Source organism: Chenopodium album, chromosome 1, assembly GCF_948465745.1.
Source record: "Chenopodium album chromosome 1, dcCheAlbu1.1, whole genome shotgun sequence".
NCBI lineage: Eukaryota > Viridiplantae > Streptophyta > Magnoliopsida > Caryophyllales > Amaranthaceae > Chenopodium > Chenopodium album.
The window spans coordinates 40559361-40630868 of record NC_137834.1 but is presented as its reverse complement, the minus strand read 5'-3'; the positions used below and the strand labels follow the sequence as shown (position 1 = coordinate 40630868).

General features: G+C 39.3%; 4 protein-coding genes and 1 non-coding gene across 10 annotated transcripts in view; 1 reads left to right on the top strand and 4 right to left on the bottom strand.

The window, feature by feature from the left end:
* Positions 1-19766: 19766 nt before the first annotated feature.
* LOC145631606 (uncharacterized) lies at positions 19767-20648 on the bottom strand. Its single transcript, XM_081683722.1, has 2 exons — positions 20258-20648; positions 19767-20113 (listed from the first exon to the last, which is right to left on the bottom strand). Exons 1-2 carry the CDS (start codon positions 20646-20648, stop codon positions 19767-19769), a joined length of 738 nt encoding a protein of 245 aa, XP_081539848.1.
* Positions 20649-21518: 870 nt separating this feature from the next.
* Positions 21519-22166, bottom strand: LOC145631597 (uncharacterized). Its single transcript, XM_081683713.1, has one exon. It carries the CDS (start codon positions 22164-22166, stop codon positions 21519-21521), a length of 648 nt encoding a protein of 215 aa, XP_081539839.1.
* Positions 22167-22522: 356 nt separating this feature from the next.
* On the bottom strand, positions 22523-38409 carry LOC145555556 (putative methyltransferase PMT9). Of its 3 annotated transcripts, XM_081617294.1 has the most exons (8): positions 37948-38400; positions 34922-35086; positions 33310-33492; positions 32637-33231; positions 31319-31431; positions 30992-31212; positions 23385-23716; positions 22523-22807 (listed from the first exon to the last, which is right to left on the bottom strand). In XM_081617294.1, exons 1-7 carry the CDS (start codon positions 38224-38226, stop codon positions 23401-23403), a joined length of 1872 nt encoding a protein of 623 aa, XP_081473420.1. In that variant the 5' UTR covers positions 38227-38400; the 3' UTR covers positions 22523-22807; positions 23385-23400. The 3 variants fall into 3 exon arrangements, with proteins under 3 accessions (XP_081473420.1, XP_081473427.1, XP_081473434.1); XM_081617301.1 differs by lacking the exon at positions 23385-23716 and having other exon boundaries at positions 37948-38409; XM_081617308.1 differs by lacking the exons at positions 33310-33492; positions 34922-35086 and having other exon boundaries at positions 37948-38397.
* An 8584-nt stretch (positions 38410-46993) lies between these two features.
* LOC145555535 (uncharacterized) lies at positions 46994-69810 on the top strand. 4 transcript variants are annotated; one of them, XM_081617280.1, is made up of 5 exons: positions 46994-47863; positions 49184-49339; positions 49440-49707; positions 58760-58780; positions 69341-69810. In XM_081617280.1, the coding sequence occupies exons 2-5, from the start codon at positions 49319-49321 to the stop codon at positions 69427-69429; spliced, it is 399 nt and encodes a 132-aa protein (XP_081473406.1). In that variant the 5' UTR covers positions 46994-47863; positions 49184-49318; the 3' UTR covers positions 69430-69810. The 4 variants fall into 4 exon arrangements, 3 of the variants coding, with proteins under 3 accessions (XP_081473406.1, XP_081473412.1, XP_081473401.1); XR_014091504.1 differs by lacking the exons at positions 58760-58780; positions 69341-69810 and adding an exon at positions 52352-55098 and having other exon boundaries at positions 49440-52269; XM_081617286.1 differs by lacking the exon at positions 58760-58780.
* A 1616-nt stretch (positions 69811-71426) lies between these two features.
* Positions 71427-71508, bottom strand: part of LOC145566264 (small nucleolar RNA R71) — a 106-nt gene continuing 24 nt past the window's right edge. The window contains exon 1 of the small nucleolar RNA XR_014095391.1: positions 71427-71508. This exon is cut by the window's right edge and continues 24 nt beyond it. This is a non-coding gene — a small nucleolar RNA (small nucleolar RNA R71).

The following is a 71508-nucleotide window of genomic DNA, read 5'->3' as shown; positions in this document are numbered from 1 at the left end:
ATGTTTTTATGCTTCTAATCCTACAAAATAATTATTGTGGGTATTTTATGATTAAAAAAGCTTTGAACTTTAAATTCTAACATTAAAAATAATTTTCAGATTTCATACTTTTTATTTTGAAGCCTCTAATTGCATTGAATTGATATATTTTTGGGTTTTTAACACACTAACTTGCTATATAATGATTATTTTAAGTAATTATGCTTATGGGGTTATTTTATATACTTAAAAAAAATTTCAGATTTATTTACTTACTTTAAAGTTGCTGTAATTTGATATTAAACACTATATTAATCATAATTTTATATGCTTATGTAGTTTAGTCTTGCTGTAAATTTTTTTGCTTGGGTATTGATTTATTTCTCATTGTTTGGTTTAGGAGAGGACTTTGTAGAAGGCGGCTTCTAGTTTTAAAGTGGCCAACCGGGTTGTTTACACAAGGTACGTACAAGTTACGAAACCTTGATTGTAGGTGCATGTTTAAGGACGGATCAAGAACTTAGTATCATGTATAGGATTGACTGGGTTAAATTGTTTGGTTATACATTGTGAATTTCAAATGATGTGCACTAGTTTATAATGCAAGTTTTATTTGTGCTCTAATTATGCAAGGTGCGCTTAAAGGAAAAGGTATGTGATTGGTGTAAAGATTAAATTATTACTCATTCATGATTATGCAAACAGGATGAGTAAAGGAGGAATTCAAGTCTTATAAGACGAGGTTAAGGTTTTGGGGTGCCTTATGCAGTCAAGGTGTTTATACACCGAGGTAGTAAAGGAATAATTAATAAATGTTGTTTGTCACTAATAAATAAAATATTTAAATTGGGAATTTGCCATGTTTGGTTGAATTGTGTTTGGAATGTTTGTATTGTAATGTATATGAGTCATCACCAAGTCTAAACCTGTAAATCACGTAAAGTGCAAGATGGATGAGCAATAAAACTCTGGATTTGTGCACATATGGAGTAATGACAATAAGGGGTTGGGGTACATGGGGTATTAGCCGTGTACTTTTATCGAGGCCGTCTGATCTACGAGTCTCCTATTTCAAATATTATTTTTTTAAAACTAGGAGTTAGGTGAGATCTCATACTAGCTACGGTCACGGAGTCGCGCCCGTAGTCGTTGGATGTTTATTGATGTTTCCGAAAGGAGGCATGGGGTTTTTCTTTTATTGATGTTCCAAATGGGACATGGGTTGGACAACCTTGTCTATTGCTAAATCCAATGAAATAAATAAATGAGTTAGTTAATATCAACTAGTGAAGTCTTAATAAATTTGATAATTGAGTCATGTGTTGAGTCTGTATTTAATTAATGATGCTTATGCTTGATTATTAGTAGCATGTTAGGTATTTTCTTAATTTATTTCGCAGCTTGTATGTACTCAGTTTTGTTGATTGCGTGGTTTTGTGTGTGTCTTTCTTTGGTCATGGCCTTCGCCTTTCAATGACCTTGTGACGATCCAATTTTTACACTTGTAATATTGGGGAGCAGATTAACCACATGTTCTTACATATGCAGCATCTATTTCTAGATGGTGAGATCTTGAGTGAAGAGTTGTTTGCTTTTCTTATTTTATTTACTATTTACAATTAAAGTTATTTAAACTCAATTTTGTTTTCATACTATTTCTATTGTTCTTAGTTTTGAATAAGGGTCTTAATTAAGGGTTCCAAGTTGTAAGATTTAATTTGGTTTTGGTTATTGGTTTTGAAACTTATATATATTTATTTTAGTTTTTCCGGTGCTATTTTCTGAAAAAGTCTTAACGTTTGAACACGTGACGGCAGCGCGCCAGTAATTCTCTTGGAATTGTTCAGGTTATTCACAGGTTTTTAAGAGAGAATTATTGGGGTGTTACACTTATTGTGAAAACGGGCTATGTTTGGATTAAATACATATTGATCCAAATATTAAAACTTGTTTTGTTTATAATCCAATAATTAAAATAGTTTGACCCAAAAGATATTTTATAAATAAATAAATAAAATATAAAATACATTAAAAATACGGGGTATTACACCACCGCCCATGACTGGCGACGCGAACATTTACCGCCGACCGACCCTACCTTTACCTTCGACCTACCCTCTTCTTTTTCCCAAAATTTTCAAAACCCAATAATTTTGAAAACACCCAAAACTGAAATCAAATCTAAATCAAGCCATTGTAACCTATTGAACAACGCATGCTTGGAAACTTGCAATGTCAATTCTTCTCAAATCAAAATGGCAGATTTGGCATATTATAAAGGCCTCCGTTTCAAACCCAAATGTTTCAACAATAATGGCTTTGCTTGTCTTTGAAAGAGGCGAGAGAATTTGAACACACAATTGTCCAGTCGCTCGAATCCCTATCGCGTTTTGCCGTCGGTGCTGCTAAGACTTTCATTGCGACCCTCGATCGAATTAACCTTGTTGTGTAGATTATTTCCTATATTATTTTTGGAAATTTGGCAAGAAATAGTACCCAACTTGAGAATTTTGGTTCAATTTTCTGGAATTTTGTTTTGTTTTGTCATATAGATTTTAATCATATTCAATTTCTCCACAAAAATGGCCTCGATTTTAGCCTCACCAACCCCTAGTGGGTCGGCCAATGGTGGACGCAGCTCGCCGGAGTGGGGAGATGTGGACGAAGGGTGGGATAGAGGAGAGGGGTGGAGTTAGTTGCGTTTTTTTTTTAATTCATAAATTAATTTAATTTTTATTTAATTAAGTGAGTTAGAGGATAATTAGTAAAAAAGGGGTGACAACAGAAAGAAAAAAAAAAAAAAAAAAAAAAAAAAAAAAAAAAAAAAAAACATGTGCAGGGCACATGGGGGAGTCAATGCCGGAAATAGTGTAGTCAACGTCGGAAAATAGCCCTTGGTTGTCTTCAACAAAAAAAAAATTACAATCAGGTTTCATTTTGCCAAAAAAAAAGGTTTTACACAACAAAAAAGTTGTTTTAAAAGGTTTTTGTTAACAGATTTTCCTTTATATTTTATAGTCAAATAATATTTGTTGATATTTAAAGCAAAACCCGGTGCATCGCTAGGGGTACACACTAGTTTAAGACATTAATCAAAGTTGGTTGAGATGGTAAATGTATGTCCTTTGTATTTTGGAGGTTACGGGTTCGATTCTCACTCACAACATAATTTATTTTGTTAAATGAAGTGGCAAGCTTCAGTGGCGCATATACCTTTGGATAGTGATGTGGTATTGTGCAATTATTTGAAGAGTGACATGTGGCGTCGTTCCTTTAAAAAGAACGCCTTTTAATATATAGTATAGATGCATTTAGAGCTGTCAATTCGGGTATTCAAGTTGGGCTCGGGTCGAGTAAAATCAGGTCTCTAGTTGAACAAATACCAGGTTATGTCGGGTCAATCTAGCACCAGATCAGGTTCAGGTTCGAATCGGGTTAATTTCAGTTCAGGTTATTCTAGGTCGTTCACCTTTTGGGTATAGGTTGGTTCGATTCAAGTCAAATTTAGATCAGGTTCAATTTCAGGTTCAGGTTGTGTTGAGTTGGGTTTGGGTAGGTTAATAGATGGTACTTTCAGGTTCAGGTTAGTGTTTGTTGAGTCGGGTTTGGGTTCAAGTTCAATTCTACTAAATATCGATGTGGTCAAGTTGAACCTATATTACTACACCTTCCATAATTTGATCAAGCATTATCAAGATTTTATTAAACCTAATACAAGTAATAGAGAATATAAGGTATATAAGCTGAACCGAATTGAGGGTTTACAGATTGTACCAATATATAAGCAGAAAAAAAGGTATATAAAATTTTATTAAACCTTCCATGACTCAGGTAGGGGTTTTAATTAGGTCGGGTACTAATTCGGGTTCATATTGTAGTCTGTCGCATTAAATCGGTTGATGGTCACTATCATGTCAGGTGCAGGTTCAGGTTCAAGTCATAAAATATTGGATCAAATCGATTATCGGTTAACATTAGGTCAGGTTCAGATCAGTTGGGTTACAGGTCACTAGTTTCACCTCATTGTTTGGGTACAGGTTGGGTTCAATCATTGTCGGTTCAGGTCGGGTTATCAGGTAATTTTTTACGGCTCTAGATGCATTGCATGATTTGCATCAAGGATTAAAAAAACATCCAAACAAAATTAGAATGAAAAATAAGGCTGCTAATAGGAGAATCATGGGAAGATTAGGAGTTGTATGTCCGGATGTAGGTAAAGACTATAATAGACCCGGTCTACAATAACTTATTGTAGACCCAACCTTCTAGTATATCATACGAATGTGATTATATCATACGAAATGTGATTATATCACTACAAAAGTGATTATATCATCCTGAAACTGTTATGTAACTGTATCCCTCAAAAAGTGAATTTATCATTATAAAAAGTATCAAATTAAATAGTAAATTACATCTATTCAAAAGATGATTTTTAAATTTTATATAATTATATAATCTCATTAAATTGTTAATAAGTAAGAGATTATATAATTCAAAATATGACTCACAAAAAGATAATTATATCGTCTAAAAAAGTGATTATATCATCCAGAATGTGATTATATTATTTGAAAGTGTCAAATTTTGGGTCTACAATAATTTATTGTAGAACGGGTCCATACAAGACCAATTGCCTAATGTATGACTTTGTGAATCTAGATGAGAAGCTTTCCTATTGTCTAGGAAATCATAGAAGGTTTATCAAGTTAAAATTTGGACGGGAAGAGTATAGGGCAGCAACAGCAAACATTTATCCCAAAATTAATGTTCACCATATATGTGTAAACCATAACATAGGGCTATTCATCGGTCCAAGACCGGACCGGGTCAGACCGATCCGGACTGGACCAAAGACCGAAATTTAGAATTTTAAAAACCAAAGACCGGACCGATTAAGTTAAGACCAAACCCAGACCGGACCGAAAGAATCGGTCCAAAACCCGGACTGGACCGCTTTGGACCGATTTAAGAATTTTTAAAAAAAGAATTCTAATTTCTTGATAATTTTATAAAAAAAAAAAAAAAAAAACTCAAAAAGAGTAAAGAGTTTACACTTTAACATTTTTTTTTTGTATGCGGAAAAAAGCTCATAAATTTAAATTTTTCAAAACTTATTAACGACAATCTTAACCATTATTTAAGGTTTTACACATATTTTTAATAAACAAAAGGTCCAGTCAAAGACCGATTTTTATAGGGTTTTGGACCGGACCAGACCGAAGACTAAAAAAATATATATTTTTAGACCCGAAGACCAGTCCGGTCTGGGTTCGATCCGAGGTGGTCTGGTCCATATTTTTTTAGTCCGGATCGATTTATGAACATCCCTACCATAACATAATTATTTATTCATCTAAATTCTTATCATTCTTGGCTCATTACTTACATAATGATGATTTCAATTATTCTTAGATATATAAGCTATTTCAGCATGGTATATTGAAAGATTACAGTAACCAGGAATTTTAAAGAATAGCCATTATTTATCCTTCATTTTATAGACGACAACGAACGACGCAACGATCATGCTACCAGTACTATGAAGACCTATGCGTAGCAAAGATAACTGTTTTGCTATTGCCAAAAAAAAAAAAAAAAAAAAAAAAAAAAAAAAAAAAAAAAAAAACCCAAAGACAACTGCGTCGAAACATAGAATTGGGTACGTAGAGCTGATACCTCTAGCGATAAATGTTTTTTTTTTTTTATTTAAAAAAATTTGCAAATTGCAGTCATTTAAAGTTAATATTTTGTAAATTGCAGCCATTTAAAAAAATGCAAATTGCAGCCCAAAAGTTCATATACATTGTAAATTGTAGCCCAATTTAATTTTTTTTTTATATCGGTTTACATGTCGAAAAATCTCCGGTTAAGGTTTTAGGGGTTATTTTAGGCCTTCGGGAACCGAATTGAGCTCAGAATTAGCAAAAAAAAATAACGCAAGTGCCATGTTTTGCGTAACAAAAATGTATCGATTTGTGAGAAACTGTAAATATGGGACACTTACGTCATTTTTCTGCTATTTTCGAGCTCAATTCGAAACCTTGAGGAATAAAATGACCCCTAAACCTTAACTGAAGATTTTTTGATATGTAAACCGATGAAAAAGTTGAATTGGGCTACAATTTACAATTTACAATTTATACGAACTTTTGGGCTGTAATTTGCAATTTTTTTTTAAATGGCTGCAATTTGCAAAATACGAACTTTAAATGACTGCAATTTGCAAATTTTCCATTTATTTATGATGCCTCTCATAAACAACCTCTAGTGATAGTTTTCCTTTATCCCTAGATCAATCAAGCACCTAACTTTGTTAATGTCATTTGAGATTGGACATCATCACTCGTGTATAAATCACACAAGAACCATTACGTGAAATAATCCATCTAAATTCAATTTTTTGCGCAAAAGACATCATCGTTGAAGCAAATGTGCCAAAAATGTGTACCAAATTTGACATAAACATAGGGTATGAATAGAACAAACAGGGTTTGGAATATGAAGTTGATAGTAAAACTTTTTTTTTTTTTGAAATAAAGCGATTAGTGCATTAATTCATAGAAAGGTTATCCAAAAGTACATACGGGGAAATCTCGTCTGGCACAAGATACCCAAATTTGTTCGTTACCGAACGACACTAACCTAGCTAGGTGGTGGGCTACAAAGTTCCCATCACGCTTTACATGAGACCAAACAATGGAAGAAAAACACGAGCTCACGGAAATAATATCCTCTAGACTACCATCCACAGCTGCAAAAGAGAAGGAATTCTTCTTAAGCTTTGAGGCAAGCACTAAAGAGTCAGCTTCAAGAATGACCTCATTGATCCCTTGCTCCCTGGCCTTTTTTAACCCAAACAAGGCTCCTTTACTTTCTGTTACCAGAGGCTCCCAACAAGCACAAACCCTGCTAACTGCCGAGAACAGGACATTACCCCTGCAGTCACGAGCAATCACACCCATGCCCACCCAACCTTCGTCAGAAAGTGAGGTGTCCACATTTATCTTCACAATACCGGGGGAGGAGGGAGCCAAACATGTCTACCAGCAGGTTCAGAAGAGAGGTCAATGCCACCATAAATTCTCTCGTTGTATCCCCCAAAGTCTACCACCAATCTGTTGTGCCGAAGGATTATAGCCTCATCCGCATCCCACTCATTTGCAAAAACCCATTTATTGCGACGGAACCAAATAAACCAAATGAGAAACAAGCACCTCTGATAAACGTCTTCTTGAAAGTTGTTTGCCTAACGAAGCAGAATTTCTACAAAGGAGGTAGCAAAATTAAGTGCTTCCTTATAGCCACTTTTCAGCCACAATTGGTGAGCACTAGAACACATAATGACATCATGAGTAGCTATTTTGCTCCCGACACCACAGCAGGGGCAGGTAGAGTCTTCAATGAGATGTCGATGCACCAAAAGGCTTCGAGTAGGCAGAGAGTTTGAGCAGCATTTCCGTAATAAGTGGCAGACCTTCGGGGTAGTCTTCGCTTTCCAAATTTCATCCCAGCACTGTTCAAAAACATCAAGAGCCAGTGACTTACCCAGGATATAGGCTGATTTAACTTCATAGCCCTCACTCTTTGACCATGCCCAGGTGAGAATATCAGTCGGCCTTCGTTCACTAATTGGGATAGATACAATGGTCGTTCTGTCACGTCCGTTGAAGAGACTCTCCACCTTGGTTAAATCCCAGCAGCAGCCCTCATAATCATTCAATTCATCAACCGTGGTGCATACATCAACTCTGTTGGCAGAAGTAACAAAGCGACTTGTATCATCAATGAGCCACACGTCTGCCCAAATATTAATTTTGCGACCATCACTAACCCTCTAAAGCATTCCTTGCTTCAAAAGGGCTTTAGAGCTCCAAAGACTCTGCCATGAGTAGCTAAAAATCGGGCCAAGAGCTGCATCAAAGATGGATGTTCTCGGGTAGTACTTGGCTTTGAGAACACGACTCACAAGAGATTGCTCGTTTGTTGCAAGTCTCCAAAGCTGCTTGCCAAGGAGAGCTTCATTAAAAATCCCCAAATCTCTAAATCCCATACCCCCGAGGAACTTAGGTTAGCATAAAGACTCCCAACTCTTCCAATGAATTTTCCTACCCTTCTCGTTGGACCCCCACCAAAATCGAGCCATCATACTATGAATTTCTTGAATCAAGCCAACCGGAAATTTATATACTCCCATTAGATATGTAGGAATGGCTTGGATGACGGATTTGAGAAGAACTTCCTTTCCGGCTCTAGACATAAGTTTCTCCTTCCAACCTTGAACCTTCTTCCATATTCGATCTTTCACAAAAGCAAACCGCTTTCTTCGATCTTCCCACTTCAGTTGGCAAAACAAGATATTTGATATGGTTCTCAACCATTTCCATACCAAGATTAGAGCTAAAAGTCATCCGAGAAGATAAAGGAACTCCTCTACTAAAAGATACCTCCGACTTCTCCAAATTAATTTTTTTCCTGGAAGTTGCTTCGTATTTGTTGAGAATATCAACAATGACTGAACATTCCTGTCGAGTAGCTCTAGTAAACAAAAGACTGTCATCTGCAAATAGCTAATGACTGATCTCCGGGCCATTTATGCTAGCTCCAGCTCCATTGATCAATTTTCTCTCCGATGCCAACTATAACATTCTAGACAAAACAGCAGCGACTGGAATAAAAAGACAAGGGGAAATAGGGTCTCCCTGACGGAGTCCTCTTGATGGAGTCAGAGAATCAGATGGAACTCCATTGATGATGAAAGAATATTGCACGGTCGACACAAAAGTCATTATAATATCAACCCAAGCTCCGGCAAATCCCAATTTAGTCAGAAGCCTCCTCAAAAATTCCCACTCAACCCTATCATAGGCTTTGCTCATATCCAATTTCATCGCAATCGACCCCCGACGACCTTTTAATCTCTTCTTCATACATAGTATGGAAAAGCTCAAGAGCAAAAGCATTGTCTGTAATTAGACGTTTAGGAACAAAAGCACTCTGATTTTCAGTAACCATGTCATGAAGTAAGGGCTTTAGTCTATTAGTCACATATTTTGAAACTAATTTATAGAGCACATTACATAGAGAGATTGGTCGGAATTGAGATATACTCATTAGATCTTTAACTTTCGGGATAAGAGCAACATTAGTGCGATTGACCTCACAAAGGGATATTCTACCAAAAATAATATTATTGACAAAAATAGTAACATCATCACCAACAATATGCCAATATTTCTGATAAAAAATAGCATGTAGTCCATCCGGCCCTAGGGCCTTACATGGACTTATCTGGGAAAGAGCAGCAAAAATTTCATCTTTGGAGAAAGAGTGTTGATGTTAAGTTTTGATGATGACTCAAGGAACCTAAGCAAACCCATAAGGGCTTTAACCTTTGTCTATTAGCTTTGATGTGTTTGACAGGTTCTTATTGGCAACGAAGTTCTAGAGTCAGAATGGAGCATGGAACAAGTCTTAAGATTGAGCTATGGACGAGCATAGAAGACAATCAGAAACCTAGTTCCTTGAGTGAGGAACTGAAGCTCCAGAGTCGAAGCTTCACTGAGTTCCAAGAAGTCTATTGTATCTTTATTACTTATTTTAGGCTTCTTGTATATTTGTTAAGTACTTTGATTATTGATAGGATTTTAAGTGGATTTAATTTCAGATTTTATTTTCCTTGTTTAAAAAAGATTCTATTTTATTTTCAGAAAATTATCTTTTAAAACTATTCTATTTTTCTAAAAGATTTTCTTGTTTAAATTCTATCCAAATATTTTGAAAAATCTGACTCGGTAAAATCTCCTTTGAAAACTCTTTTTAAACGGATCTTTTACTTGGTCAAGGAGGTTGAGAAAATTAAGGAAACAGTAAACTACTTCCTCAAGTATACTTCAGCTTGTTGCCCAAGCCTCTACGAACTGCATTTCCTAGTTTCATGGGAGTTGTGGTGAAGTGGGAGTCAAGGCAGACGTGGGAGTTTTTCAACTGATCTCCTCTAGTATAAATAGAATTAGTTTTCCATTTTGAAGAGCACACTTGAGCATTACAATTCTTAGCTTTTCCAAAAGAGTCAAAAATCCACTTAAGTCCTTGAGTGTCTTTGTACTTAGCATCTTAGAGTTTTAATTCGAGTTATATTGGGGAAGAGTTTGGGTAAACTCTAGAGTGTGTAGATTGCTTTGAGTGAAGCAAGGAGAAAGAGAGAGATTTGAGAGCTCAACTGCTTAAGGGATCAGTTGAGGGGGAACTTAAGTTCGTAGAGGAACTTGAGTTTAGAGTCTTAATTTATAATAGGTTGTTTGCCCTATTATTATTAAGAATTGAGTTTAAAATCCCTTGTGGTCGTGGTTTTTCTTCTTGATTAGGGCCAAGAAGTTTTCCACGTAAAATCTCTCTTGCACTTTAAAGTTTTTGTTTAAGTTTCTTTTAGAATTCCGCAAAAATAAACCCAGTTCCTCCTCAATACAATTCACCCCCCCTCTTGTATTGTTCATTCGAGTCAACAATTGGTATCAGAGCCGGTTCCTCGAAGAAATCAGGAAACCCTGACGAGTTAAGTTCCTGGAATCAAGATGAACAATCACGAGAAACTGGAAGAAGGCTACTCTACGCAGCGTCCTCCTATGTTCAATGGGAAATTCTACACCTATTGGAAGAACAGGATGGAAATCTTTATCAAAGCTGAGAACTACCAAGTTTGGAGAGTTATCGAAGTTGGTGATTTTGAAATTACCAAAACCAACAGTGAAAATGAGGTAGTACCTAAACCTATGTCTGAGTTTGATAAGGAAGATTTTGAAAAAATGGAAATTAATGCACTTGCTGTTAAATTACTTCATTGTGGTCTTGGACCCCATGAACACAATCGTGTTATGGGTTGTAAAAATGCTAAAGAAATTTGGGATTTACTTCAAGTAACTCAGGAAGGAACTAACGAAGTGAAACGCTCTAAAATTGACCTGCTTATGTCAAAATATGAACGGTTTGAAATGCAACCAAAAGAATCAATTCAGGAAATGTTAACTAGATTTACTAACATTATTAATGAGCTTGTTTCTCTTGGAAAGCAAATCCCTATTGATGAGCAGGTCAGAAAAGTTCTAAGAAGCCTCCCTCAAGATGAGAGATGGAGAGCCAAGGTAACAACCTTACAAGAAACAAAGGACTTCACAAAGTTCAACATTGAGCAACTTGCTGGTTCCCTCATGACTCATGAGTTGCACCTGGGAACAAGCAACAGTGAAGGAAACCGAGGAAAAGGCTTGGCTCTCAAAGCTGGAGATCAAGAAGAATCTGAAGTAGATGAGGAAGAGGCCGCTATGCTAGTGAGAAGGTTCAAAAGAATGTTCAACATAAACAACAGGTCAAGGAACTTCACCAAGAAATCCTCTACTTCAAAGGCTGACTCTGGTTGTCACAAATGTGGATCACTGGAACACTTCATTCGAGAGTGTCCACTTTGGGAAGCAGAGAAAGGTAAAGGGAAGGCAAAGGAACAAGTTAAGAGCAACTACAACAAAACTCCTTTCAACAAAACAGACATTAGGAAGGCTATGATAGCTGCATGGGGAGATTCTGAAAGTGAGGATGAAGAGGAACAACCTGAAGAAGAAACAGCTCATCTGTGTTTGATGGCCAAACGTGATGACAAGGCTTACAATGATGAGCTTGCTAAAGAGGTATTCCTTGATCCTAATATAATTAAGACTTATACTAAAGATGCTCTCATTGATTTAGTGTTTGAATTGGAAGACGACTGGACTCACACTAGTATACGTCTAGGTGAATGTCAAAGAGCTCTCAAAGTCTGCAAGGAACACAGTGCGTGGATTGAAAATCAACGAACTGATGTTCAGAGTAGATTTTTCGAACTCTTTGACAAGAATCTTCTCTTAAAAGAAATGAATGAGAAACTCAAGTTGGAAAATATCATGGTTAATGTAGAATTGACTCAATACAAACTTGCTAATGCTGAAGTGTCTCCGAGTTCCTCCTCTGAATCCTTGCCAAAATTTAATGAGGATTTTGAAAAATTAAAATATAATTTTGATAAGTTAAGAATCGAAAAGGCAAAACTGGAGAAGGAACTTGAGCTTCGAAAAGAAAGAAACATTAGTCAGTTTGGAATTCCTAAGTGGATTGAGAATGCTCAAACCAAAAGAACTGAAGGTCTAGGATTCATACGGTCTAAGCATAAGGGCAAGAAAAAATATGTAGACCTGCCTAGTTATAAAGTATGTACCTTCTGTGGTAAGACTGGTCATCTTGTTGCTACTTGCAACAAGAAGGAACAGTCTGTTAGCAAGAATGTTAGGCAAGTTTGGGTAAAGAAATCTGATATTGCTTCAACGTCCAAGGAACCCAAGGAAACCCGGGTTCCTGAATCTAACCAATAAGTTCTTTTGCAGGTCCTAGTGAGAGGGAACAACACATGGTACCTCGACAGTGGTTGTTCAAAGCATATGACAGGAGATAAATCAAAATTTCTCTCACTAGAGGCCTATCCAGGAGGAACTGTGACCTTTGGAGACAACAAAAAGGGTGAAGTAATTGCTAAAGGAAAAGTAGGAAGGTTCAGTTCTCATTCAATAGAAAATGTACTTTTGGTCGAGGGTTTGATGCACAATTTGCTGAGCATATCACAATTTTGTTATAAAGGAAACTCTGTAAGTTTTACCTTTGATTCATACAACATCATAAATGACAAAACAGGAAGGGTTGTCCTTGAAGGAACTAGAAAAGGGAACACATACATTGTGGATCTAAATTCTGTTCCAAGGAACAACCTTACCTGCTTGAGTGTCATTAATGATGATCCTTTATTATGGCATAAACGCTTTGGACATGCTAGCTTTTCACTCATGGATAAACTTAGAACAAGGAACTTGGTTACAGGGCTTCCCCCAGTCAAGTTCCTCATACAACATATCTGTGATGCATGTGTGAGAGGCAAGCAAGTCAGGTCTTCTTTTAAAAGCAAAAACATGGTCAGCACTACAAAGCCATTGGAACTAATCCATATGGATTTGTGTGGTCCCATGCGAGTTCAAAGTAGAAGTGGAAAGAAATATGTTTTAGTTATTATTGATGATTTTTCTAGATTTACCTGGGTGATCTTTTTGTCTAACAAAGATGAAACTTTTGATGAATTTGTGTCCTTTGCCAAAAGAGTTCAAAAGTCAAGTGGAAATCAGATTATCCACATTCGATCAGATCATGGAACAGAGTTTGAGAATTCAAGATTCGATGACTTTTGCAAAGAAAATGGCATGGATCATAACTTTTCAGCTCCGAGAACTCCTCAACAGAACGGAGTTGTTGAAAGGAAGAACAGGACTCTAAAAGACATGGCAAGAACTATGCTCATAGCAAGTGGTCTTCCAAGGAACTTCTGGGCTGAAGCTATTAATACTGCTTGTTATATTATTAATAGAGTTATGATGAGACCAATCATCAATAAGACTCCTTATGAACTGTTTAAGGGGAGAAAACTCAATATTTCTCACTTTCGAGCTTTTGGATGCAGGTGTTTTGTCCATAATAATGGGAAAAGGAACATAGGAAAATTTGATGAAAGAAGTGATGAAGCTGTGTTCCTTGGCTATGCATCAAATAGCAAGGCCTACAGAGTTTACAATAAAAATACATTGTGTGTAGAGGAAAGCATTCATGTGATATTTGATGAATCTAATATGTTTATGAATGTGCAGGAACAAGACAATATTGATTATGAAATTGGTATGATTAGAGACAGGGAAGAAGATGAAGAAACCTCCAAGCAAACCAAGGATGTAAGTAAGGAACCAGAGCAAAAACATCAAGAAAATGCTGAAGTTCCTGATCAAGAAATCCCGGAGGAACAAGATCGGGGAGAATCAGGCAACGAGGAAAATTCAAAAGAAACCGAAGAAGAAGTGCCTCAAATTGGAGTTCCTGCTAGAGAGTTTCATCCAAAGTCATTCAAATATCAAGGCTCTCATCCAATAGATCTTATTATAGGTGATATTGGTAGAGGAACTCAGACCAGATCTCAGATGAGGAACTTCTGTGCCTTTCAAGCCTTCTTATCCATAATTGAGCCAAGAAATCATGATGAAGCTCTGAAGGATGCTGACTGGATAATTGCCATGCAAGATGAACTCAATGAGTTTGAAAGGAACAAGGTCTGGCATCATGAAGAGAAACCAGAACACAAAAAGGTTATAGGGCTCAAGTGGGTATTCAGGAACAAGCTGGATGAATATGGAACAATTGTGAGAAACAAGGCCAGACTTGTTGTAAAGGGCTACAATCAGCAAGAAGGTATTGATTTCGAAGAAACTTTTGCTCCTGTTGCTAGATTAGAAGCTATTAGAATATTAATTGCTTTTGCTTCTTTCATGGGTTTCAAACTGTATCAAATGGATGTTAAATGTGCTTTCCTAAATGGTTTTCTTGAAGAGGAGGTGTTCGTGGAACAACCTCCAGGTTTTGAAAATCCCCAATTTCCTAATCATGTCTTTAAGCTTGATAAAGCTCTTTATGGGCTGAAACAAGCACCTAGAGCTTGGTATGAAAGGCTCTCTAAATTCCTTCTTCAAAATGATTTTAAAAGAGGTAAAGTAGATAATTTGTTTTAAAAATCTGAAGGAACTGATTTTCTAGTTGTTCAAATATATGTTGATGATATTATTTTTGGAGCAACTAAAGAAAACTTGTGCAAGTACTTTGCTGAGCTAATGAGTGGTGAATTTGAGATGAGCATGATGGGGGAACTCAACTTCTTTCTTGGATTACAAATCAAACAAACAGAAAGAGGTATTGCAATTCACCAACAAAAGTATGTCAAGGAACTACTGAAGAAATATAATCTTGACCAAGCAAAGACCTACCATACACCAATGGGAACAGGCACAAGATTAGATGAAGATCTACAAGGAACTAGTGTAGATCAAACCAAATACAGAGGTATGATTGGATCCCTTTTATACTTAACTGCTAGCAGACCTGATATTGCATTTAGTGTTGGGTTATGTGCAAGATTCCAATCTAATCCTAAGGAGTCACATCTTACAGCAGTAAAAAGGATCCTACGATATCTCAAAGGAACTGACCATCTTTGTCTCTTCTATCCTAGAAGTGATACTTTTGATTTAAAAGGTTTTGCAGATGTTGACTATGCAGGAGATCTGGTGAATAGGAAAAGTACTTCAGGAATGGTTCAGTTTCTCGGACCATGCCTAGTTTCTTGGGGATCCAAGAAACAGAATACAGTGGCCTTGTCAACTGCTGAAGCTGAATATGTGGCAGCTGCTGCCTGTTGTTCTCAAGTACTATGGATAAAACAACAACTAAGAGACTATGGTATGAAGTTTAATTGCATTCCTATCTATTGTGATAATACTAGTGCCATATGCATTTCAAAAGATCCAGTTCATCATTCTCGTGTGAAACATATTCACATAAGGCATCATTTTCTTAAGGATAATGTGGAAAAAGGCTTAATTAAGTTAGATTTTTGTGAAACTGAAAATCAGATAGCTGACATTCTTACTAAGCCTTTGAGCAGGGACAAATTCGAAAAGATGCGCATGGAACTTGGTATGATACAATTGAGTTAGAAGACCTCAAGTTTCCCCAAGGTATAAGTCAATTGTGCATACATTATATGTATCTTACACAATGTGTATATGTGAAAACATAGTCCTGAGCATTAGAATGAATGGCAATACATATGGGATTGTGGCTGTATGTGAAGAAATCAAATTGCACTTGCTTATCTATATTACTAACAAGCTATGTTGATTTGTTCCAAGTTCCTCCTAATATTTTCATAAGATTTTGTTCTATCACTTCTTGAATTAATTAGCTAGTCAGTTAATTAATTTTTATACTCTGAAAAAATCTTATCCTTTTATTTTTTGAATTAATCTCTCAAGTTTATCCTCTTAAATTCAAATCTATCTTCAATTAAATATCCTAGCCTTTTCGAATTCTATTCAAGTTTCTGATCAAAAACTTCTCTATTTAATCAAGACTCTTCATGTCAAATCACATTAATTGAATCTTCCGTTTTAATCTGACCAAGTGAAAAGTAATTTCTTTATCCTTCTTCAAACGACACATACCCCATTCAATTCACCTTCTACACTATTCCACCGACCTAATTCACCTCTCAGAATTCACCCCACTATAAAATGAAACCAAACCCTAACCACTGTTCCTCACCACCCTACTCTGTAAAATACACACTTGTCTTCAGTGATTCTTCTCCAGTTCCCATGGAAATCTCACCAAAAATCCAAAATTCACCTCAAAAAACATCACCCATGGAAGTTGAGACTGAAACCTCAACTCAAGCTATCACTGAAAACCCACAAAACAAACCCATGGATCGCAGTGATTCGAAGAAGAGAAAGATAGAGGTTGAAAAGGAATTGGACTACGAGGAACTTGGTGAACCGATTCAGGGGGAAAAATCAAAGTCACCTGCTGTCAAGAGGCTTGAAGCAAGCTCTGATCGATTCATCGCTGGTCTTTGCATTAATCTCAAGTGGTGTGAGATAAGTAAGTATACTGAACTTCTTGATATTCTTGAGGCTCAAAATTGGGTTAAGTTGTTTAGTGAATGTTATGACAATGTGATTGCTCATGCTCCGTTAAAAGAATTTTGTGCAAATTTTAAGAATGTGAATGGTGTGTGTACTAGCCGAGTTAAAAATAAGAAAATTAGTTTTGATGCTGATGATTTGGCTGCTGTGTTTGGAACTCCTAATGAGGGGTTTGATGAGTATTTTAAAGGAGAAACTGAATTAAGTGTTGATGATGTTTCTATTGAAAAGATTGTTGAGTCAATTGGGGGAAAAGCTTCCAAAGTAAAAACCAACCATAACCTGTTCTCTCCTATCCAAAAATTGCTGTTTATCTTTGTCCATATGGCCATAATACCAAGAACTCAGCACAGGAACGAGGCTAATCACCTTGATGCTGTGCTCATGTACTGCCTTGAAAACAAACTACAAATAAACTTCCCTTCCCTAATGATCCAGCACCTCTCTCACTGCATCGCCAACCATTTGAAGGTTGGATATGCTAACTTGTTGATCACTCTCCTAGAAAGCTGTGGTGTCTCCATGACAAATTATGAACGCCTCAAACTAAAAACAAACCATTATGTGCAACCAAGAACCCTTGAGGCCAGAAACCTAACTGTTGTAAATGGAGTAACCCAATTCCTCTCCAAATCTCTTCCAAAAACCAAGCAGGATGAAGGAACTGTGAAGAAATTGGAGGAAGAGGAGTTAGATAGATGGCTGGAGGAGGAGGACAGTGAGGGTGAGGGAGAAAAGAAGACTAAGGAAGTACTCATAATACCTGCAAATAGTGCTCCTAGTACTGGAAAGAGGAAGAGTACAAGGTTGGCTTTTAGGCCAAAAGGAAAAGACAAGGCTGAATCTACTGCTGTAGTAGATTTATGTGATGAAAAGGGAGAAGGGAGAACTTTGGTTCAGGGGGAACAGGGCACCTTTGTGCAAGAAACTGGAGGAAATCAGTCTGTTCCAGCAGGAGAAGGTCTAGGGTTTACAGGATTTAACTCTGTCAGTGCTGCTTTGGAATTAAAGAATCTCAAGGATACAGTGCAAAAGCTGGTGGATGCACAACCTGCTCTAGTTCAGAGAATTGAGGCTCTAGAAAAGATGGTGTCAGACTTGGCAAAGGTTTCTACTGCGCTCACAACAGCAGTGCAGCAGAGCACCTCCACTATATATCTCAAGGGCAGTCAGATCTTTTGAAGAAGCTGGAGGATCTGGTCATTGAAGAAGTTTCAGAAGAAGATGCAGGAGAAGAGCATCTATCCTCTGCCCCTGAAGCCTAATTCTGTTTCTCTTATGTTTTAGCTATCAAACTCTTTGATTCTTGAACTTGGTCTGGATTGAAAACTTTGTTTCTTTTTGCTTCTTTTGGTCTGTAAACACTTACAACATGGTATTTTTTGTTGTTCCGATGTTCTGGAGGAACATCAGTTTGTTTATATGGATGTTGCATGCTTGCTTTCTGACTATTTGCATACTATTTCTGCCTATATGTGCTTTGTTCTATGCTTTGGACACAAACCATTATCATGGTGCTGTGTTTAGATATATATATTTGTGTGCATTAATTTTGATGAACGACAAAAGACGGAAAAGAAGGCAAACTCAATTGTTGACAAGCTCTCCATCTATCTAAACATCTATCTAAAACTAGAAGGTATACTTTTCATTCAGTTCCTTGTTATTTTTTTATAAGTAGTGTTTTCTTTTTCTGATTGTCTTTCAATTTTATTCATGAGTTTGCGTAGGTTTGTCATTCATCAAAAAGGGGGAATATTGTTGATCTTAAGTTTTGATGATGACTCAAGGAACCTAAGCAAACCCATAAGGGCTTTAACCTTTGTCTATTAGCTTTGATGTGTTTGACAGGTTCTTATTGGCAACGAAGTTCTAGAGTCAGAATGGAGCATGGAACAAGTCTTAAGATTGAGCTATGGACGAGCATAGAAGACAATCAGAAACCTAGTTCCTTGAGTGAGGAACTGAAGCTCCAGAGTCGAAGCTTCACTGAGTTCCAAGAAGTCTATTGTATCTTTATTACTTATTTTAGGCTTCTTGTATATTAGTTAAGTACTTTGATTATTGATAGGATTTTAAGTGGATTTAATTTCAGATTTTATTTTCCTTGTTTAAAAAAGATTCTATTTTATTTTCGGAAAATTATCTTTTAAAACTATTCTATTTTTCTAAAAGATTTTCTTGTTTAAATTCTATCCAAATATTTTGAAAAATCTGACTCGGTAAAATCTCCTTTGAAAACTCTTTTTAAACGGATCTTTTACTTGGTCAAGGAGGTTGAGAAAATTAAGGAAACAGTAAACTACTTCCTCAAGTATACTTCAGCTTGTTGCCCAAGCCTCTACGAACTGCATTTCCTAGTTTCATGGGAGTTGTGGTGAAGTGGGAGTCAAGGCAGACGTGGGAGTTTTTCAACTGATCTCCTCTAGTATAAATAGAATTAGTTTTCCATTTTGAAGAGCACACTTGAGCATTACAATTCTTAGCTTTTCCAAAAGAGTCAAAAATCCACTTAAGTCCTTGAGTGTCTTTGTACTTAGCATCTTAGAGTTTTAATTCGAGTTGTATTGGGGAAGAGTTTGGGTAAACTCTAGAGTGTGTAGATTGCTTTGAGTGAAGCAAGGAGAAAGAGAGAGATTTGAGAGCTCAACTGATTAAGGGATCAGTTGAGGGGGAACTTAAGTTCGTAGAGGAACTTGAGTTTAGAGTCTTAATTTGTAATAGGTTTTTTGCCCTATTATTATTAAGAATTGAGTTTAAAATCCCTTGTGGTCGTGGTTTTTCTTCTTGATTAGGGCCAAGAAGTTTTCCACGTAAAATCTCTCTTGCACTTTAAAGTTTTTGTTTAAGTTTCTTTTAGAATTCCGCAAAAATAAACCCAGTTCCTCCTCAATACAATTCACCCCCCCCTCTTGTATTGTTCATTCGAGTCAACAAAGAGCGACATACAGACATGTTCATACCTTCAGTCACCATGGTCGGAACGCTCTCAAATACCTCCTCCATCAAAGTCTCATCAACATCTCCTCTAGCAAACAAGGAACCATAGAAGTCCAGGATAATTTTTTCAACATCTTTCTTCCCGGTTCTCCATTCTTCATCAGCATTGTCGAGACCTCTGATATAATTTTTGCTTTTTCTCTATGCTGCTTTGTGGTGGAAATATTTGGTGTTTCGATCCCCATCTTTAATCTCTTAAACTCTCGAACGAAGATACCAGTACGCTTTATTCTTCTCATGAAGATCGTCAAGAATTGTCTCCAACCTGCTACATTCAGCAAAATCAGGGTGTGAGCCCGCATTAATCTGTACTTCCTTAAGGGCCTCTTCCGTCTCGACAATTTTCTCACCCAGATTATCAAAAGCATCCTTGCTCCACGATGTCAGATCATGTGAAACAGTCAGCAACTTGTTCGGCAAGTCAAGGTGGCGTGAACCATCCCAAGCGTTCCTAATGACATCTTCAACTCCATCAGCAAGCAGCCAAGCAGTTTCGAAGCGGAATTTTTTCTTTTGTGCCTTCTTTGATTTTCGAACTTTTGCTACGGTATCAAGCAAAATACCCACATGGTCTGACTTGAATTTTGTTAAGTGGGACACATGGGCCCGATTAAACTAGGCACACCTTCGAGTATAAGCCACAAATCTATCCAGTCGCTCCCTAACAATGCAACTTGGATCGTTACCTCGTTCCCACGTAACCCAAGAGCCCTCGTAGCCAAGATCCTTTAAATTAAAGTCATCAAGAACCTCCCTAAAGGCATCCATAGCTCTTTGCTCTCTAGAGACACCCCCTGACTTCTCATTGGAGCTATGGATTTTGTTGAAATCTCCCCCAAAGATCGTGGGGTGAGGGGAATTCAAATAGAGCTCACGAACAAGTGCCCAAGTATTACTCTTAAGTGCTCTGTCAGCCCACACGTAGACCCCAATGAATCTCCGAACCCGACCCCCAACCTCAGTAACATCACCACAAATATGGTGATCCGAAAAAGAGACCAAAGCAAAATTAATCCCCTCCCTCCAGCACACACAAAGACCTCCCGACTTCCCCCTACTATAAACACCAATCGACATAGGGAAGCCAAATTTATTTTTATTTTTTCTGATTTTTGTTTACTGATCATAGTTTCTCAAAGAAAAATTAAATCTGGGGTAAAACTACCACTCCAATGTCGGAGTGCTCGAATTGCACGAGAGTTGCCCGCCCCTCGGCAATTCCAACACAAAAATTTCATTGCTCTTCACGGGGTTTGGTTCAATCCAACACCCCTTACTTGATTGCTTCCGTCTCCGGCAAAGAAAGGTTTTGTGGTTTTTTTATTTTTGGTGACTATTTTTGATGTCTGGTTCAGTTCCTTGCAAGAGGGTTCCTCTAAACGTATCTTCCTTGCTGCCACCTCTCTTGTATCATCCTCAAGGCTCAGCCCTCTGTCCCCCTCCATCATTGCTCCCCTTTTCCTATTGATAATAACTTTGCGGGTTGTAGAGGCGGGTAGATCATGCTCCATGTCAGTAACGGTCTCCTCTATAATCGGGCTATAAAGAACATCTTCTAAGTTTTCACATTGATCAGGTACTAAATCTTCCTTCTTATCATCAACCTATTTCTCCATCAAACTTTTCAGCCTTAAGACAGATTTAGAAGTTGGAGAATCAACCACTTTGATCAATGCAGCTTCTTTCGGCTTTGGAGGTGGGAAGTTAAGCTTGCATGCTACCCCTGGAGGACCAAGCTTCAGAGCATCAGGATCATTGTAACTCGGAATTCGTCCCTTCTTCATCGAAGCTAACCCATCTTTCAATCTCCTCTCCTACGCAATCTCTGCTTCAGATTTCTTAGGAGCTCTCCTTAGCGAAGCACGAAGCCAAGGACCATATTGATAGACTATTTCCTCACTTGCTTCTCTTGCATCATCCTTAAAAGCACAACCACTCTCGGTATGGTCAAGCCTCCCACAAAAAAAAGTAAAAATCCTCCGGCCTCTCATATTTCAAAGAAATCCACTTCGATGTTGTAGCCCCAATTGCCAAGAAAAGACCCCGTCGAAGCGGTTTCTCAATGTCGATCATCACTTTCATTCTCATGAACTCACCCCATCCCAGCGGTTCTGATTCGTCTAACTCCAGAATAGTGCCCAAGAAGTCACCAATTTCAATCAAGCTTTTCTTGTTTCGCTTGCTGAACGGCACATCGAGAAGTCTCACCCACATAGGCACGTACTTGAAGATCACTTTTGATGGTTGTTCCTCTCCATCGACCTCCTTGAGAATAAGTAGCTTACCATCGAAAAACCACGGGCATCCATCCAACACCTTCTCTTTATCCACTTCGCTTAGAAATTGGAAGACAAAAAGATTTATCTCCACCATTTTGATCACAACATTGTCCTGCAACTTCCATACTGACATTAGCGTGCGTTTCATCGCTTCAACATTGAAGGGTTTGGATGTCAGCAGTTTCCCTACCAACGATAAGGCAATCTGATTTTTCGTTCCTTCGTCCTCCAAATCTCCGGATCGTGCACCAATAACCTTCGTTTCCTCTTCTGTCAGTTTGATTTTTTCGAAATCATTCAATAAATCCTCAGCCATGTTGTCAAGTGAAGGGAAGAATGAAAATTTAGGGGAAAATTCGTAAAGATTTGTGAAAATTAGGTCGAAAATCACAAGAAACTAACTCACCCTAGTCGAGGGACAACTAACCCTAGACGGGGGACTTAGCAGTTATTTAGTTATTTATTTTCTTGGTGAGCTTTTCACTTTACCAAACAAAGGCTATACCAAGTTCATAGTAAACTTGGTCACTATAAATTACGCTGTCAAGCTTGTGGGGTTTTGTTTTTTTTTTTTTTTTTTTTGACACACTTTAAGATTGTGTTCAAAAAATTAAAATTACACTATCAACCCACATGAAGAAAAAAAAAACAAAAACCTACTTTTGGACACAATTGAGTACAAAATTTGGGTCGGAGGGAGTCTACATCGTCCAAAGAATTATGTTGCCTTCATATATAGTTTGGCCAAGGAGAAGCATAAAAGAACACTCCAAACAACAAATACAAACCTTCGGTTTGTTTTAATTGCATTTTCCTAGAAGATCTCATACAATCGGTGCAGCACATCAGCCACAGAACATGAGAATGTAACTTCACAAATTGGTAACCACGATTTAAATCTTGTGACAATGCCATAGATGCTTCATAATAATAGCAAAACCTTCAAGCGAGGAGAATCTGAAAAAACAAAAAATCATAATATCTACATAAATACTACATATAAACAATGTCTTCAATCAACATACCCGTAGGTAGATACTCAAAGTGAAGGCTATCTAGTTTAGATGAATTCACACAAGGCTAGTTCTTTTCCCCTCCCATAATGCTCTGACGAAGCAAACTAAAACAAGATGGGCATAACTCACCACCAAATATTTGCATCTGAAGCATCCTTGCTCAAGTATGAACTAAGCATTTTCTTTTACATTGAGGGAGTTACATTAGGGACTGATACCTGCTTTCAATATTATATGTAGTATTTCTATTTTAGGTAAGATTGTTCTTTTAAATCTGACATGCAACAACTGCAAATTTTAAAGCAACAAGCCAACTGCAAATTTTAAAGCAACAACTACGTAACATATAGAACAGTGGGTCTTATATGGAATGGGTGTGTTTATGCGGGCATAGTCGGTCACCCCAAAACACATACACGTCACCCTATTGTAAAATCGACTTCATGTGATTTGGGTGAAATTTAGGGCGACTTCAAGTGACAACATGATATAGTCGAGCTTTTAGGTTTTGTACATACCTTCTTAGAGCTACATTCAGCTGACAGTAACCCCATATCGCCATAGCTTCTTACGTGCTATTAGAACTCTTTCATCATTTCTTGACAAAATATCCACCTTTGGTTCCACCTCCACAACCCATCCATCCCAACGCAAGGCAATTAAATATTTCTTTAAATAATTTATGACTGAAGGGTGGTCTCTGATGATGACAAATCCCTCTGGTCTCAAAATTCTATCCATTTCTATCAACAGATCTTCAGCACTGCAGCCCCTTTCTAAAATCTCTGAAAACAACATCCATGCATGTAGTAGATCATAGGTGCGTGGATATGTAGAATATGCTTCACACCTACAATGGAACATGTGACTCAAACTCTACTTGCTTTCCATTAATATATAGAATAAGAAAAGCAAAACAAATGGCAATCAGGAAAGTGTAGTTTTGAAGATGCAATTTTATAGCTTTTTTTTTTCCATTGTTGCCAGAAAATTGGGCAGATCCAACGGTGTGAATAGAGAAAGCATATTATACCAACTCACTAATCACTACATACATACATATGTGTGTGCACGCGAGCAAGTGCAAACATGTAGTGTCATTCAATATATAAAGATTAAAAATACCAACAATTTGCTAATCTCAGGCTCCATTGCTAAACATCCTAAGAAAAAAAAAAAAAAAAAAAAAAAAAAAAAAAAGGAAAAGAAACGTGACTTCATTTTAATCTCTCCTTTCAAGCAAATCCGTTATTGTAAATATTCCACAAGGGGAGGGCTTGGTCCCAATCCTTAAATCTACCTAGCTCCAGGTTTAGTTGAGAATTTACCACAAAGAGTCAGACCCCAAAAAGGTTTATACTAATAATCATTTGATAAAAATGTGAATAGAGGTGATTAATTCTATTATGTGAGAGGAAAGCAAACTTTTTGAGGTATAAGTATCCCTATTTATGTCTTGGGAAATGAACTTGCTTACATGAACTAATGGGTTAAAAGCAGTTCAAGTTGTCATATTTGAAAAGGGGCAGGAAGAAACCAGTTATCTTCCCATAATAAAATTTGTATGAGATTATTACATTGCCATGAAGTATTACGGAGTAGCATGTTGCAAGGAATCAGCCTAAACCTCCTGATATCCATTTTACTTATGCTAGAAGGCCCAAGAATTAGAGGGAAGAATGCTGAGTTGTCAGGTTATTAAATTCCGTTTGGGAAGAAGGGTAAAATAGTAATCTCTAGATAAGTTTGTTATGAGTTTGTTATTTCTAGGCTGGCATGCTTAAGGTGTGTTAAGTCTGTTTTTGGGAACTAATTTTGGGGTATTAATTGATAATTGGTGTAAGGGGAATGAATCAGAAAATTAATTGAGTGTTTTGTTTTGGGAGAGCTCCTTCCTTTCGAAAGAAGGATTGTATTATTGGATAGTAACACATTTATCATTCCCTTGGCTGCCATTACTCTGTCTCTCTAGCTTGCTATCTTACTGCTACTCATACTAATCTCTAGCAAATTGGTATCAGAGCAGTGACGTTCCAAGCCGGGAAAGAAGATGGCTCGCCTGAATCATGGTCAGCGTCTCTACTTGCTGGAGCAGGAGATTTCTGGGTTGCCTTCGCGCGTTGCTCAGAAGATCACCACTGCAATGGCGGCATTCAAAACGGACATCAACTCCCAGCTCGCGACTGGGTAGGAGAGAATCCGTTCGAAATTTTGTTCTTCTCTGGTGAATGGATCCCAAAATCAATGAAATAATCCGTTCTCATCTCAGCCGCACTGGGATTACGACAACGGTGGCTATCATGGTGGTCAGTCGAATTGGAAGCAGAAGAAACTTGATTTACCTATTTTCGATGGTACTAATCCGGATGGGTGGATCCTCCGTGCTGAGAGGTTCTTCCACTTTTACCGGCTTAACTGGGGGCTGTCGTGGTGGCTTTAGATGGTGATGCGTTGCTGTGGTATCAATGAGAACATAGCCATCAACCCTTGCTGACGTGGGATGCGCTGAAGTGACTCCTTCTCCGTCGTTTCAGAAACACCGCGACCGGTACCTGGCTCGCCCACCACCAAACCGGCTCCGTGGCGGACTATCGTCGTCCATTTATTGAGCTTTTAGCTTCGATTGATGGAGTGCCCGAAGATATTCGAAGGGGCAATATTTAAATGGGTTTAGAGAGGACATACAGGTCGAGGTAAGGCTCTTGGATCCGGTTTCTTTGGACCATGCAATGGAGCTCTCGATGCAGGTCGAAGAAAAACTTAAATTAAGCCCAAACCCACTGGCACACTTTGGAGAAATCCTAATCCATTTCCCCGATCCAACCCAAATACTAACCTTAACACCGGCACCCAAGCCACAACAACCCTAAACACAAACCCCAACCACCTTAAACCGATCCATTCATCAGGCCGTTGTCGGAAAAAGAGCTGCAACAGAAGCGCGAGCAGGGATTGTACTTCCGTTGCGATGAGAAGTGGACTATGAACCATCGCTGCAACACCGCGGTTAAGTGTGCTGCTCACGGTGGATGAGGAGGAGGAGATAGATGCCGGAGATTTTTCCATGGTGGAGACGAACCCATGTGAAAGTTTTACCTCAACCACACCTGCAAGCTCCCGGTCATGGGACTGACAAGCCCGAACACAATGCGATTGGCTGGAGTTGTTAATGGAAAATCTATGGTGGTGACGATAGATCCTGGCGACTCATAGCTTCATTTCCACTATAGCAGCCAGAATTTGGGTATCCAAACCACCGAGTCCAAGAGTTTCAGTGTAACACTTGGTACCGGTGAGGCGGTGCAAGGTGAGGGCATGTGCAAAGGGGTGTTAGACCTTCAAGGTGTGACGATTATGGAGGATTTCCTGATTTTACCTCTGGGTAGTTCGGATTTAATCCTTGGTATTCGATAATTGGAGAAGTTGGGTACTACCACCCCCAATTGGAAGACATAAACTATGAAAATCTAGTTGGGTGGTGATACGGTCACCTTCAAGGGTGATCCACACTTGGGACGAACATGAATTTCTCTGAAAGTCATGATTAAAAATTTGCATAAGGAAGGTCAGGGGTACTTGCTTGAGTTGAATATGTTGGAGAAGTCGAGAAGAAAGCACCAATATTCCAGTGGTCTTCCCGCCCTTAATTCAGGAGTTCAACACCATGTTTTTAACATGCCTGAGGGACTGCCACCACACCGCCTCATTGAGCACTCAATGGTGCTCCGCAATGGCACTAACCCAATCAGTGTTCGGCCATATCGGTACCCACAATCACAGAAAGATAAGATCGAGAATTTAGTCTCTGACATGCTTCGTGCTGGGATCATTCAAACGTGAACCAGCGCTTACTCTAGCCCCGTATTGTTGGTGAAAAAAAAAAAGATGGTTCATGGCGATTCTACGTGGACTATAGGGCTTTGAACAAGGAAACCATTCCGGACAAATTTCTAGTCCCTATCATCGATGAATTGTTAGATGAATTGGGTAGATTGATGGTGTTCACAAAACTTCACCTAATCAGATTCGCGTCCGTCCCGAAGATGTCCATAAAACGGCTTTTTGCACTCACGAGGGCCATTACGAGTTCCTCATAATGCCCTTTGGGGTGACCAACGCCCCTGCTACTTAATGAGATATTCAAGCCGTTCTTGCGGAAATTTATTCTCGTCTTCTTTGAGGATATTCTGGTTTATAGCCCCTGTGTGGAGTTTCATGTCAAACACTTGAAACTAGTGCTGCAGACCCTTCCAAAACCATCAGCTATATGCCAATTTCAAAAAATGTGAAGTGGAAGGCTAAGGTGGCCTACTTGAGCCACGTTATTTCAGCAGCTGGGGTGGAAATGGATTTTTCTAAGGTCCGAGGCTTTCTTGGTCTTACAGGCTATTATCGCAAGTTTATACATGGCTATGCGATGATTGCACAACCCTTGACTGATCAATTACGCAAGGACAATTTTGGATGGACAGAGGCTGCTAGCACGGCTTTCACAGCTCTCAAGTCTGCTATGGTGAGTCCCCCGATCTTGGCTGCTCCAAAATTTTCCATTCCTTTTGTGGTAGAAACCGATGCTTCAGGGCATGGTTTGGGTGCGGTTTTGTTGCAGTCAGACCACCCGATAGCCTACTTCAGCAAGATCATTGGTCTGAGAAACCGTGGCAAGCCTATATATGAGAAAGAGTTGATGACTATTGTGTTTGCCGAAAAGAAGTGGCGACATTATTTGTTGGGCCCATCTCACTGTGTGTACTGATCAGAGGAGTCTCAAGTACCTGCTGGAACAGAGAGAAGTGGGTCAGGCTTACCAAAAATGGATAAGCAAGCTTTTAGGGTATGCTTTTGAGATGCATTACAAACCGGGGCCTGCCAACAAGGTTGCTCATGCCTCATCCCGACAATTTAGCTCGGATGTGGAGTGTTCTCCCATGGTCACTTCTTGTGGCTTGTGTTGAGACTATGTGCAATCTTTCATACAGAAGGATGGGGTGCTGCAACGTTTGATTTCTCAGCTTCAGAAGGGAGAGAACACTCCCAAATGGTTCACTTTTGAGAATGGGGTATTTAAGTGCAAGGGTCGGGTTGTGATTCCTAGGCATTGTGAGCTGACTAACAAGTTGTTGAAAGAGTACCATGACTCTCTGGTTGGGGGCCATGCGGGTGATCTTAAGACCTACCACAGGCTGGCTGCTGGCGAGTGGTTTTGGTTTGGGATGCGTAAGGACGTAGCTAAGTATGTGCAGCATTGTCGTTTGCCAGCAAAATAAGAATTCAACCTTGTCTCCTTTGGGGCTTCTTCAACCCTTACCAATTCCGGAACAAGTGTGGGAGGACATTTTGATAAACTTCGTGGAAGGATTACCCAAGTCTTTGGGTTGGGATACCATAATTGTGGTGGTTGACAGACTCACCAAGTAAGGGCAATTTATCCCTCTTAATCACCCTGAGCGTGGCTCAAAGTTTCGTGAGTGAGGTGGTAAAGTTGCATGGGATACCAAGCTTTATTATGTCTGATCGTGACAAGGTTTTTCTGAGCATTTTTTGGACTGAACTGTTTAAACTTCAGGGTACTCAGTTGATGAGAAGTACAGCATATCATCCCCAAACTGATGGCCAGACAGGTTGTCAATAAGGGAGTGGAGTCTTACTTGCAGTGCTTTGTGAACGGAAACCTCATACTTGGGCTCGATGGCTTCCATGGGCTAAATACTGGTACAACACTTCTTTTCACACCGCCACTAATTACACCCCTTTTAAGGCCTTGTATGCCAGGGACCCTCCTCACTTGTTGCGATTTTCAGCTGGCACTACAGCCGTGTCCTCTGTAGAAGAACTGCTGGAAAGGGATCCATTTTAGATGACTTAAAGTTTCATTTGGTGCAAGCACAGGTGTATATGCAGCAATATGAGAATAAGGGAAGGCGTGAGGGTGATTTTCAGGTTGGTGAATTGGTGTACCTAAAGCTGCAACCATATAGACAGAGGTCCTTGGTTAGAAGGTCCAACACCAAGCTTGCTCCTCGTTTCTATGGGCCTTATCAGATTGTGCAGAGGATTGGCAAGGTGGCTTACAAACTGCAGCTGCCACCAGGGTCCAAAATACACCCAGTCTTCCACATTTCTCAACTGAAGTAGAGCTATTGGTGCTGGCCATCGTCCAACCAACCTCCCTGCACAGTTGTCTGCTGATTTGGTGCTGGAAGTAGAGCAGGAGGCAGTGTTGGGTGTGAGGAATTCACAGGCTGCAATGGAGGTCTTGATTCATTGGAAGGGATTGCAGGAGTTTGAACCTGGGAACATTTTGAGGAAGTTAACCTCAGGTTTTCTAGCTTCCACCTTGAGGACAAGGTGAAACTTTGGGTGGGGGATATTACAAGGAATCATCCTAAACCTCCTGATATCCATTTTACTTATGCTAGAAGGCCCAAGAATTAGAGGGAAGAATGCTGAGTTGTCAGGTTATTAAATTCAGCTTGGAAAGAAGGGTAAAATAGTAATCACTAGATAAGTTTGTTATTTCTAGGCTGGCATGCTTAAGGTGTGTTAAGTCTGTATTTGGGAATTAATTTTGGGGTATTAATTGATAATTGGTGTAAGGGGAATGCATCAGAAAATTAATTGAGTGTTTTGTTTTGGGAGAGCTCCTTCCTCTCGAAAGAAGGATTGTATTATTGGATACTCTGTTCAGTAATACATTTATCATTCCCTAGGCTGCCATTACTCTATCTCTCTAGCTTGCTATCTTATTGCTACTCATACTAATCTCTAGCACATGTAAGGGTGTACAAAAGTAGATCCGGACCAATCCGGTTTGGTCCAAGAAAATAGGTGCTTCCTGATTTCCGGAATAGAATTTTCAAGTCCGAACAATTTCCAGTCGGGTCTCAAATCCCTAATATTTTGAATCCCGGTCGCGATACATTCCTTTTCCGGTCAGGTGCTGGATGTAATCATAGATATATTTTTTTTAAATATTTTCTTCTCACAAGTTGTACCCAGTGATCATAGGACTCAGTCATGATTCTTTATAAATTTTATTAGCACGGCACACAGGTTTGCTAATAAGATCCCAACCGAAACCTATGGCATTTTGCTATTAGTACCTTTGTTCCAAAAGACATTCCTCTATGATTTATCAAGAGATTGTTTTGTTTGGCTTGAAAGTGGAATATATTGCATTTGGTTGATTGGCTTTAGTTGCTAAGGTGGACTAATATAGGATTGTTCTACCAGCTTGAGAAATTTTGTAACTGTCTGATCAATAATTAAGCATCCCTAATAAAGCTAAAACAAATTTTCATAGAACAAACACTAGTGTGTGATCCTATAGCATACACACATTAACTAGGAGAACAAAGATGCAACAGAATAATGCACTTGTTGGGGTTTGGAAGACAAATGTTGAATTGCAAAGCAGGATGTTTAATCTGTCGCAAATCCATACACAAACATGTGAACAAACCAAAATAATATAGATTGCATCTCATGAAGGGTCTTAATTTCAGCTAAAATAAGTTTTTTAAGAAAAATCAGATAAAATAAGTTTAGACAATATAAGTTCCAAAAATAAAAAAATCTAAACAAAAATAAGTTCACAAAAAATAGTTTCCAACAAAATCAGATGAACCAAACAGAGCCTAATTCTTATTTGAAGCAAAAAGTGAAAAATGGAAAATCTTGTTCACCTATTAGCTATGAGCAAATACATTATTTTTTTTTAAAAAAAAAGGCACTAATTTGTTTTCAGGCTTTCACAGCTGCTTAGACTCACCAATTTAAACCTTCAGCCCTGATTCAACATTTTGTCAAATAGTGATGCACAGCTTAACTAAATTTGATATCACCACAAGTGTATGGATAAAACTATACACATACTAAATTTAGATAAAAATATACACATACATAGACTATGATCTTACATTCTGTTCCAAATTATAAGAAATGTTTTAGTTTTATTCCCTTGACTACTCCTATATAATTTTATAAACCCACAATCACTCCTGTAAAAAGTGTCATATTGAAGTAAAACAACCATAGAGAATAAAAGAAAGTAAAAAATAGCATCCATGTTGTGCAAATAATGGATTAGGATCAAGTAACAATACATGAACAAAGCTTCTCTTACCAGTCATGTACAGTTCCAATGAGGCCTCGATCATATATGATCTTCAGCTCCGAAGCAAAACGGATAGGGGTAACATTCATCACCCAAACATCTTTATCATTCAAAGCAGCAGCAAATCCGCCAAGATTGGCGTTCATATCCATTACATTCCGCAAAGTGTTCTTTTGTAAAATAGGTTTCATTAGGTTCCAATACTCAATCACTCTAAAGCGCCATGTGCTCTGTAATAGATGGATCCTCATAGTTAGTCAACCTTAACTTTAATATTATAAAGGGAAATCGGAGCACAATTTGGACAGAAAAGAATACATAACATTGGTAGCTTACAGTGTCAGCTTGAAATTCCTCAGAACTGACGCCAATATCCTCCAAGCGAGATGGAGATGCAGTAAGCCGCTGTGGCCAGGGAAGTAAACCGCTTGCTTTTTCCTTGTGCATTTCTATAGAACACAAGTAGCAGGAACATGTTAAAGAAATATAAAAATGTGAAAAAGACTTGCCAATTGTTCATTTTATTTTTTACAATTTCAGCAAAATACTGCAGTATGACTGGTGTTTAAAAAGGCATCAAGGTGCTGAAGACCAAGGCGTTACAGCCCAAGCCCTCATAAAGGCCTCAGTGAGGAGCAACAAGCCACTCTAAGGCTAGAAGACCTATCGTCGTTAGTTTTTAATTGCTTCATGTTGAAATTCTTCTACCTTTGTTAAGTCCACTGTATAGTGTCTATAAACTCTCTTTAAACACTTTTAATCGTTAAGTTTTAGAGAAATGAGGTGCGTTCCTCATAGATCCACTTGGTGTGCCTTGAACCTTTTTAAATACTAAGCAACACCAGGTGTACACAACCTATTAGCTAATTTAAAAGAGAAATATAATCCTAAACCATACACAGACTAATCTACTATTTTAACTGTTATAAGGCAATATCCTAGATCTGTTTATCATGAGAAGTGTAACTATAAAAGGCACTACATAGCCCCATCTATTAAGACTCTTATTTCTCTGTTTCAAGATATCACAGAGGAATAGTGGATCTAAATATTTTAATAATCTTCTGTTCATTGAGGTTCTACTCAGTTTTATGCAACAGTGAAGAAAGTTTAACTGTTGAGGACCACTTGCTTTGTTTATTATTTTGGAAAATATTAGAGTAAGTGTGGGTTACATATTTTTTGTGGAATAGAGAGAGTATGCAAGAGATGTAAGTGGGACAAAGTACCATTTAATAATATATTGAGCTTAACAAAATAGGAAGTATGCAAAGTGAGTAGAATTGCATGGAAAAGACTGAATCAGAAAGTTGGTAGAACTTCAAATAATGAGAGTGTAAGTAATGATGAAAATCATTAAGACCAGTTGTATGATTCTTAAGTGGAAACTCATGGATCATGCAAAAACAATCAAATGAATACATATTTATCACTCAGATCTAATTCACATGAAGAAAACTCAGGTGACACAATTGTTAAAGTTCTATGAAATAGAATATGCAGTTTTTAATCAACAATTTGGACAATAAATAGCAAAATTAGTAAATTGCTATTCTTCAAATATTATAAATTATTTAGTTGCAAGACTATAATATCAGAAGTTGGCAAAATTAAAGGGGGACAAACAGAAGATCAAAAGAATTTTTACACTTACTTGGTGAAAAAGGAGTGATACAAGTTTTCATTGAAATATTCCAAGATTCATCTGGATTATCATCTGAACTACATAATGGAGGTCTGCTTCCAGATTCTCTCTTCAAATAACAGCTGTTGCTCAGTGGTTTTGCCCATATAACAGTTTGGTCTTTCTTTGAAACAACTCTCCAGCACATCCTCCTTAAAAGACTATACATTGAATTCCAGATTTTTCGGTTTTCTGGATCTTGAGCATATGCTTCAGGAGAAGAGTACACAAAATATCCACCTGGCCTAAGTAATCTATCGAGCTCCAACAAAAGAATCCCATCTCTCTGAAGCCAATCAATCCTACATCTAGAACAATGGGCTAGTTCAAATGACCTGCTGGGGTATGGAAGTCTTTTAGTTCCCAACACACCAAGGGTAGATGGAATTCCTCTCTCTAATGCAAACTGAATTTGATTTTCATGTACGTCATTAGGTGCCAATGACATAGCTATAATATCATGGGAAAGAAGATATGCACCAAAACTTGCTACTCCACATCCCACATCAAGAACAGTTCTTATATTTCCACCATTGCTAAGTATTTCACCAGGAAACTTGAGCATCTGCACGAATACAATAGTAATCATCAGCATAAATTTTAAGATAGAGTAGAATCATAACATGAAAAAACTTCCGCATACCCTTGCAAGTGCAATAATATACTTATCTGCACCATCATGAAAATGGGTTCCACCACCAGGAAAATTTATCTTTTCTCCATTCACAACCATCCAGTGTTGGTCAGATTTCTCTTGTGCAAGGTGTGTGTGAGGTATATTTGCTTTCCACACTTCATCTCTGCTAGCAGGCCATCTGACAGGTATCTGATTTTCTAACAACAAAGTCATTGGAATAAAAATAGAAGAAGAAGAAGAAGAAGAAGAAGAAGAAGATGATGATGATGATGATGATGATGATGATAAATATACATAAATAATAATAATAATAAATAAATAAATAAATAATAATAGTAGTAGTAGTAGTAACAGTAATAATAATAAATAAATAAATAAAAGTAGGAAAAATGGAAATAAATAATCCCACCTTTGCCTGATCTGACAATAAGAATCCCACCTTTTGATTATTACAAGGCAATCCCACCTTCGTATGTGATTTTCTTTTAATAGACCTTAACCTGTTGATGACTTATTTTTGTAGGTTATATGCCATGTGTCAATTTTTAATAGGTTTATTTTATTTTTTGAATAAAAAAAAAATTAAAAAAAAAAAAAGAAAACAAAATTAAAAAATTAAAAAAAAAAAAAGAAAAGAAAAAACACCCCTGCCACCAACTAAAAACCCTAGCCACTGTGACACTCCAGCCCCTACCCTAGCCACCACCAAACACCGAATGACCGCCCTCCTTAATCTCTGAAACGGCCGGTCGACACCTACCCACCACGTAAACGGTGGATTTTGCACAGAGGGGTAGAGTTTTTAGGGTGTTTTAAGCGGCCTTTTCGGGGCTTAGATGGGGACATTCGGGATGATTAAGGAGGTTGGGTGGGGTTTTCGGGGGCTAAGAAGGGTTTTTCGGCGGCTAGGTTGGGTTTTTAGGGTGGTGGCTGTTGTGGTTAAGTTGATTTCGGGAGTAGGATTTGGGTCCAGGGTAGTTTCGAGGGTGGCTTTTGATCGGAAAAGTGGATTTTCGTATTTGACGGTTCCAGCCGGCCGTTTATTGGGGGTTTAGGGTTGCGGTCGTCCGGTTTTTGGTGGGGCTACGGTAAGGGTTAGGGATTCACGATGGGGGGTGGCTGGTAGTTGATGACTTTTTTTTATGTTAATTGGGGCTGGGATGGGGTGTTTTCGTTGGTTTTTTCGGCGGTTGTAGGGGTTTGCGGGGCTGGGCTGGCGGGTATTCGGTAGTCATAAGGGTTTTCAGCGGCTGGGTAGTGTTTTCCGGCCGTTTTTAGGTGGGCCTAGGGTATGGGGTAGGTGTTTCTCGGTGGCTGGGGGGTAGCTGGTGGGTTTTTTTTGTTTTTTATTTTTATTTTTTTTTACCCTATTTTTTTTTTTTTAACTTTTATTATTTTGTCCAATCATCAAGCCACATGTGGCTTTGAAAAAAAATTTAAAAAAACATGTTAACCTGTTTAATAGGTTGTCGGTAAAAAAGCCTATTAAAAGAAGATGACATACCAAGGTGGGATTGCCTCGTAATAATCATCAGGCAAAGGTGGGATTATTTATTTCCATTTTTCCATAAAAGTATAGCCTAAGTCCCTCTTTAGAGAAAATAAACTAATGACCAACCTTGTAACCATTTGGAGGCGGAATAAGACAGTTGTACCGACGCTCATGAGGTGGACAGTGTCGTTCATAGTGCTCCATTAATGTAAGATTTACCTTTAACCTCAATTGGTATATTAGATTTCTGTCCAAACACGGTATCAACTCTGAATATCTCATATCACATAGCTGTCATTAAAAAAAAAAAAATAAATTACCTTCGTAATGGATTAAAGGGAAAATAGACTAGTATTCTCAGCTTTGTATTGAAACGATGCATGTATCCTAAAACCCCTGAACAACCCCCCTCCCTGGTAGTCCCAAAAAGTGGTTTATACTCTACTATAAATTTCATATTTTTTTTCCTTGGAAGAATATTGTACAGTAATCATTAGATGAAATAATCACCACAAAAGTCCACAAATCCATAACGCATATATCAGAAGGATTGAAGCACAAGACTCTTTAAACTATTTTTTTATATTTTTGGCAGAAAATTTTGGATAGAAAAGGGGGGAAAAAATGTCTCTGGGTATTATACAATGTAGAAGTGATACAAAGTGATAAGATAGGCTTCTTTACAATATTTTTTTGTTAAAAAAACAGCACCCCATTTTTCTTTATATGACAATCAGTGGATTGGATGGAAAGCGAGCTGATAAACTAGATATCTTATTTCAATACTTTTACAATTGTCAGATCAAACAAACAAATCCCTCTACCCCTCAACAGATAAACCAAACAGAATTTGTGGAGGAAGAGTCAACTGAGCATTAGTGAGTTGTCCAAAATCAAACAAGGGGTCCATTTTTACCTTATTCAAATGTAAAATAGACACCCATCACAATATATCTAAGACAGGAGATACATCTACTCAAAGTTAAGATGATGTTTGTGGTAGATTCCACTTTATCTACCTCATATATTAGCCCTATATGCACGTGATGTGTGCATTACTGATATAAACAAATATTAAAACTACTGACATTGATTTATTATAATTCAAGTTGACAACATTTTTGAAAACATAAAGAAACAAGTAGCTTATGCATTGTTTTAAAACAAAGTTATCAAATTTGACATATGAACGAATATTTTGTCAAATAATCACTCTTTTTTTTTATAGTTTGCATATATTATCAAGAGAATAATATTTCTCATTTTACATATGAGATAATTATGATCCTTTAGATTTATAACATGTTTTAAATATACTTTTTAAATTTTAAATTAAAATTTTTGTATATACTGAATAGTAATTGTTATTTGTTGCTTGGTTGGTACTTGGTATCAATGTTGTTTCAATTTGAATGAATCCTAAATTTTATTGTAAAACAATTATGGTTGAATGATTTATAGCACCCTTGAAATTATCATTATTTTTTTTCCAAGTTAAACTTGAATAAGCAAAAACAAAAGGAAATTTTGACATTTGCTACTACTAAAAACACCATGTTTCACATTTGCTAAGTTTTTAGTGGTAGAAAATGTCAAATTTTCCAAAACAAAACAAAAAAGAAAAGAAAAAAAAAGGGTCAATCATAAAGGGAAAAAAAAAAAAGAATAACTATGATTAATTACATTGTACATTAATCATTTCTAGGTGAAAGTAGTTGTACTATATTCAACACAGGGTTGCACTTTAATACTTAATTCAGAGCTTGTTTGTAGCATATGAGTTGGGTGTTGGAAAACTTATTATGTAGGTTGCAAATTATAATAATGTAAAAAAGTGTATTCTAGAGGGAAAAAAAAAATAGAATAACTATGATTAATTACAGTGTATCTTGTAGCTTGTTTTATATTATGCTAGTATATGTTACATTGTAAAAGCTTCTTTAGCTGTTCTGCAAGACCAGAAATTTATTAAAATTTTGATTGTATTGTATATGATTAAATTTATCACTTTCAATTCATTGATTGAATAACTTATTTGTTTTGTTTCAATCATCCAATTAGGGCTCTTATGTTAATCCAACACACATCTACGTTAAATGTTGCCTGAATATGTCCAACTAAATATCCAACATGTATAGTGCATGTCTTGTACACAAAAGTGTTGCACCACGCACATTTAGGCCATCAAAAACCAGAATGTGAAAAATTATATAAGACCTCAGTTAAGAAGTGAGCAACAAACACACCAAGGTAACAATGTGTCACACATACACCCAAATAAGTTAGAGAACTCAGAGTCACAGCACATGTCAATGTGAAAAGACCTAACTCGTTCAAGTCAAGTCAAGCTAATAAGAGAGAATGACCTTGTCTTATTAAGCCTAAACTATCATTAAAGAGCAAAGACACCAATGTCGATGGGAAAGGAGTAAAGGACCCAACCCGATCAAGTCAAGTCAAGCTAATAAGAGAGAACGACCTTGTCCTATTAAGCCTAAACTTTACATTAAAGAACAAAGACACATATGTCGATGTGATAGGACCCAACTCGTTCAAGTCAAATTAAGCTAATAAGAGAGAACTTCGTCCTATTAAGCCTAAACTATACATAAAAGAGCAAAGAGAGAAAATGACTATTGGCTCTTTAGGAAGGGTTTGAAGAGAGGGAGCTACCAAGATGTGCAACTCCATAGAAGTGTGCTGAAGAGGCAAAGCAAATCGAAAGCAAGAGAATTGGTGCATTAGTAGCATGTGGTTTGAAAACAATTGAATTCTCGCATATAATTTCAATGATGTAAATAATTTTCCTAATCATCTTTTAAACCTAACATCAGGTGATCCATATCAAGCAACATAGTCATGCTTCAGCCGCAAATAAAAATTCACAATTCTATCATCAAATAAGCCCAATTACTGAAATTATCATGATTTTAAAATAAATAAACAAAGCCTATTTACTGAAAAACAATCCTAATTCAAAATTTAAAAAAAAAAATACAATATACAGAATTCAATAGTTCCAGAATTTAATAACAAAAATCTCAATTAATGAAACAATCATAATTTTAACCTCAAATAATCATAATTCCAATCTCAAAAAACCACAAATTATTGAAAAACAATTAAATAATCAAAATTATACAAAAACTTACTGGTATACTCTTTGGGAGCAAAGAATCAAAGTCTTGAACAGGGAGTTTATCAATGGAGTCATCCTCGTTAACAAGAGTGCTACCGAAGAAGGGATCGACACCATCTTGATCGAAGAGCACATCACGGTGAAGCGGGGGAGAAATGGGGATGAGAAAAGAACCAAAATAAAGACAAAATAAGCCAAGAAATGTGATTAATCCAAGTAAAACATGTTTGACAAGGGTCGAACTCTGACGAAGGGGTTCAATCCTCTGCTTCATTTGTAAACAATTTAGCATCAGAATCTTTAGAAGAGAGAGAAAAACAAGAAGATGAATGAAGTGAAGAACAAAGATTGGAGTTGGTAAGGTTGGTAGTTTATTCCTCACTGGCTCATTGTTTCTCTCTCCCTTCTTGTAGCTTTCTAATCTAGATGATGTCTTGGCCTCAAAAAAAAAAAAATTCTACAAGATAGTCTTGATATTTTGTGTACTGAGGTGTTAAGTGTAAAAATGAATATTGTTTGACTAGTTTTGTCTTGGGCCGTTGGGTCGGGACAACCTGTTAAGCTCGCTTCATGGATGTTTCTACCGTGATCAACTGAAAATTTTTAACTACAACCCCCGAGTAAAGCACAAATATGGTCCCTAAACTATTGTATTTGTATTCCCTTAATTTTCGTATGTGCACTTTTGGTCCCTCAACCACCTTGAGTGGTGTTTCTGACAAAATAGTTTAGGAACTTTGCCTAGTCAACAATACTTTAGGGACCTTAATTTATTATTTGTCATTTAAATTTCAAGCTGATTCATGTAAAAAAAAAAACAATACTGATTTTTTTTATTAAAAAAAACAAAAAAATAATAATACTACGTAATAATTTTAACTACTCGTATAATTTTATAAATAACAAAAAAAAAAAAAAAAAAAAAAAAAAAAAAAAACCCAAAACCCATCTACCATTGCAACCTCACAACCCACCACAACCCAACCCCCGAACCCCACTCCCCCACCGACGAACACCCCTGAAACCCATCCACGATCCCCTGGCCCCATCGAAGCCACACTTACAAACTTCGGCCCCACCTATTACCCATTGAAACCACCATCGACCCACCCGCAAAACCTTTAAATTACTTGGTGCAATCCAATCGAAAAGGGAGAGGAGAAAAATGATGCGCATGCATTGAGAATTGATGGCAAGAACAGAAAAATTCTTTAACCAAGAAGGGAAATTGGAAGAAAAAAAATATACCCTTTTCATTTGCTTGGATTTCTTACAAATTGAGCAAATACCCATTTCAAATCTCCCTAAAATACCCCTGACCCACATAAAATCTGCCACATTTTGGGTTGAATTTGCTGAGAATTTCATAGCTTAACAATAATGGAGGCGACCTCTACATGGTATGGTGGTTGGATCTTACAATAGAAATGAACTTGTAAATGATTCAACATGATAATACTGATAGGGGGCTGAGTTTTCTTAGTCAAAATTAATCTTGATTTGATTTGTTTGAGGGAATAATTAAAATTTACATTTACATTTCTGTTCTCATTATAATTATTGATTGAATCAGTGGTTTGATTTGTTTTGATTATTGAACGTCGTGAGTTGTTTATTAATGATTCAGATTAGTCTCTCTTTATTTTTTATTTTTTTAAATCAATAATTCAGATTAGTTGATACTTGATGTAATAGTGATTATATGATTTGTGAAATTGAGATTTAATTAGTGTTTTTGAGGATTGAAACTGTAATAATTTACTATTTATAGCTCAATTATGATTATGTGATCGGTGAACTAATTTAGTTATTGAGCTAGACTTTTTCAATAAACCAAAAAATTAATTGAGCTTTCTAAATTACTATTTGCTAACTCATTATCCCTGAATTTTTTGCTGACTGGAAGTCCCTAAACTTTTGCCTACTAGACTAGGTCCCTCAACTTTTTGGTCAAAAACACCAATAATGGTGGTTGAGGGACTAAAAGTGCACAAATGAAAGTTTAGGGACTAAAAGTGCACAAATACAAAAGTCCAGGGACCGTATTTGTGCTTTACTCTACAACCCCCTTTAGCCAATGTTGCCTACTCCCCCCAATTAAACTACGTCGTTTTACTCTATTTTTGATTTTTTTTTTTTTTTTTTTGTGTGTGTGTTTCCTTTTCCTTATTATTTTCTTTTCTTATCTCTCAAGTCATTTATATATATGATTCAAAACCTATTTTTCTGTTTTTTCGTTCTTTTCTTTTTTTTTTTTTTTTTTTTTTTTTGCATTTTCTCTCTCTTCTTGAACAATATTTCTCTTTCAATCACGTTTGTTTCCTCTTATTCATGGATGAATCATTGATTAGAATTGTTGATTGTGATAATGAAGTGTTGCATTCTTCGATTGCCGAATTTAATCGCGATTGTGAAGTTATTTTGTCAATGATTGGAGTTGTTCAATTTTGATCAATTTTGTCACTAATTTCGATTAATGCTTGCCGGTCGATTGTTTGATTCAATTTTGTTAGTTGTTTTGTTTTATATTGTTTGCTAATTTTATTCGATTTTTCAAGTTTTTTTTAGTTGATTTAGCCTATGTTTTAGTTCAATTTGGTTTGTTGTTATAATTCAAGTGAATTGAAGTTTTAATTTAATTAATTTTGTCTCTTATTTCGATCAGTATGATTTATAATTCAAGTTTGTTAGCTTTTTTTAGTTTAATGATTGTTGATTGTGATTAAGTAGATGTTTTCTGTGATTGATTATATTTTTATATACATTTTTGTGTTTTTTTAGTAGTTTTATAATTTTGATCAATTCCTTAATTCTAAATGATCATTATGATTCAAACTACTGTTCTATTATAGTTGTATAAATTATATTTTAAATATTTAGTACTTTATTTTATTTTATTATTTTGATCAAATTGAAAATGCTAAATGATCATTTATATATGTACTGTTTTGTATTTGTACATATCTGTTATAGATTATGTTCATTTTTAAAAATTTATGCAGTGGGTGCTAGTGATGAAATTCTGTATGAAGAAGCAACTAAATCAAAGTTACTTTTTAAAGATTTTAATTTTAAACAAGAAATTTATGAAAGGTACAATGAATATGCTTTTAAGAGAGTTTAGTATTGTCCAAGTGCGTGCTCAAAGAAAAGGCTATGTTCCTTCAAATGCTCCAAGTAATGTCCAAGTTTCTTTAAGTGTGCCAAGAAAAAAGGTTCAATTTCATCCAAGTGTTCCAAGAAATTTTCAAGTTCCTCCAAGTGTTCCAAGAGATGTTCAAAGTATTCAACGTGGTAGCTAGTCAACATATTTCTTCTAAGTATGATAGGTCGTTAGCTTTTTTTGACACTAATGTAGCGAATAGGTTAGCAAATAATAATAAGTAAGCATTTGGATTGAAACAATATATATTTGTTCGAGCTTAATTTTTTTTTCTGATAAGTGATATGTAACTGAACATATTTTTATTTGACACTAAACATTTGCCTATTTGGTCATGAATATTTTATTGTATTTCATTATAACTGTTTCGGGTGTTTTTTTGGAATCCCTCGGGATACTAGTCACGCTCTGACTAGCAACGGGACTCGGACACCTACAAAAGTACGAATCTCCGGTGATCAAAGATTCGCCTCCGACAATCAAGTTAGTGAGCGGAAACAGAATAAATGTAGAGAGAGAAAATAGAGAGAAGTTGGAGCTTTTTGTGCTCTATTAAATGTTATGTCACAATCCACCCGTCCCCATCATCAATAATTGGGGTATTTATGAAAGATTTATGTCTTCGTCGTGTGCAATTACTAGATATATATTGGATCAAATTATGGAGATAATTAAGTTCGTTCTTTTAAGTCGTCATTATCTATTGCTAGACATGATTAATGATCTTTGAGCTAGTCAAATAGTCCAAAACCCAATAGAATGGATCCTATAATGTCACACAAAAGGGTGATGGATTGAGCAAAAGAAAGAAGCCCATTATGGCCTCATGGAGTTATAGGCCAAGTGGGATTAAAGGAAGAGTATTGTAGGCTTGGTTTGGACCCTAATTATACATATGATGTATAAATAGAGGCCTTGCCTAGGGTTTGACAGACAACACATTTTAGCAGTCAATTGTGAATTGACTAGTATGCAACCAAACCCTAAAAAGACAACACATTTTAGCAGTCAATTATGAATTAATTATCTCAAAAAATAAATTAAAAAAAAGGGGGTTGAGGGAGGGTCACCGTGGCTGGGTGGAAGAACCACCAACAGGTGGACCACGGCAGCGACCCTACAGGTCGAAGGGAGGCGAGCACCAGGGAGGGCGGCATAAGGTAGCAGCAGAGAAGTGCAATCGTTGCATGGTCTGCTGCAGCCAGCGTTCTGTGGTGGCTGGGCTTCGGCCTAGCTGCTGCAGCAGCCCTCAGGCGACGGTAGAGGGATTTTCAAGCAGGGTGAGCGCAGCATCGGCGGTCAGAGGCCACTGAAAAGCCGACCAGAAACGTTCTGGTCAGGCTGCTGGTGTGACGTGGCTAGGGTTTACTCCTAGATGCGGTTGCGGGCTTGCGAGAAGCAACTTTTGCGTTGGTTAGGGTTTCCCCTGGCTGGCGTGGCAGCATATTTTTTTATTTAAAAAAAATGTTTTATTTAAATTGTTTATTTTGTTTTAATTTTAGATAAAATGTGATTTTATCTAAGATAATTTAAAAATTAAAGGATAATTTCAAATTTTAAAATATATTTTAACCTTTGAAATATTTAAGGATAATTGAGCAGTATTCCAATAATGTTGATTGAATTAATAATGTGATTATCTTAATATTTAGTTAGTAATTGATTTAAAAATTGTGATTAGCTAGTAATTAGGATAGAATTTCCTAATTTTGTTGGGATAATTTTTGAGGATAAATATGATTTATCTTTTAAGATTAAAATATATTTGATTCTATGTCATGCCTTATTTAAAATATATGATATTTTATTGATAGTCATGAATAATATATGATATTATCTAATTACAGTAATTAAATTATGAGATATTTAGGTGTCGTGTTTCCTTAATTGTGAACATTCGATGTTGTAGTTTAAAAAATATGATGAGTGATTTATTATGTGGCAATTTTATAATATATGATTTTTATGTTGCTATATAATGACTAGTATGGCCCAGTAGATTGCTAAATACGATCTGCGCATCGTGATGTATTTTTGTAATCTTAGTACGGTCTACGTACTGATAAAGTATTTTTGTAATTTTTTTTCATTTTATTTAAGTAGTAGATAGAATATAGTAAAATTACAGGTTGCAGATAATCCAAGAAGCCCATGAAGTGAAGGCCCAAAGGAGCAAGGTGGATGAGATCCATGATGATTCAAGTGGGAGCATTTACTTCATTAATTTTCTTAGGATTAGGGGTCATGCTATGTCTTGTTTATGCATTCAGTTTATTATGCATGTTAGATTTTTTTGATGTTTTGTGATGATGCGCTAGAGTTCACTATTTAATCACAACATAATGAATCTAGGTCCCAGTAATATTGAGGTTGCTTTTCCAATTAAAAACCCGATGAAACCTTTGATATTTATGATGGGTCATGCCAAAGCTGGGTGTCATATTATATCTTTGGGGAGTGGGGGTAAGTCAAATTTTACAATTTTAATTGGTTATACTCAACAAGGTTACCTAAAGAGTTTAGAACCTTGAAGCAAAGGGTAATAATTAAGCATGTGATGATTAATTATTCAACCAAGAGTTACAAAGAGTTGTAATCAGTAAAAAGTTTACTCGCCTTGAAAATTTAATGGTTGATGGTAGGGCCAAAGTCCGGTCAATTATTACACGAATAAAGGATCTTGGAATCACTTAATTCAAGTTGGGATCACTTAAATTGAATAGAGTGTTTTAAAGTTACCAATTTAATTCGCTTATGGTACTTTAAATTTTAATAAACATAATTGAATTTTGCGTTTACTTATAAGTAACATGTCGTTATAATTTTATTATTATATATAATCTCCTCGATTGAAAATAAAGTTAAGAAACGTTCTCAAAAAGTTTAAAAGATAATCCATGAACCTAATTCCAATTTTGCTAAGATGATTCTAAAAGGCAAGTTTTAGAAACCCATGTCACATGTCTAAGGTTGGTTTTATTTAAAATGTTTGAGTAAAATGCCAACACATTTTCATTTTGAAAAGTGTTTCAAGGGATATAATGAGATGGGAGATACAAATTCTCTAAAAGACAAGTATAGAGGTCCAATAAAATCTCACAATAAAATCTTTTATCTTCAATATGATTGAATATAAGAAAGTGATTGGAAATCTCTATGATTAAAAGTTGATCAAATGACATTATTCTTCATCCTTTTCGAACCTAAGAGAAATGATAAGGCTCCCATATGAATAATGATAGAATATACAACAAAATCATGAAAAGGCTTAACGAAGTTAAGCAAAGTATCATTTTGAACCTAAGAGAAATGTTCTAAGTGGCTCAAAGGGAAAGGTTTAAGAATATGTGAGGATTGCATTAAGAAGTTATAGGCCAAGAAATGCAAATGAGTTGCTACTTCTCAAACCTAGAACTACTTACATGCTAAAAGTTGTTATGAACAACAAATGTTTCCAATTAAATGGACCAATTCCAATTGATTAGAAACTACCTCATACAGTTGGAAGGTTAAAAATAATGTAAATGTTTAAATTTAAGAAGTATATTATAGAAATTGATTTAGAACATTGCTACTTCTTGGACATACGATGTCTTGTTTAGTTCACTCATTGAACAATGTGGTAGAACTAAAGGAAGAAGTTCTGGTTAAGGGAGAAATAAATCTACATGTTTAGAAGCAAATGTTGCTACTTCACAAGTAGAATCTACAAGTCTGGAAGCAAAAGTTGCAACTATACAAGTAGAATTTATATTTCACCTTACCTAGTTATTGGCTTGAATTAAATAAATGTTATTCATTCTTGCTAATATCGAAATACTAATCAATGTTAGTAATGACTAAGCATTGAAGATTCAAAAACATGGAGTAAATGTTATTTTATGCTTTATAGAGTCATAATGTGTTTTGAATTGCTAAATAGGTTTAAAGTTCTATATGATTGATTAAACCATCTCTATATATATAAACTGTCTCTAAAATGTCAATTGATTCGAATGAAAATGAACATTGCATGCGAAAGATCCAAAGGGATGGACTTTCAATATTATTAGATTATGAATCTATTGATATATGTAAACATCATTCTAATTTGAAATTTTGACAAAGTCACCATTTAGAGAAATGATGATTCGAACTCAAGGTCAAATACATATGGATGTAAGAAAACCAAAGGTTCAAAGGCTAGAGACGGATAATGAAACTTCATTTGTGATATGATCACATGTGCCTAGTTGAAGCATAAGAGTGAAAATTTTGAAAAAGTTCAAAATGTTCAGTATGAAGTTCAGTATCAACTTGACAAGATAATGATTACATTACAATATGATTGTACTTGTGAAAATTAAAGTCATGACATGTACTTGGCACAAATTCAAAATATTGCGATATGATCGTAATAATGAGAATTTAACCAATCGTTTGATAAACATCCAAGAGTTGTGAAATCGTTTTACAACAAACTCCTAAAGAAAACCTTATGAAGTGTTCATAAAAAGGAGCTATCAATCTATATGAGATATATATTGATAATGGATGAAAATACCCTATCTTCCAACCATTTTTCAGGGGATATACTTTTAAGATAAGCTACAAAAATGAACAAAGATACATAGGTCAAATCAAAATGTAGCGAAGGCTTCATATGTGATATGGATAAGAAAAATTCTTATTAAGTGTAGGGCATATTTCAAGCATTACCCCAAGCTTGAACACCACCGTGATCATACACTAAAGCATGGTGGCGTCCAAAGGGAAGGATGATAGAGCAAAAGAGTCACCAACAAGTTTTAGGAACTTGTAAACCGTTCATGAGGTGAAGGTTACACCCCTTAACGATCCAAGAGATCGTTAACTCCAATAGGTCTGGAACCATGACTGGTAGTTCGGGGATGAAGGTACAAATCCAACCTAAAAGAGATTGAACCTGCCTTAATAATAGGCCTCTATTTTATTTTGATCGTATTCATGTGCGCTTTGTGACTAACATGCAATCAATAGGATTAACCCTAAACCTGTTTATCTATGTTGGTTGAATATTAATGCACAAACAAAACTATTATTGGCGATCACTTGAATTATAATCAAAATTAACCCTAAACAAGATTATTAATTATCTTATTAAGCGTGATTACAAGTACCAATTCCCTTTAAACATGCATAAAAGGTGTGATCAAGCAATAACAATAATAATCATCAAGCAACATAATAAAAATCATAAAAAATTAATAATAATAACCATAATCATAATCATAATCATTCATGTTAAAGCATAATAATATCAAGATCCTAGGCATGATACTAACAAGATTAATAACAAACCCTAGCATGTCACTAAACAATAAAGATCAAATATATAGCCCTAACATGATACTAACATGAATATTAGGAAAGACAATAAAAGGCATCATAGAAATCATAATTGACATTATATTCTTTACCCTAAACATGATACTAGGAACTTATTGTTGTCATTCTAAACATCAAATTAAGAAAAACATCCTAACATGATACTAGGAATCAAAATAACAACCTAGACATGATTTCTATATTATAATATCAATAAATCAATTAAATCACACTAGTGGAAAAATCATCATTCGTAACGGGCTATTTGTAACGGGCAAAGCTATGCCCATTACAATAAACATATTCGTAACGGTCAAAATAACATTCCGTTACAAAAATATATTATTCGTAACGGGCACTATGTTGCCCGTTACAAAAACTATGTTATTTGTAACGGACAAGATAGTGCCCGTTACGAATATGTATTAGTTGTAACGGACAAGATAGTGTCCGTTACAAATGTGTGAATATGGTCCAACTGATAAGAAAGGCCCATTATATAATTAGGGTTTCACATTTCACTCCCCTGAAGTAGTCCTTAGCCGTCATACCCCATATTCACACATTTCACTCTCTTCCTTAGCCGTCACATTTCACCCTCTTCCTCTCTCATTTCACTCAATCTCTCTCTTCTCCTCACTCAATCTCTTCCATTTTTATTTCCTCTATGTGGATATATGATTTTCTCCTCACTCAATTGAAGAAGGGAAGAAGGATTAAGGATCTTCTCTGTGGATTAAGCTCAATTGTGCAGAAGAGTGACAATCTGAAGAAAGTCGACGCCGATAATCCGCCAGATCTCTGCAAAGCAGCAACGATACTCCTCCTTGGGTTTTGCCTCTTTCTTTCTCCTTTTTTTCATGCATTTATGTCAAATGTTTGATAATTTTTTGTTTGAAGATTTAGGCTTTAAACTCACAGATCTTGAATTTCTTCTTTTAATTTGTCACATTTTGGATAATTAATTTCTTGATGATGTTTCTGTTTACGGAATTATTATCGGTTGATGATTTTATCTGTTTTGGCTGATGAATTGTTTAATTTTGATGGTAATTTTATTGTGAATTGAGTTTTAATTGTTGAATTTTAATTGTTTTAATTGTTGAGTTTTAATTGTGAAGGTACGACGACGAGTTTGCAAAAATCTTGTCTAAGGATGCCTTGCAATTTGTTGCTGAATTACAAAGGGAGTTTAGGAGCCATATTAAGTATGCTATGGAGTGTAGGAAGGAGGCTACCGCTAAGTATAATAGCGGGGCGTTACCGGGGTTCGATCCTACGACTAGGATGATCAGGGAAGGTGATTAGGTGTGTGCTGCACCACCTCCTGCGGTTGCTGATAGGAGGGTTGAGATTACGGGTCCGACTGAGAGAAAGATGGTCATTAATGCTCTTTAATTCTGGTGCTAAAGTTTTTATGGTATGCATTTTATCCGATCATTGTTTTTAACCGATAATTTATATGGTATTACAATGTGTATACAATAGTTATTGTGTTAATCTTATCTTTGATTATGTTAGAGCTTTCAATTTCATATGTATGCTTATTTGGTTATTTTTCTTTTAACTAAGCAGTAAGTTCTTTTCTTTTTTGGTAATTACATCACTATACATTTTCCCTCAGGAAATTAATTACAAGAAGTTTGTGTGCACTATAAAATATATAAAAAAAACTAGAAAAGGCCAAACTTATACGTAAGATTGAAGCATGTTATTGACTGTCATTAACTCTGTAAGGTTAATTAGACTGTTCGATTTATAGTTTTTAATTAATTGATCTATAACCTGTGCTATTATGTCATGTCTTAGACTCCCATTTCAATTGAAACAGGACACATTATGTAAGAACCAACCTCATAAAAATCTGGTTTATTTTCCTGATGATGGTGGCTTGCGTGACAGAACATCTACATAAACGATCTTGAAAACATGATTTTTAGATTCTGCCTTGCTTGGTTTTCATCTTCAAAATTAGTTTGATGGATTTGAATTCAGCCTATATCCTTATAGATTAGCTGTGGGATAGAACTATTTATTCATATCTTTGTGGACTAAGACAGCAGGAACTGTTTATAGTTAGTTTAGAAATTGATTAGGACTGGGCTAATTTGTGCTCTATATTTGTTGCTTTCAGGACTGCGTGTTCTCTGTTTTACCTTCATAATATTAGGGAATTTGCATAATAAAAAGTGTATTTTAATTATTTACAGATGCATGCACAATCATCTTTCATTTATGTATTTTGAACATCGGTTTAAGGTATGCAAACTGATTTATGAATCATACATATTAGATGTTGTACAGTATGAGCATAAGACTGATGTTATTTTTCATTTCTAACATTCTGCATGCATAGCAATTGCTAATTAAAATTTTCAAAACATCCATTTCATACATGCAATGTGTTACTTATACATTTAAAACAAAAAAAAAAAAAACTTACAAGATTAGCTATAGAAGTGTATTCTGAATTTGTACATGATGCATGCATAATTATCTTTGATTTTTTTTTTTTAAAAAAAAATTCAGGTAAAAGCATGCAAAATGATTTTAAAATCATATAGATTAGATATTTTGTACAATTAAAACAACAGACTGGTACTATTTATATTTCAAACATTTTGCATGCATAAACTTGAACAAAAACTCTTTTACTTAAGGCATGCAGTATGAGACAGGTTTGTATCATTTAAACAGGTCTTTGATCATAATATTTAGTTATTTCAAAATTATCAAACAGAGAATATCTTCATGGCGCCACAATGGAAATTCCTAGATGAAATCGATACAACTACAAAAAATTTCAACGTCAAAGTAAGGGTTGCAGAGAAGGGTCGTCCACAAACATCAGAAAAAAAATACACGATATCAGTGTATGTTTTTCGAAGATGACAAGGTATATCAATTTAATTCTACATACATTTTGAAACTCAACATTCAATTTGCACAAATTGATGAAAGCACTTAAAAAATTAACAAATTCTTACTTGTTACAGAATAACCGGATGATGATGACACTTTTTGGTGACCAGATTCTGGCATACTCGGATGTTATTAGTTTCAGAGGAAACTATGAGATTGCTGATGTTGTAGTAAGGAACTTGGATGCACAATGGAGGGCTAAAGAAGATGACATTCCATTTCATTTGTCATTAGGAAGAAAGACTGTCATCCGATTTTTGGATCCTAAAGGAGAATCAATTTACCCCAGATATCAAACACTTGCTTCTATTCCAAGCATCCCTATTGATGATGATAGACATGGTAAACATATTATATGAATTACATATACAACCATATAATTTGTCAAATACATCAAAGTGGCATAATACAAAATGTTAGTGTTTCGGGGGTTTTTGTCCCTCGGGAGAGTTACGACACTAAGACTGGATCCAGCAAGGGGCGCCTGTACCTGCAAAGAAAACGGACCGCCGGATGGTCAGTGGTCCGCCTCCGAAGATTAAGTTAGTAAAGTTTTCGGAGTAAAACGTGCGGAAATAAGGTTATCTGCTCGGATTCCAAGCTCGGGTAAGGTACTGTCTGTTTCCTGAAAACGACAACTCTGTAATAAATTTAGATGTGACGTGTTGTCTCGTGTTCTGTATATTCTGCCCTCAAATGAGGGAATTGTCCCTATTTATAGGGTCTTTTGGGAAAGTGTGCCCTCCCTAGTGTCTGGTGACCTAGGGATTAGGGCACGCCGCAAAACGACGCCTCAAGGTTTGGGCCCTTGAAGGCCGCCATTTCAGAAGCGATATCTGAGTGACACGTGTCACTGATCCTAAAAGGCTATTTGGGCGCCTCTTAGGGTGACAGGTGTCGCCCTCCTAAAACATCCCAAATCAAAGGGATGTCTGCCTACCACGTGTCACCATCTCAAAGGTCCAGGTGGCACCTCTACCAGCGACACGTGGCGGGCTCCGATTGGGCCACTTGGCCGGGTATAAAAATACCCAAATCATTTGCCCCTTATAGGGGTCACGTGCATCGCACATGACACCTGTGACAAGTGTCAGCCTCTGATTGGCCGAGTCATTACTTTTTACTGTTGGGAGAATTTAGGGTTTTAACCCCAAGTTTTCACCCCCTATAAATAGAAAGGTTTGACTTCCTTTTGGATTCACATTTGCGTGAATAATCTTGAATCTTCTGACTTTCAAGGACTTTGACCTTCCAGAGCATTCGACAGCCGACCCCCTTACTTCGCCTGCTCCATCAAGCGCCTAAGACCGACGACTCTCGTTACCTTCTCCTAAGGTAACCACCTGATCCCTTTTTACTTATTTTTTGCATTTTTCTTTATCGAAATGGTTTCCCAAACGCACCCGGCACGACCTAGGTTAGCGATCAGCCGGTCACCGGGGACGGCTGAATCTAGAACTAAGAGTGCCGAATGCTCGTTTGAGAACTTTGCTTTAAGTATATCTCCAAATCCGACAGTGTCCGTGCCTCTGCAGGCCACGATGGCCAGAACAAAGCAAACGACAAGGAGATATAGAGCAGATGGTTCTTTTTACCATTCGGACAGTGAGACTGTCAATTCTGATGGTTCCAGTAGGGTGCCTGTCTTTGAGGTTAGCAGAGACCCGCCTAGCACTATCAGCACTCCAAATGACTCATTTTTGGAGGAGTGCGACAAGGAATTTGAGAACCCCGAGCCGAGTGGATCGATGCCGGATGATGAGCTGGGGGAGGACACTGCTGGCAACAGGCGGCAGTCCCCTAGCTCCGAAGAGAGTTCTGATGACTTGGCGTCATCATCTTCCAACTGCGTCCCCCTTAACTCAGAGGAGGCGCAGTCAAACTTAAAAGCTGCCAGAGAGTCCCTCTCCGTTGAGAAGGGAGAGGGCTGGGCAGAGCCGTCTGCTTCCAGGCGGCATGAACGTGCGCCCTACTATCTGCACGTTCCAGAAGGCAAGCGGAAGATCATGACGGATGATCTTCCCAAATTTCTCTCTGCCCATGTCATGGGACATGACTTTCTTCTGTCCGTGCCGGATGCTGTAGACATGGTCACCTGGCCTGAAATGGTTGTTTATGGTGACCAGTGCTTCGGCTGCTATGAGGCAGCCATCCAGGCAGGACTTCGCTTTCCTCTCCATCCGGTCGTGGAGAAGATCTTGGACGGATACCAACTGGGTATCTGGCAACTAGCCCCCAACTCTTGGGTAAATATCTTGGGCTACGTTGCCGCTTGCGAAATGCTGGAGCTGGATCCCAGCTTCGAGGCGTTTGCTCATATGCACTATCTGAGCAGAACGCCCAATCCAAGTTGCATCGGTTGGTTTACTTTGACCAGCCATACCCGGTACATGATGACGCTGGGGAAAGAGAACAAGTGGAAGGACTGGCGAACCAAGTTTTACATAGTCTCTTCCCCTGACGCCCAAAGGAACAGGCGGTACAACTGCTGGACTCAGTATCCTCGCCTCTTGGCTGGAAAAAAGGCTCTTCTGCCTGTTCCCAGGCGGGCCCAAGAGGAGATCTTTGACCGGGGCCTCTTTACTGTAGCCGTCCGGACAAACAAAGAGACGGGGGTTAAGAAGGTCACCCCCCAGAGCTATATTCCCCGATTCGAGTGGCTCTCGGACGGGATGTACTTGGCCGCATGCGGGCTAGTACTGAGATGCCGAGAGGTAGCTGGCCGCATGATATTATTACCTTTGCTTGCTTATGATTATTTGTTTCTTTGCTAACACTTGGTTTCTTGTTGCAGATAAGGCAATGTCAAAGTTTCCTGCCCACAAGAAACCAGCCCTCTCAGCCACCTTCTACCGCTCAAACATAAAACAGGCGGATGAGCAGCCACTAGGCGGCACTCCTAAGGTAACGAGTCTGCAAAGGTTAAGCTTAATGAAATGTGTTCACATATTCTATTTATGAGACTCACGCTTGGAACTCTTTTCAGAGTGTCTCATCAAAGCCTACCCCCTCTTCTCAGCCGGACCCCAAGCTACGAAAGCAGTCGGCTGGCGACGTTTCCTAGAACCGGAGGAAACACGTCGCCACCAAGCCCGCTAAGAAAGGGACAGGCGCCTCTTCCCCCACCAAAACTCCATTAAAGCCGGACGCTTTTCAACGAGCGTCGAAGAGTGGCAAAACGCCACTCACCACTGCTGGCGGCACAGCAGGCGGCAGCAAAGCTGCCGGCGAAGAAGGAGGTAAGCCATCCGACCATTCGATCATGCACTTTATAAAGGCCATTATATTCAATCTTGACTTAGCTGTATTTGTTTGATAGATGCCCCAGCAAGGCCAACTGTCCTCCAGATGGCCAGACGGATGCTCAGGACGCTTGATCCTGAGGACAAGGCGGCCGTCAGAGGAGTCGGCACCATGGACTTGGTTGGCATTCTGGTGCTTCTTTGTGAAGTACAATTTCTTACAACTTGATTAATATACATATTTTTTTCGAATGCTTACTGACAATTTTCTTTGGTTTGGACGCCCGCAGGCTATGCTGCGCGTGAGTGGTCTTAAAGGGCCCCTTAATGAGAAGACCAGGGAGGTAAAGGCAGCGAATGCTCGGGCCGCCTCTACTCTGGACAAAGCTCAGTTTGAGATTGCTCAAAATGAGATTCTGACACTTGATATGTTGTATTCCCAGGCGTCTGCCAACCTGCAAGTTCAGCAGAACTTTGAAGCAGCCAAGTAGCGAGTGAAGGAGCTTTAGGACTAGGTCAAGGGCCTTAACGAGAAGTTGGACAACCTCAAGGAGGCGGAGTCCAAAGCGGCTAGCCTGGAGGCGACAGTTAAGAGACTCAGAGGGCGGCTGAGCAACCAGGAGAACCAACTCCGAACCAAGTATAGGTCCTTGATGGAGGAGGAGAAACAAGCCCTGGTCAAACAAATGATGGATGATAACGAAGTCATCATGCGTGCGGCCTGGGCGGCTGCTTAGTTGTCTGCCGATTATCAAATTTGGAAGGTCTAGTTTGATAAGGCTAATGACAAGTTCAATGCCCGTCTCCTCAGAGAAGCTCAAGAGGCGGCCGAGAAGGAGGCGACTGTCAAGGGTGCCTTGGGGGAGTCCAGCTCTTCTGGCTGCTCGTCGTCTGGGGACGAGGAGGAGGATGATCAGGAGGAGGATGCGGAAACTAGAGAGCATGCGCCGGTGGACAAGGCGGATGCCGATGTTGAGAAGCTCCCCTGATCTTTAAGCTCTGTCTTTCTGCGGCCGAATGGCCATGTGTTTGATATTCCGGCCTGTGTGCCGAGTAAAAAATGTATCTTTACCGACCAAGGGGTTGGGTAACTCAACCATTCTCCTGGCTTAGCTAGTTAACACTTTTTCAGTCATCAATTTTGACGGTTGTTAATTCTTATGAAGCATTCGGTCATTTGGCCGGTTTTATTTATATTGGTGTTTATGCATGCTTTAAGAATTTTCAAAGCTTATTTTTATGCATAGAATTTTAGATAAGTATTTTAGCCCATATAGTATGCGAATGTTCTTGCCCCTGGACGGATGTCGATTGGTTTCGGTTGATTGGATTGATTGACTTAGAAATTATTGATACTTAGAAGAGTATGCATGGTTTCTAAGTCAATCAATCACTAGGGTGATTGCCCCAAACCAAGCGACAGACGGCCATGCAGAGCAGTCGATTCTTTAATTTCATTCGGCCATAGGCCTCGTTAAAATAAGATGCTAAGTTTTAACTTAACTTTTTTGTTATGAGAAAGTATTTCGCCTGGTTTGCCCCAACGCGAAGCAGGCGCATTCGGCCATAAGCCTTGTATACGTATAATGCAAAGTTTTTGGACCTAGATTTTTTTATTGAAAAAGAGTTCTCCGCCTGCCTTGCCCTAGAGCAAAAACAAGCGCATCCGGCCTTATGCTTTGATATCCTCTAATCATGAAACAGTGACCTCTTTCCAATTGTACTAGAACAATTCGAAAGACTTTCAACCTTATAGATTTCACTTTTGATTTATTCAAACAACCGCGGATGCGTTGTTAGCATTCGGTAGGGCCGTTTGATGTATTAGTTGAGCAACGTGCCACCCAAATGGGAGATGCTTCTCCTCGACAAATTCGCCCGAATGGACGTCGTCGGTTATCTAACTCATGTTAGAGCAGACGGTCATACTCATGTTGGAGCAGACTGTGGCCGTCGGCCTCTATTGTTTTATTAATATCCAGCCATTGGCCTCTATAAAAATGGCAAATAGCCATTAAGTGTTGGACTTAACTTAAAAATAAATTAGTAGGGTCGACTGCTTTGGTGCAGTCGGCTCCTTCAAACGGAATGGGGCGTCTGCTGTTGGGACAAATGTTTAAAAATAGGGTGGTCGTCTGTACTTTGTACAGGCGACGCTAGCATAATTTACAAAAATTAGCAAAAAATGGGAAATGAAGACATATTCTCATTAATCAAAACTTTGAAATATTTACAAAAATTCTTAGAAGTAGTACTTTTTTAAGTTGTCTACATTCCAAGTTCTAGGCACCCGCCTACCGTCTGGTTCTTCCAGTCGATAGGTGTCGTCTCTTACTTCATCATAGATTCGGTAGGGGCCTTCCTAATTTGGGGTTAGCTTTCCCTGCTCATTCGCCCTACCGACTGCCTCCATTTTCCGTAGCACAAAGTCCACCACTTTGAGAGGATGCTTGTGTACTCTTTTGTTGTAGGCCCGAGTCATTCTCAGACGGTAAATCTCATGGCGTAGGGCAACATTGCCCCTACGCTCTGGAAGTGAGTCCAATGCTAGCCGCATGGCCTCCCAGTTTGCCTCTTCGTCATACAACATGATTCGAAGAGTCGGCTCATAGTGTTCGATGGGCAGGACAACTTCTGCACCATACACCATGAGGAATGGGGATTCTCCAGTTGCCCCTTTTGTGGTTGTTCTGATGGCCCAAAGGACGTGTGGTAATTCATCCGCCCAAAGGCCACCAGCTATCTCTATTTTCTTTTTGATCCCGTCTGAGATTAACTTGTTGAAGGCTTTGACCTGGCCGTTTGCTTGGGGCCGGCCGACTGATGCAAAGAAACTTGAGACCCCTTGGTCTCCCAACCAAGTCTTGAGCTGAGGCGTCTCAAACTGAGGTCCGTTGTCAAAAACCATAGACATAGGCACCCCGAAACGAGTGATAACATTCCTCCATATGAAGGAGATGACATCTTTAGTCTTGATGTTTTTGACCGCCTCCGCCTCTACCCATTTGGTAAAGTAATCCACAGCTACCAATGTGTAGCGCTTACCGCCTTGGGCTGCTGTGTAAGGCCCAAGTATGTCCATGCCCCATTTGGCAAAGGGTATTGGGCTGTTGATGGCCGTTAGGTCTGTGGGCGGACGATGGATGAGCTTGCCAAACTTTTGGCACTTGTCACATTTTTTGACCATTTCCATTGCATCCGACTCTAGAGTTGGCCAGAAATAGAGCCGCTTAGCCTAGGCAGCTAAGGACCTGCCGCCTATATGGGAGGCGCAGAAACCCGCATGAAAATATTCGAGGACTTCTTTACCCTTCTCTGGTGTAACACACTTCAACAGAGGTTTCAAAAAACCAGTTTTGAAGAGTTCTCCTTGTCTCAGCTCAATGTTTGCCACTTTCTTCTTCAGAACAGCCGCCTCCTGGGGTGAATCAGGGAGCGTGCCTTCGGCAAGGTAGGCTCGGATGCTGTCCATCCAGGTTGAGCTTCGGTCAAGAATTCCAATGGGGTCTTCATTAGATATACTTCTATTTTCCATGACCTCCCAGAAAACTGACCAAGGCGTTTCACAGGAGGCGGATGATGCTAGTTTTGACAGAGCATCCGCCTGATTGTTTGAAGACCTGGGCACTTGACTTAGATGAAACTCCTCAAGTGTCCCGACTTCATTTTTGACCGCCTGCAAATATTTTATCATGGCCGGATGAGTGGCCTCGTACGTTCCATTTACCTGGAGTACGACCAATTGGGAATAAGAGCAGGCGTCAATTTTCTTTGCCCCTGCCGCCTTGCAATACCGAATGCCGGCTAGCAGGGCCTCATATTCAGCCTCATTGTTAGAGACCTGGAACTTGAACCGCAATGCATATTTGTACTTATCTTCCTCAGGAGATTGCCAGATAATCCATGCACCACAACCGTTCGTAGTGGAGCTCCCGTCCACATACACTTTCCAAACCTGGTTAGTATTGTCCGGTGCAACCGGCCTTGTCATCTCAACAATAAAGTCGGCGAATGCTTGCCCCTTTATTGCCTTCCTTGGTTCGTAAGTGATTTCCAATCCTTGCATTTCAATCGCCCATTTAAGCATTTGTCCAGAAGACTCCAAGGTTATGAGTGGCCGCTTGATCGGTTTGTCAGTATAGACTTCTACCGCATGCGCCAAGAAGTAAGGTTTTAGCTTCTTGATGGCCATGTAAAGGGCAAGGCCAAAATTTTCAACCATGGGGTTCCGAAGCTCTACGTTCCTAAGAACGTGGCTAATGAAATACACCGGGAGCTGGATGTCGTCTCTTTCAGCTAAGAGAACGGCACTGAGGGCAGGATCGGAGACAGCTAAATACATGAAGAGCTTCTCTTTGGGCAAAAGGCTAACAAGCCTCGGCAAAGAGTGCAGATGAGTTTTCAGCTTTTGAAAGGCCGCCTCTGCATCATCCTGCCATTCAAAGTTGGTCTTCTTTTTTATTGCCTGGAAGAAGTAGAGACACTTGTCACCTGACCAACTGAGGAATCTCCCCAAGGCCGCCAGACAACTTGTTAACTTTTGCACTTCCTTCACAATACGGGGCGACTGCATGTTGATTACCGCTTGTATTTTCTCAGGGTTGGCCTCTATTCCCCTTTGGTCAATCAAAAATCCGAGAAACTTCCCAGACTCAACACCAAAGACACACTTTTTTGGGTTTAGCATGACCTTGTGCCACCTGAGTGTGGCGAATGTTTCTCGGAGATCCGTAAGATGATCCGCCTGTTGTTTGGATTTGACTATCATGTCGTCAATGTACGCCTCTACATTCCTTCCAATTTGATTAATGAAGACCGTATTAATCATTCGTTGGAAAGTAGCAGGCGGGCGCATTCTTCAAACCAAACGGCATCACCGTATAACAGAACAACCCCTGATCAGTGACGAATGCCGTCTTTTCTTGATCTTTTTTCCACAGGGGGATCTGATGGAAACCTGAATAGGCGTCCATAAAACTCATCAGGGCATGTCCGGTTGTTGAATCGACCAGACTGTCGATCCTTTGGACATGCCTTGTTGAGGTCTGTGTAGTCAACACACATGCGCCAAGTTCCATTCGGCTTCTTTACTAACACAACGTTAGCTACCCACTCAGGGAAATTGCATGGCCGAATGAACTTGGTGTCTGTAGACACCTAAAAATGTCTCCCCAAAACCAAACCCGATGATAAATAACCTTTCACCGCCACTGTTGGTCGGGTTTAGTATTTAATCCCGAGAGTGCTTGAAAAATCGTATTTTATTAAATTCATACCTTTGAAAGGTCCATGGATTAGTCTTGATGTTTGGTAAAAGCATAATTTTAATTTTAGCCCAAGCTTGTTAATTAATTTTAAGCCCAAACCTTTTTATTTTATTATTTTTTTATTTTTGGCCCAAACATTTTATTTATTTTTATTTTATTATTTTCTTATTTTAGCCCGAATAATAAAAGTCAGAAAAAAGCCCGAAATTATCAATCGGCACTTAAAAAGCCGAAAGAAATTAGGGTTAAAAATGAATTTAGACGGAAAAATGGACTGGAACTGACCGTGTCACGGTACAGTCTGACCGTGTCACGGGAACCATTCCCGTCTGACGGTGGGACTTCCCGTGACACGGGATGTCTGCCGTGACACGGGATGTTCCGTGTCCTTTCCGCGTAAACCCTTAACGCGTTTTTCGTTCCGTTTTCCGAAAATTTCCCGCGTCACTCCAAAACTGTGCCGTGTCAGGGTAAAGTGTACCGTCTGACGGTACAGTCTGACCGTGTCACGGTACAGTCTGACCGTGTCACGGGATACTTTTTTAGTGTTTTTATCATTTTAGGGTTCCGTGTGCTCCCTCAGCACATTTTCCCTATAAATACCCCCTCATTTCTGATGTACGGGGCAACCAGAATTCTATGATTCTTATTTTCTCTCTTCTATGCTATTAACCTAAACACTAGCCTACCCTTTTCACTTCAAAATTCCTTCTTCAAGCACTCAAAGGAGTCCATATTTTACTCGAGGTTCTGTCCTTAAGCCAAGGCGTGAAAGGTAGAATCGTTTGAGGGTTTGGCCCCAAAATCAACCATATTTTATTTGATTTAATTTAGTTATTGTTTTATTATTTCCTTGAAGTTACTAACTCGTTTATTATTTTGTAGTTGCAAACAAACAGATTCAAAGTAAGGATCATGCTCTTTTTATTATTATTATTTTTCTAACTATTTATATGTTGTTGGAATTATGATTAAATTGGTTTTTATATTAATGTTGATTCTATTATTTATTTTGATCACCATATTGCATGTTTAAAGGGAATATGTAATTGAGAATCACGCCTTATAAGATAATTTGGACAACCGGTTTAGGTTCCTTTTAATCTTGTTGTTTAATCAAGTGATCACCAAATTTTTAGAATTATGTGTGCATTAATCTTAAACCAATTTAGTTAAATAACAGTTTGGAGCGAATTGAATTGTTGTTTGTATGCCTTTGAGATCACAGGAATCTCTTTTCACTATAAGAATCGAGTAGAGGCCAATACGGGCGAATGTGACTCCATGACTCACTTTGTACCATCATCCCTGATCCTCCTTTCGTGGTTCCGAACCATATGGAGTTAGTAATCTCATGGATTATGAATGGGGTGTAACCTTCACGGGTCAATCGTTGTTGCCTATCGTTGTCCCTTATCGTGGTTGCCTTTTTATGATCCGTGAACGGTTTACAAGTTCCTTAAAAACTTGTTGGCGGCTCCCTACTTTATTTGTCCCCAATCGTTGTCCCTAATCGTAATGTCAATTCCCACTTCCTATGAGTGCCAAGCATATTCACAACATGCTTTTTACGTAGGCGCACTTCGAGCGACGCCTACAGCGTCTAACAACTTTTTTACTTCGGCGGCTGCCGCTTGACTTCTTTCCTCACCGTGGTTTCTTTTCTTTTGCCGAATGGGCTTCTTTTTAGGATCCACGGCGAGTTTGTGGACAACGAGATCCGGGCTGATGCCTGGCATCTCTTCCACTTCAAAGGCAAAGATGTCTTTGAATTCTCTCAACAGCTGGTGCAGGCTCTCACCTAGCTTGGCAAATGCGACCGTCCCCACCTTAACCGTCCGCTCTAGGTGACTGTCATTTAGAGTGATATCAATGTGTTCGCCAGCAGGCTGGGGACAAAGATCATCTGACCGTTCCCCGGTCGGTGATTGCTATTGTTTTTCTTTTTTGACCACCACCAGCTGATCAGTCTTTATTTTCTTACCGGCTGGTGGGGCCGACTGTTCTTCCTCGACATCGTCAAGGTCGATTGTCTGCTTGCCCTGGCCATATGCTGCGGCCGCGGGCTTGACGTTCGAGAGATAACACTCTCGAGCCGTCTTCTGGTCCCCATTGAGGGAATCGACTGTTCCATCATCCTTCTCATACTTAAGCAGCATGAGAGAAGGAATGATGACGGCCTTACACTCATTTAGAGTGGGTCGGCCAAAAATGAGGTTGTAATCTGTGAGATTTTCAACCACTAGGAAACAGATGGTCATGTGCCGACCGTCTCCCCTGTTCCCCAGGCGGACGGGTAAGTCAATTAGTCTGACTGGGTGCACAAGTCCTCCCCCAAACCCAACAAGGGTGTGAGAGACCTCCATCATGCTATCCGGTTTGTATTTGAGATTGGATAAGCATTTGAGGCTGATGAGGTCCGAGGAGCTGCCTGTGTCAATCAAAATTCGACCAACCAGTTTGTTGGCCACCTTGCATTCAATGACCACAGGGTCATCATGCGGCCGACGGACTTTGCCTCTGTCCTGCTCGGTGATGACAACTTTAGGGAAGGCGGATGTGCCTGCCGCCTCTCCTTCTTCAACAGAGTTGACCATCTTTCTCAGATGGTCCTTGGTGCCCCAAATGGTCGGGCCATCCCCGGAAAATCCGCCTGCTATTGTATATACCGGATCTTCATCGGTTTCGGCACTAATAGCAGGCTGGGGAGTCTTCTTCTTGGACTGCCCCGGATTTGTCTTGGAAGTCACTATGGACTTCACATAGGACTTCAGCTGTCCCTTGTCGGCCAGACAGTCAAGCTCCCTCTTGAGACTGAAGCAGTCGTTCGTGTCATGGCCGACATCCTCATGGAAATGGCAATGTTTGCTTTTGTTCCGATTTTCAGCGGAACCTTTCATAGGGGTCGGCTTCTCGAGAGTCAGCCGATCCTTGATTTCCTAGAGGATGGAGCAGCAGTCCTTGTGGAACTCGTACCTTGGAACGTACGGTTTCCACTCTTTTTTCTTCTTCTAGGCCGGTTGATCAGAGTTATCAATGGCCCAGATTTGTTTTTTCTTTTTGCTCTCTTCTGGCTTAGGAGCCGGCTGAGCAGGCCGACTCTCCTTCTGTCGCTCGGACTTCTTAGGGTCCGACTGCTTATTGGAAAAGCAGAGTTCGGTCGCCTGTATATAGGATTCCGCCTCTCGTAATTCTCCCTACATAGTGAAAATTTGTTTGCAGACGAGTTCATACTTGAAAGTAGACCCGTCCTTCAGACCCTTAAAGAAGTATGTGAAGGCGACCTCATCAGACAACCCATGAATCCGGATTCTTACCAAATTGAACCGTCTGACATAGGAACGCAGGCCTTCTCTATCTCCCTATTGTACATTGCCCAATTCGAGGCTTGTCTTTTTGGCAGGGATGTTCATAGAGAAGTTCGAAGCAAACAAGAACGCAAGCGTCTTGAAGCTATTAATACAACCAGCCGGCAGATTGCCGAACCACTGTTGGGCTATGCCCTTCAGGGTGGCTGGATAAAGCGATACCATGCGGCATCATCCAACCCTTGTAAATACATGAGGTGGGTGTATGCTAGCAGGTGGTCTTCCGGGTTGGAGGTCCCATCATAGGTTCCAACCAAAACATTTTTAACCTTGGCCGGCTGTTCGGCTTCGGTTATTTCCCTGGAGAAAGCAGAGGGTAGATCTCCAAGGTGTTGCAGCCTGAGCTGCCAATCCATCGGCTGATAGCCGTACGCTTCCTGGCCTCCAAAGAGGGCAGGCTGCATGTAAGGTAAAGCAGGCGACTGGTACAGACGGCGCCAAATGTTTTGGGGGTTTTTGTCCCTCGGGAGAGTTACGACACTAAGACTGGATCCAGCATGGGGCGCATGTACCTGTAAAGCAAACGGACCGCCGGATGGTCGGTGGTCCGCTTCCGAAGATTAAGTTAGTAAATTATTCAGAGTAAAATGTGCGGAAATAAGGTTATCTGTTCGGATTCCAAGCTCGGGTAAGGTACTGTCTGTTTCCTGAAAACGACAGCTCTGTAATAAATGTAGATGTGACGTGTTGTCTCGTGTTCTGTATATTCTGTCCTCAAATGAGGGAATTGTCCCTATTTATAGGGTCTTTTGGGAAAGTGTGCCCTCCCTAGGGTCTGGTCACCTAGGGATTAGGGCACGCCGCAAAACGGCGCCTCAAGGTTTGGGCCCTTGAAGGCCGCTATTTCAAAAGCGATATCCGAGTGACACGTGTCACTGATCCTAAAAGGCTATTTGGGCGCCTCTTAGGGTGATAGATTGTAACCCTCCTAATGGTCCATTCTGGATCATCAAACATCCCAAATCAAAGGGATGTCTGCCTACCACGTGTCACCATCTCAAAGGTCCAGGTGGCACCTGTACCAGCGACACGTGGCGGGCTCCGATTAGGCCACTTGGTCGGGTATAAAAATACCCAAATCAGTTAGTATTTAGTGTGATTTTTTTTGTGTTTCAGATATACTTGTGTTAGTTCTTTATGTATCAGAAGAACCAAGGAGAATAGTGACATCATTTAACAAAGAGACATCAGTTCGAGATCTTATGGTGATAGATCACATGTAATTGCTGTTTTGGGTGTTTTTGTCCCTCGGAAGAGTTACAACACGAAGTCAGATCCGGCCGAGCTGTACCTGCAAAATAACGGAGACTCCGGGTGGTTGGAGCTCCGCCTCCAACGGTCAAGTTAGTAACTTGAAAAGGAATAAAGAGGACGGAAATTTAGGTGGGTATCTGCTCGGATTCCAAGCTCAGGTGTTTCTCTGATGTGAGAGAATGCAAGTGTAATAAATGGTAAAACGTGCCCTCAAAATGAAGGAGATCTCCTTATTTATAGGGTCTTTGGGATTTGTGCCCTTGATTAGGTCACTGAACCCTAATCATTGGTGGGCTGCGTCGTTTTGCGGCTTTCTCGGGATTTGGGCCTAAAGGCCGCCTTTTTCCCTTATTTTCTGGAGTGACACGTGTCAAGCAGGGATTGGTCCACTTTGGGCCAGCCTAAGGCTGACACGTGTCATCCGCTGATTGGACCACGTGGCGGGGTAAAATTACCCTAAACATTTGCCCCTCACACATGTGACGTGGCACGCCACGTGGCATCTGTGACACTTGTCACGCTCCTATTGGCGGTAATTTTACCATTAAAGAGTAATCGTTCACCTTCCGGGTAAATTACGGAAATGCCCCCATATTTACCCTCTATATATAGCCGTTTTACCCTCATGATTTTGTACGTTTACAAAAATTTTCTAAAGAGAGAACTTTGAGAGAGAAGAAGTCATTCGTCTGAGTCAGGCGCAAGCAAGAGAGCTCGTTTTCCACCGACCCAGCCGGATCCGCCAAGTTTCAGATTTCACTTCAAAAGGTACTGTCTCTGCCTCTCTTAGCTCTTTTTCTTTTTTTTCACCGCTTGTATATATTTCCTGCAATTAATGGATGCATCACCAACACACACGGCACAGCCTAGGTTAGAGTCCAGCCGGTCACCAGGGACGGCTGAGTCTAGGACTGGGAGTGCCGTCTCGGGGTGTTGGGACCACCCTTTGCCTTGGATTCCGACCAGTTACGTGTCTGTGCAGGACACCATGGCTCGGACAATGCAGACGACAACTGATCCAAATTACAAGAGCGAAGGCTCAGGCGGCCAAACGCCTGAGGGAGAAACGTCTAGTCAGGGAGACCAGACGGCTCTGGAGAGATCCCCTCCGCGCGCCCCTTTAACTCCTGCTGATTCCTTCCTAGAGGAATGCGACCAAGGCGGCGACGAGGCCGTCTCTGCCCCCTTGAGTCAAAGTGAGGAGGAGACGGAGAGCGACAGCTCCGCCTCTACCTCTGAGAGCAGTGACGATTTACCCTCGCTTCCGGATAGCGAGGAGGAAGAAAGGAAAAAGTGGAACGAGAAGGATGATCCCTTCAACATCCACGTCTCCTCCAAGGACCGGATCCAAATGGAGGAAAACTTAAAGAATTTTACTAAAATGCACCCGCTAGGAGACGGGTATAGGATCCGGGTGCCGCCTGAGAATGGCACCGTCGCCTGGGAGGACGATGAACATAATGCCAACAGCTATTTCAGCTGTTCTGAGGCGGCGTTCAAAGCTGGTCTTCTCTTCCCCCTTCACCAGGCGGTGAAGGAAATTTTGAGAGGCTACGGCCTCGGAGTCTGGCAACTTACCCCCAACTCTTGGACAAATATTCTGGGGTTTGTTGCCGCCTGCGAGTTCCAGGGGCTTAACCCCGGCTGGGAGGCTTTTGCTAGTATGCATTATCTTAGCAGAAGCCCAGGCGGCTAGAGGGCGTGGTACACTCTAACCGCCTGGTTCAGGGACGAGTGTTTCCTAGCCGCCTGCGGGCTAGGACACATGTTTACCAAACGTATGCGCCTGAGTTTATATCCGTCTGTAGTATTTTTCTATCGAAATTGATTTATGATATTGACCAATTTCCTTCTTTTTGCAAAAGAAGCATTAAACATGTTGCAGACGGAGAAAACCCCCAAGCGGTCCTCTACAGTCATCCGCAAGGCGCTTGCGGAAAAGGCTGCGGCTGAGGTCAAAGCCAAGGTAACAAACGCCTGACCCTTTCATAAGTTGATCTTTTAAAATTATTTTTCCCGGATGCTAACCTTAACTTTGGTTATTTTTGCAGGGAGGAGAGGTTGGAAAGTCGTTTGAGAAACAACTCAAACGGGCTAGGGAGGATACCCCCGCCATTCTCAACAAAATAAAAAAATCCACCTCCGCGTCAACTCCTGGCGCCTCAGCCGGGCATCAGCAGATGCAGATAGCGGGGCGAAACGAGAAGATAGGCGGCAGCGTGTGCCTTGATCTCGTCAACCCCTTATCAGCAGCCGTGGGGTTCACCACGCCTGCAAGCGGTTCCCGCTTGGCCGGCTCTGAAGGTAAGAACCCTTTTGAATCCCCGCTTGAGCTGGGGTGGCCTTTGCGGGTGAAATCCCATTCTCAACAGACGTCATCTTCAGACGGTCGACAACAAATAGGTGCTACCTTAGTTTCGCACTCATCACGTATTGATTGTGGTGCAGATCAATCTCCCCGCTAGCCAGACGTCCAGAAGCATGCCAAGGCCATGCTGGAAGCCGTCCGGAAGAGGGATAAAGACAGTATCCCTGGGATAGAGACGTTCAATCTGGAACGCATTCTCTATCCCTTCTGGCTGAGGTAGGAAACTTGTCAATTCAATTTTATTTTTTCCAAGTGTTTTATCCCGCCTGCAATACTTATACTGCCTTCTTTTTGCAGGCCATGGTGCGGGTAGACGGGCTCAAACGTCCTTATTCCCGCAAACGGGAAGAGGTAAAAAGGGCCAAGAAGTCCGCCATAGACGCTGACAATATTGCTTTACACTCCACTATCGTAAATGAACTTGAAACTAAAGCAATCATAATGACACAGGCGTCTAGAATCCAGCAGCTGGAGGCGGATCTGGAGACGGCCAAACAGCGGGAGGGCGATGCTGAGACGACCTAGAAGAAGGCAGAGGAGGCCAGGAAGAAGGCGGATGAGAGCGCCAAAAAGGCTGATGAGGCGCTCAAGAAGGCCCAGACGGACCTTGGCAATCTTCAGGGTGTTTCTGAAGAGAACACCAACCTGAAGACCAAGGTTGAGAAGCTAGAGAAGGAGGCTGCTCAAGCTCAGAAGAACTTTGCAGCAACCCTGGAGGCGGAGCAGAACCGCCTAGTTGCTGAAAGTGACGCTGACAATGACGCCCGAATGAAGATCGCCTGGGCTGCCTTGTACCCAAACGCGGATTATGGCGTCTGGGCACTGGCTCACAGGTACGCCGAGGACGTGGTGTACTTGAGAGAGAGAGGGGTGAGCCAGAGCCTGAGTCCTTCGACTCCTGGGTTAACGCCAACAATGTGCCCCTCGTGCCTCAGCTACCTGGTCCGGGTGAAGCGCAAGAGATTCCCTCAGACGGTGAGGAAGAGGACCAGGAGGAGCTGCCTGCAGGCCAGAAGTGACTTTTCAGCGACAGTATGCCAATCTATGTTTTTTTGTTTTTTCTTTTATTCAGCGGCAGTAGGCCAAAACTTGTTTTTCTGGCCTGCGTGCCGAATACATTTGTATTTACCGGCTAAGGAGCCGGGTTAATTAACAATTTCTCATTTCTCCCGGACGGGGTCCGGTTAACACTTTATTCCACCACAACCGTTTGGTTTGGTGGACTTTATGAAATGCGCCGACTGAGTCGGTTTTGATCATCTTGCGTTTGCGTTTGAATTTCAATTTTGCGAATTTCAATTTTTCATTTTTGCCTAACTTATCAAAAGCATGCGGCGATTTTTTGCCTAACTAATCAATAGTCTAGCTGTCCTTGCCCCTGGACGGCTGTGTGATTGGTTTCAAGTGGAGTTGGTTGATTGACTTGAAAACGTCTGATGCTGCAAAGAGCATGATATGTTTGTAAGTCAATCAATCACAGTAGTGATTGCCCCAAACCAAGTGCACAGCCGTACACCAACAGGCGCTCCAATCACTACCGAGACGGAGTTTGTCCGTCTTGGTAGAGATTTCGTAGCCATTGAACAACTCTTTTGCCCCAATTGGGGTGGGAAGTACAATTTTTAGAATAAATAACCTAAGTGAGAACTTCAGCCAGTGACCGACTGATGCCTCTGGGCATCCGGTATCTGGAAACTTTATCGTTCTTCATAGGTCATTTTGGTCAGACGGTTATGAGTTGACCAATTTGGTCGTTCAATTTTTGTCGTCTGCATGGGTACGTAGAACCGACAATTAGTCTGTTCTCTACGACGATTGCACCCGGAGGGGTGTCGCCGGACGCCTTTGTCCATGTTGGGACAGGCGATTTTATAAAATGAGCAACCATCCGGCCATTTTAGCCTTTGGTCTTGTTTAGGACCGGTTGTATAGCCACTAAGCGTTTTCGTGCTTAGCTTTTAATCAGCTAATTTACACTAAGTGTCGAACTTAGTTGGTTAAACCAAAAAACCTGTCTGGGTATTACCCAGACGGACGGGTAATTATTAAATCATACCAAGTATCAAACTCAAGTAAATAAACAAAGGATCCATCTGAGTATTACCCAGGCGGTCAAGCAAACCAACTAAGTATCAAACTTAGTTAGGTAAGTGAAGAATCCGTCTGAGTATTACCCAGGCGGATAATAAAAAAGCAACAAAACAATTTTGCAAACCAAGTCTGAATCTTTATTAATTGACTGACTGTTTACAAAAAACTTACATTCTCAGAAGTAGTACTTTTTCAAATTGTCTACATTCCAAGTTCTAGGCAGGCGCCTGCCGTCTGGAGTTTCCAGGCGGTAGGTGCCGTCTCTCACTTCCTCATAGATCCGGTAGGGGCCTTCCCAATTTGGAGTTAGCTTTCCCAGCTCATTGGCCCTACCGGTTGCCTCCATTTTTCGTAACACTAAGTCGTCAACTTTCAAAGGACGCTTGTGTACTTTTTTGTTGTAGGCTCTCGTCATTCTCAGACGGTAAATCTTATGACGCAAGGCGGCATTGTCCCTGCGCTCCGGGAGTGAGTCTAATGCCAGGCGCATTGCTTCCCAGTTTGCCTCTTCATCATATAGCATGACTTTGAGAGTCGGCTCGTAATGTTCGATGGGCAAGACGGCTTCAGCACCGTAAACCATGAGAAATGGGGTTTCGCCGGTTGCCCCTTTTGCTGTTGTCCGGATGGCCCATAGGACATGGATTTCTTCTGCCCATAAGCCACCGGCTCTTTCTATTTTCTTCTTAATGCCGTCTGAGATGAGTTTGTTGAAGGCTTCAACTTGGCTGTTTGCTTGGGGCCGGCCAACAGATGCAAAATAGCTTGAGATCCCCTAATCTCCCAACCAAGTTTTTAGCTGAGTGATATGTCTAGTTTATATAGTGTTTTATCCCCGTCCCGTGGTCGTTATTAGTAGTGTTTTTGGCTCTTTCGGGCCACTTTTATTACTAATTTGTGTGTTCTAGTGTTTTTGTAGTTTTAGTTGTATTTTACAGGAAATTGCACTCTTGGAGCATTTTCCCGGGCTTTATTGGATCGACTACGGAAGCTAGAGGGACACGACCACTTTTGGAGCCCAAGATCGGTGAGAGCCGGTGATTAAGGGCTCGGTAATTGGGATCACGAGGCATTTGGACCATGTATTCGAGACCCGAGAGGAAATATAGATTGGGCCGAGAAATCTAGCCCAATCGAAGTCTAAGCCTCGAAAAAGAAGACCGGGCCCGATCGGGCAAGCATACGCCCGATCGGGCGGATGCGCGCAAAGACACTCTAAAGGGAGAGGCGCGCCCGATCGGGTGAGCGTAGGCTCGATCGGGCGCGGCACATCAGTGAAGGCGTTGTAAAAAAAGGCGAGCCCGATCGGGCGCGTGTTTTTCCTAGAGTCTGATTAGTTTAGTTTTAATTCGTGTTTTAGGAAAGGTTTAACTACGTTTTTGTACGAAATAATTACTGATCTCTTTTCTTAGACTTTCTCTCTCTACTTAGTATTTTTCTCTCTCTTAAATTCTCTCTAAACTTTTGCTCTTAATTCCTTCATTAATTCCAGATTTACTTTGGTACAATTTCTTCCCTTTTTAATTTCAGCTATTTTAATTGTTTTCTTGATTATGTTTTTAATTATTTACTTGATTGGTTTAGTTATGATGATTAGTGAGTAGTTTAATTCTAGGGTTTATGGGGATCCATAATTAATATGAAGGGATAGTTTGTTATTATTGATTGTTGATATTGCATGATAATTTCCTATTGAATTGTTGTAATTCTTTGCAATTAGATTATGAATCGAGCAGATGTAATTTGATTGTGAATGTTTAGCAATATTGAATTGATGAATCGAGCAGATGTTGATTTAATATTAAAGGCTATTTTTAATAGGAACTTAGGTCTAGTAAATTGCGAGAGCCTGTTAGATCTATGTTGATTAATAAATTGCGAGAGCCTGTTAATCATGTTATCTATGTGTTGTTAATTATTAATTACTTCGTTCTATCCCGGAATATTAATTATTGGTGAACCTGTGACCCTAGGTTTCCTTATTATTGATTCTTTTCTCCCTAAACTTATTCTTCGTAGTATAGAATTCATACTTAAAAACATTGGTTACTTGGATAATTTAGAGTATAATAATTAATTAGAATTAAAAAGACTTGTTTCCCTGTGGAGTTCGACCCTACTTCCCTATCTACCTTAGTTAGTGATTTAGGTAATTATTTTTTATTAGGGGATACGACTTTACCCTGTCACTGAGGCGTGATGAGTGGCATTTATGCCACTCTTTTATCCTTTTTCTCTAAGGATTCTCCCCTCATTTGCACTTGTTTGGCCCTTTTCTAAGCATTTTTACTTAGTTTTGCTTCCTCTTTTCTTTCTCCTTTATCCTCCCTTTTCTTAGTCTTCCCACTTTGTTCTTATTGTGATTTTCATGCTTATGCTTTGTAGGAACCATTGGGATTTTCAAGAGGAGGAAGCTAAGCTCAAGGGAAGCTAGAGGAAGCATGATTCAGAAGAGGTTCGGTCGAACCTCCTGATGGTGTGGCCGAACCAAGGTGTGGCCGAACCTGCTCACTGGTTCGGCCGAACGTTGAGGCAGGGGCAAGATGAAAATTGGCAGTTTTGTAGGAGTGGCCGAACCACAGGAGTTCGACCAGACCAGGATCAGGGAGGTTCGACCGAACCTACCCATGGTTCGGGCGAACCTACCCTGTAGTCCGGCCGAACCTACCCTGTAGTCCGGCCGAACCTTCCCATTTGTTCGGTCGGACCTCTCCTTTTATCAGCTGGCTCTGTACGGACTATATAAGTCCCATCTTAGAACGTTTGGAGGATTAGATTAACTTAGTTTTAATTTTTCTACATTTTAGCTTAATCTAGAGAGAGAAACACTATTAGTCTTCATTGGTAGAGAGAGAAAGTGTGGTTTTCTTCATTGATGAACTTGGATTTTGAAGAAGGAGTTTTGTTCAATCCTTTGTAGACCTTCATCTTCAATTAATGAGCAATCTCTTACTCTTTCTCTTTACCTTTGTTTTTGATTTTGCTTATTTGCTTTGATTGTTCTTCTTTGCTTATTAATCATGTTGATGCTTATTGATTTGATGATTGATATTGTTTTCAATATGATTTGTGAGTAGTCACCTAGCCAAGGGTGTGGGGATGGTGTAGTTGCTAATTGTTCATGCTTATAATGTTGGGGTTATGTTAATGGTGATTAAAGTCTTTGCATGCTTGATATTCTTTGGTCTTTCTTGCAAGTGCACATTGTTAGTTGATCAAAGACGAGTCTTTACTAACAAGTAACGGAAGTTGACTTAGTTGAGATTCATTACTATCGATAATTCTTTGTTTGCACCTTCTAATATATGGTTCTAATGTGGAAACATAGAGGCTATGTTAGGAGAAACCAATTAACCCCGGAAGACGGTTAGATTGGACCCCTTTACTTCGGTATTCGTGCATGTTTAGTTTACCATTGATATGCTACTTTGTTATTGCATGATCAAGCGTCAACTTCACCTATCCATTTCCCTTGGTGCCTAGCTATATTAATTTTAATCCATTTTGTTCTTAGTTTAACCTTCTTGTTATTCACACTTCTTGTTCCGAGATAGCTTAGACCCTAGGTAATGAATGCAGTGCTTAAGCATTTCTCCCTGTGGTTCGACCCCTCTATTTACCCTATACACGTATTAGGTCGGTAGAGCGTTATAAATTCATTTGATTTAGGTGTAGTCGCTCAACGACACGATTATTCCCTTGTCAAATTGGCGCCGTTGCCGGGGAGACGGTTTCCATTGCTATTTCATTGCTTGTTTGAGACTATCTCACCTTTATTTGTTAGTGTTTGCTACTTTTGTTACTTGTCAGTGCTTACGTTCTTCTTAGCTTTGTTGTATGAACAGAGGACGAACCCGCTCAAGATCTTTGATTCCCATCGATCCAGAGCTAGAGAGGTCTTTGTCCCTACTTCGAAGAGAAGCAAGAGCAAGGAGTAGAAATTCCCGCACTCCAACGAGAGGAGTAAGAGAATTAGAAGATACTCCACCCTATTCACCCTCAAGTGAAGAATTAGATAGCCCTAAATCATCTTCGAGTTCAGAAATCAACCCTTTCTCAACCTATAAGTTTGAGAGTAAAGAAGGTTCTAAAATGGGAGAGAATACGCCTTTGAGTCGTCTTGGGGCCCCCGAAGCTTTTAGAGCGCAAAGTGGGATCCTAACTCCTACTACTCAAGCCAACAATTTCGAGATCAAGCCTAATTTGATTGCCTTGATTGAGAGGAAACAATTCTCGGGTGGAAAGTTTGAGAGTCCTCATGAGCACCTAAAAGAGCTTGAGAAATATTGTGACACAATAAAGGCCAATGGAGTGACTCAAGAATATATTCGCCTCAAAATGTTTCCATTTTCGCTAATTGGGAGAGGTCTAGAATGGCTAGATAAGGAGGTGCCCCCTAATTCTCTCACGACATGGGACCAAGTGACTACGGCCTTCTTGAGGAGGTTTTATAACCATAGGAAGACCGCCGAGGCTCGGTCTTTGATTCAAGGTTTTCGCCAAAAGAGTGGTGAGTCTCTAAGTGCGGCATGAGAACGATACAAAGAGCTTCA

Excerpts from the sequence above, each read along its gene's own strand:
- LOC145631606 (XM_081683722.1), bottom strand. The coding sequence starts at position 20,648 with ATGTCGATTGGTGTTTATAGTAGGGGGAAGTCGGGAGGTCTTTGTGTG. Across the intron at positions 20,114-20,257 it reads TTGGGTTACGTGGGAACGAG|CAAAAGTTCGAAAATCAAAG; the intron begins GTAACGATCCAA and ends TTGATACCGTAG.
- LOC145631597 (XM_081683713.1), bottom strand. The coding sequence starts at position 22,166 with ATGGCTGAGGATTTATTGAATGATTTCGAAAAAATCAAACTGACAGAA.
- LOC145555556 (XM_081617294.1), bottom strand. The coding sequence starts at position 38,226 with ATGCTAAATTGTTTACAAATGAAGCAGAGGATTGAACCCCTTCGTCAG. Across the intron at positions 35,087-37,947 it reads TGCTCCCAAAGAGTATACCA|CTATGTGATATGAGATATTC; the intron begins GTAAGTTTTTGT and ends TTTTAATGACAG. Across the intron at positions 31,432-32,636 it reads TATCACTCCTTTTTCACCAA|AAATGCACAAGGAAAAAGCA; the intron begins GTAAGTGTAAAA and ends TGTGTTCTATAG.
- LOC145555535 (XM_081617275.1), top strand. The coding sequence starts at position 50,751 with ATGGTTTCCCAAACGCACCCGGCACGACCTAGGTTAGCGATCAGCCGG.